At 41.6% G+C, this 71,879-nt stretch overlaps 4 protein-coding genes, 1 long non-coding RNA gene and 1 pseudogene across 10 annotated transcripts; 1 reads left to right on the top strand and 5 right to left on the bottom strand.

The window, feature by feature from the left end:
* Positions 1–32: 32 nt before the first annotated feature.
* LOC127773629 (thioredoxin-like fold domain-containing protein MRL7L homolog, chloroplastic) lies at positions 33–1,798 on the bottom strand. The gene is made up of 4 exons (XM_052299764.1): positions 1,021–1,798; positions 714–795; positions 503–614; positions 33–403 (listed from the first exon to the last, which is right to left on the bottom strand). Exons 1-4 carry the CDS (start codon positions 1,692–1,694, stop codon positions 282–284), a joined length of 990 nt encoding a protein of 329 aa, XP_052155724.1. The 5' UTR covers positions 1,695–1,798; the 3' UTR covers positions 33–281.
* Positions 1,799–2,452: 654 nt separating this feature from the next.
* Positions 2,453–6,945, bottom strand: LOC127773628 (protease Do-like 10, mitochondrial). Its single transcript, XM_052299763.1, has 8 exons — positions 6,383–6,945; positions 5,676–5,921; positions 4,621–4,816; positions 4,281–4,540; positions 3,996–4,123; positions 3,407–3,610; positions 3,227–3,277; positions 2,453–3,096 (listed from the first exon to the last, which is right to left on the bottom strand). The coding sequence occupies exons 1-8, from the start codon at positions 6,873–6,875 to the stop codon at positions 2,830–2,832; spliced, it is 1,845 nt and encodes a 614-aa protein (XP_052155723.1). The 5' UTR covers positions 6,876–6,945; the 3' UTR covers positions 2,453–2,829.
* Positions 6,946–20,608: 13,663 nt separating this feature from the next.
* Positions 20,609–25,467, top strand: LOC127772881 (LOB domain-containing protein 6-like). Of its 2 annotated transcripts, none has more exons than XM_052298869.1 (4): positions 20,609–20,990; positions 21,735–22,197; positions 22,300–22,750; positions 25,189–25,467. In XM_052298869.1, exons 2-3 carry the CDS (start codon positions 21,760–21,762, stop codon positions 22,708–22,710), a joined length of 849 nt encoding a protein of 282 aa, XP_052154829.1. In that variant the 5' UTR covers positions 20,609–20,990; positions 21,735–21,759; the 3' UTR covers positions 22,711–22,750; positions 25,189–25,467. The 2 variants fall into 2 exon arrangements, with proteins under 2 accessions (XP_052154829.1, XP_052154828.1); XM_052298868.1 differs by having other exon boundaries at positions 21,727–22,197.
* Positions 25,468–44,603: 19,136 nt separating this feature from the next.
* Positions 44,604–46,290, bottom strand: LOC127774384 (uncharacterized). 5 transcript variants are annotated; one of them, XR_008017725.1, is made up of 4 exons: positions 45,872–46,290; positions 45,618–45,753; positions 45,408–45,523; positions 44,604–45,066 (listed from the first exon to the last, which is right to left on the bottom strand). It is a non-coding gene; the product is annotated as an uncharacterized LOC127774384 (long non-coding RNA). The 5 variants fall into 5 exon arrangements; XR_008017726.1 differs by having other exon boundaries at positions 45,424–45,523; XR_008017727.1 differs by having other exon boundaries at positions 45,408–45,513.
* A 5,034-nt stretch (positions 46,291–51,324) lies between these two features.
* Positions 51,325–58,020, bottom strand: LOC127774226 (G-type lectin S-receptor-like serine/threonine-protein kinase At2g19130; annotated as a pseudogene).
* A 3,072-nt stretch (positions 58,021–61,092) lies between these two features.
* LOC127774833 (obtusifoliol 14-alpha demethylase-like) lies at positions 61,093–62,960 on the bottom strand. The gene is made up of 2 exons (XM_052301122.1): positions 62,476–62,960; positions 61,093–62,207 (listed from the first exon to the last, which is right to left on the bottom strand). Exons 1-2 carry the CDS (start codon positions 62,938–62,940, stop codon positions 61,206–61,208), a joined length of 1,467 nt encoding a protein of 488 aa, XP_052157082.1. The 5' UTR covers positions 62,941–62,960; the 3' UTR covers positions 61,093–61,205.
* Positions 62,961–71,879: the final 8,919 nt, after the last annotated feature.

Below are 71,879 nucleotides of genomic sequence, written 5' to 3'. Positions count from 1 at the left end.
GACCAAAGTCACAAAACATCTAGGTCGACATGTTGTTGCACATTGGAACATAGATCTCATAAACCATAATCCTACAGCACATGAACATAATCTTGTTGCAGTTTGGATATATCTATTCTATGCCATTAACAGATAAAGATGGCAATTCACTAGTAGATGCTAATAGATGCCTGTGTTACGACATTTAAAAAGCTAAGAAATGTGAACTGATTTAAACTCTAAGTTTCTAACAATGCACACTGATGTAAAATACAACTACAAGCTACGCCTACACACTGTTCTTATGACATCAGGGGGACCTTTTCTTGACCCTGACCATCTGCCTCGCTCAAGCAAGGCGGCCTTGCTGCTTTATAGTAGAAGAATGCCATCATTCTTGTCCATTCCTCAGCCGATCGGACGACTAACAAGGGAGAACAAAATTGAGAAAACCTCATGAGGCAATTGGTCAACTGAGGGTTTAAAACAACATAGCATTATGCTCCTATGCTCATACAAATACCTTTGTCACGGTGAACTATCTTCCCTGCATTAGTGAAGAGGACCTCTGGGAAACCAGAAACATTCAGGGCCTTCACAAGGTCAGGTTCTGCACAGGCATCTACAGCCACGCACTGAAGATGATACGAAAACAGTCAACAGTGCTCTCAGAAGCGACAAGGCAACTGTTATGAGGTTTATAAATGGTAAAAGAAAGTTCATCGAAATAGTACCCTGGGTGAAGGCAGATTGTATTCCCAAAACATCTCAATTGCCTTAACTAGTTGATCCCTTGCATTTTCATTGTCCTGCGGTCTACAAAGGAAACATTCGTGATTTTCTTAACTAATATTTGACGACAAATTTATTACATAAATTATTAGATGCTACACAAACTTTACAAGATATTCTTCAACCAAAAGGATGTTCAAAATAGAACTATTATGGAGTTCCTAGATATCATGGGAATATGGTATACAGCATATATCCACAAGTTTAGCTTAACAGCAGGAGTACTCAAGTAGGAGCAATGAATTATACCTTTTGTATCGGTTATGAACAAGCACAATCAAAGGACCGAAGTCCGTGAAGACGGTGTCATCCCAGTCCATGGTCTTGACATCCCTGATTGGCTTGATGTAGTTGTCGTCCTCCCAAACTATCTCCTTGTCACTCTGATTCCCCTTAGCATCGTCCTCCTCATCATCATCATTCTTCTTCTCGGCCTTGATGGTGATCTTGTCGAAGAACTGGCCGAGGCTGAACCCATGGCCGTCCTCATCGTCCTCCGGCCAGTTCGGGTCCTCCTCCTCCACCACGAGCTGGTACTTGGTCAGCAGCTCCAGCATCTTGGCCTTCCTCTCCGCCGGGTCCGTGATCTCCGCCGTCTCGGGCACCCGGTCCATCATCTCCCGTATCTTCCTCCGCAGCGTCCTCCTCTGCTCGTCCGTCATCTGCATCGGCTCGTCGTCGTCCTCGTCGTCGCTGGACTCGGACTCGGACCCGTCGTCGCGCGCGCGGCCGCCGAGCACCAGCTGCACCGCCTTGGACTCGCCGCCCTCCCGCCCCCGCGCGCATCGGGCGAGCACGAGCCTCCTCGCGGCGGCGCGCGGGCGCACGAAGAGGCTCGCGGCGCGCGTCGCTTCCGCGAGGCAAAGCGCCGAACAGGTCGCGGGCACGGAGGCGGAGGAGGAGCAGCAGCTTTGCAGCGCCATCCCGCCGCGAGAAGCCCGCAGCCTCTCTCTCTCTCTCTCTCTCTCTCTCTCTCTCTCTCTCTCTCTCTCTCTCTCTCCCCTCTCCTCTCCTCTCTCCCTCCCTCCCCTTCCCCGGTGGGCTCCCTCCCTCCCTCCCTCCCTCCCCTTCCCCGGTGGGCTTCAAGCCTTCACGAGGTGGCCGCCGCCGCCGCGGCCGCTGCTGCAGCAAGAATCGCAGCGGAATGCGCCGGTGATTCTCTGGGAGCTCGCGGCGCGGCAGGCGGAGAGCCTAATCTACTCGTGCGTAGATATTTACTCTTTTTTTAGAGGAAAAATAAAGAGTTAAATCTACTCTACTAGCTGAAAGGCCCATCGTGGCCCATTAGGTAGGTGCTCATGGGCCGAGCCAAGTATTTGGCCCGCAAGGCCCATTGTGGCCCAAATACACATATGGGCTCCACGCATACACTTCTGTTAAAGAACATTTCAGCTTTAACTTTTCTCTTCATCAAACCTTTTTAAATTTGATCAAGCTTATAAAATAATGTAGCAATATTTTCTACACAAAACAAACATATTATCAAAATATTACATTTGGTAACCAATTTGGTGTTATAGATATTGCCAATTTTTCTATAAATTTGGTGAAACATAAATAAGTTCGACTAAGAAAAAATAGAACGACTTTATAATACTTATAATATGAAATGGAGGGATTAACAGCCAGGGTGATAATTTACCAAGAAAGTACATAAGAAACTTATTGTGGATTTTCATCGAGCTGTAAACTTTGTAACTCCTGTTTCATATGCTCTGTTTCGTGATGATATATATAATCTGAGTTCAATATGAGGTGACTGTGCCACGGCACTTTTGGTGAAAGAATGAGAAATATTGGGAAGAAATGGGGAAGATAATTTGTGTTACAACATATCATGAGGCTGAAGAACTTGGGTTCTTCACTTCTTATTTGCTGAGGGAAACCGGAGCACCCACCCCTCACGTCAAAACTGAGACGGCCGAACAGGAGCCGCTGCAACCAGCGCAGTGCTCCGGGCAGTCCTCGCCTCACTGCGTCTGTCTCTGGAAATTGAACCGTGCTAATATCTATCTATTCTTCCGCAGGTAATTGCCTAGCTAAGTATGCAAAACAATGTTAGCTAGTGCATGATGCCTCGATCTCACCATTAGTCGCCTCCTCACCGTCGTCAGTCGCCTGTTCGTCGACGAGGTCAGCAGATATGGCCGACGGTATCCTGTGCCGTTTTAAGATCCGGGACGTGGCGAGCTTTGCGTTCTGATATTTCAGGACGATCACCCGCTCATCGTCCAGATCAAATCTCAGGTTTTCTTCAGTGCAGCTTTCCACAAGGCTGCACAGATGCTTCAGATTTTCTACTTCCACACCGTTCACCTTTTTTACCTGATCATATATTATGCAGCTTCATCAGTGCATGTCCTACTGGACACTACATATGTGTAGAAATGTAGAATGCTGAAGAATTTCTGTTCTTGGGTAGTGAAAACTAAGGATTTCTGTACAGCAACGGTACCTGTAGTTCAGCGAGCCTTTCATAACCAACATTAATATCATCCATGAGAACCTAAGACAAAATAATCGGTGAGAACACATATACTGAAAAGTTCAGCAGAATGTTTCCTGCAATACTCATAAGATCCTGAAGCAGCTAATTTGAAATGTACTAGAATAGAGAAGGATGGCGAAGTAGTACCTGAGATAGGATAACTAGTTGTTCACCAGCTTTTTTTGGAAGCTCTCTCAGTGCCCGTTCACACAGTCGGCGTGGCGAATTGTTGTACCAGTCTTCTCCAAATTCATGGAGATAAGGCTGGGTCAGTGGGATGAAAACAAAACCAGCAAAGATGTAGTAGCTGGGTAGTTTATCAAATTGATGTACAGGGACTAAAGGTTGCAACTGCACAAGAAATTATATATAAGATCATTTCCAGTGTACGTATCCAAAAAGCACTTGAACAGGTCAAGTAAGTGCAAAGTGAAATGATGAATGCAAAGCATAGGCGTGGAAGCATGTGTACAAAATACTTGGGTCCAATTTGTTAGCCTACAGAGATCATTGAGATATCTGATACATCTGCAGTTCTGCACATAAATCTCTATATAATGACTATTATAAGTTTGGAGAAGGTTGAGTCCATTACCCATGCCTAAAACTAGCAAAACTAGGTGCAAGGATAAAAGAGAGTAGCATTTGAATCATATTAGTAACCAGCAGCAGAAAGAAAAAACACCCTGGTTAATCAAAATGTATAACTTCTATAAGCAACATTGCAAGTACTCACAGGTCTAACAGTGACATTCAATTCATGCTCTTTGCCATCTCTTAGAACTTTGAGAACCGCCATTTCCCCAGGCTTCTTCATGGACACCAGATGATCGAAGGTGATTCTCTCCCTATTTCGAAATGGGACTGCAGGCATTAAAAAAGCTGGTGTGAAAAAAAAAATGTACTCAAGGCATACCAAATGTTTTGTCCAAGGATAGTTATGTGCTATGATCTACCAGGTAAAATAATACAGGAACATGAAACCAAAATATGTAAAAGTACACAGTCGTGTGAAGCCCACCTGTGCCATCATTTGCTATAGGCACACCGTCAAACTCAAGAAGAATGTCATCTTTCTTAAGAACTCTGTGAGCATCAGATAGAGGATTTATTCTACTCACTAACACTCCAGTCAAATCAGGCTTCATCCCAAAGCACTCTCTTAATTGAATATTCTCTGTGGCCTGGCAAGATATTCCAAGGGTACAAAAACCAGAATATTTACCGCTCTCTTCCACTCCAGAGATGAAACGTTTAATTACAGGCACCGGTATAATATACCTGAAAGAGGAGGATTACATTTCTAGCTAAAGCAAGGGGTTCAATTGGTGCATGACTAGAAAGTTATTTCAGGGACCTACCCAATGTTTTCTGCCCCTGATAAATTTTGAAAAGCAACTCCAGCAACTTTGTCGCCCATAATTGCAGGCCCTCCGCTGTTTCCTGGGTTGATAGCCGCATCTATTTGTATGGCCATGAGCTGAGTAGCACCATGTGCATATTGTGTTGGCTCAACTCTAGAGACCACACCCTTGGTGACAGAAATGTTGTCCCCCCCTGAGCAATGGAAAGCCAGAAACATAAATTTGTTCACATTTTTATGATTTTCTTTCTAACAAGAATAGTTACAGTAAGAACTGAGAAGGCCCTATAAAGCTATTCATGCTAGCAATAGCATCGGAGGCAGAAAAGCTGCACGAGAAAATTTTAATCTATCTGAATTAACTGTGTAAACATGCATGCATAGATAGATCATCATGGTATCACTCAACAGAGAAGTGTGTAGTACCTTGCTGTTCATGTGGTATAAGGTGAAGATAGGAGGAATATCTACCACATAAAAAATGCTGGGGATACAAAAAAAAAATAATCTCATAATGATGAGTCTAACAGCATAATAAATTATCTACTTCCTCCATTTCACAATTTAAGACTTTCTAGCATTGCCCGCATTCGTATAGATATTAATGAATCTAGACAAATATATTGCCCACATTAACATCTATATGAATGTAGACAATGCTAGAAAGTCTTACATTGTGAAATGGAGGGAGTATATGAATGTTAATGTTAAAAGTGGATTACAAACAAGGGGTAAAATGATGAATCTAATGGCATGATAAATTATCTATACAAATGTTAAAAGTGGGTTACAAACATAGGGTAAATTTCACTTTCTTTCAAAATTGTGTAAAATTTCATTAGCATATTTGTCTAACTGACCTTTCAGTGATCAATTAGATCATTGTCATTCATTTACAACAGAACAGTACGCCGATACAAACTAGATGGTTAGGGTATGGCATTTGCATAGACTTCAATGTGTTCAGTGGATGAAATCATAAAACTATCAAGTTTAACATCTAAGCACATAATACTGCAAATGATATAGGACTGTTAGTTTCAAAATTGATACCTTGCGGGTAGCCAACCACAGCAACTGCTTCCTGCAAGAAGGGAATGTCTCCAAGCTCCAAACTGTTCATTCCATCCCAAAACTCCTCACTATCAACTTTCAGAAGAGCCAAGTCGCACTCATGGCCAACAGCCTGGACTTCTGCCTTGTACTTAGTAGGCGATCCATGCTTCCTTACGAGAACAAAGGTATGATCCGCTATAACATGAGCATTTGTGACGATTCTCCTCCCCGGAATTACAAATCCTACAACACAGACATGCATTAGCAGATGAACCAAAAGTCCAAAAAAACAAGCATAACTTCAGAAGGTTTTCTCAGTTAGCAACCCACAAATGGCTGATTTGTTCGGCTTATCCTACAGCAAGGTCATTTCAAAAGTTCATGAAACATAGTAGGGCACTCCATGTGACTACCATAAACCAAGAAGCACATTTCATCATACTAAGTAGTAAGTACACACTAGCAGAAATACATAAATTGGGCGCACTGTCTTTGTCAGTTGAAACCAGCAAACTACCCCGTTATTGATCATCGATAAAAGGTCAAACTAAGCCCAATCAGCATCAAGGTAACACTCCACCGATCCATGCAATAGAAATGGCAATCGCTTGCCCGCCATACCTACGCATCTACCGCAGCAACAGAGATCGAAACACGCTACTCAGGACTCTCGCTGCTGACTGCTTGAGATTTGCTAAGCTTACCTGAGCCCATGCTCTCGCGCTGCGCCTTGTTCTGCCACGGCAGGAAGTAGTTGGGGCTACTGGACACCGTGAAAACCTTCACCACCGAGTCCAGCGCCAGCTCCACCGCCGCGTACGCGTCCGTGTCATACCTCCCCGCCGCCACCTCCACCGCCGCGTCGGCCTCGCCTCCATCCTCCCCCTCACGCTCCTCCTCCTCGCCTCGCTCCGCCTCGGGTATGGCGGTGGCGCCGGGGGCGCCGCATTCCCCCACGCGGAAGAGCGTGGAGGAGCAGGACGCGGTGGAGAAGCGGCGGGGCACAGGCCGCGCCGCGATGCGCGGCAGGAGGCCTCGGGCTAGGGTTTGGAAGGGCGGGAGAGGAGGCCGAGGGGGCGGGGGCGGAGGCGGCGGGCGGTGGAGGAGGAGGAGGAGGCGGCGTAGCGAGGCGGGGGACAAGGACGAGGACGACGAGGAGGAGGAGAGGCGGCGGAGAGAGCGGACGGAGGCGAGCATGGTGGTGGCGGGGCGGCCTCGCCGGAAGAAGCGGCGCGGCGCGGCGCGGGGCAGGAGGCGGTCAGGGTTTGGGGATTCCGATCCGTGGGGGTTTTAGTTGGGTTCAGCCCAAACTTTTTTTTTTTTGCGCTCGAAGTCCAGCCCATTTACCCCATCATTTTTTTTTTTTGTTGAGTCTTCCATCTAGGAGTCTAGGACTATGGATGGCAATTTGCCCCGCGGGGCTTCGGGGTCAGGGCCCCGTCTTGGCCAGGTGCGGGGACAAGAGAGAAAATCCACCCGTGGGCGACCCGTGGAGGCCCGAGGTAGGTATATTAGTTAAAATACAGCCATTACTGTACATGCCCGAGAAGCCCAATCCACCTCTCCCTAAAACCTAACTATCCGGAGCCAACTAACCATCGGACGTCTGATAATATTCCAAAGATCGGACAGTCCTCCTACTGTGCTTGATTGTGCATCATGTCTAGGCTCTAGGCTACTACGCTATGTATGCTTTAGGTTGTTAACTTTATTTGCATACATTTAAACTATTTTATGTTATAAACTGTTTATCCAATCCACGATTCAATTATATCATTTTATTCATCATAATTAAATCTTTATAACAAGGTCTCACATGATTATTTTTATACTTTAATCACATCGTGTTAACTATTGAAACATCATATAATATTTACTGGAACATATAAATGATACTATGTGCAACATTTTTAATTACCTAGTGAATACTTGTTGAAACAATCAAAAAACACATGTGCAATATTTACAAATAAACTAGTGAAACATCATAAACTACTTGGTGAAACATGCAAATAGCACCATGTGATATATAAACAAAACATACATTGCAACACAAATAATTATAAAATGTGCAACATAATATAATCTCAGCTGAAACATCCGAATCTCACATGCGAAACATTAAATTTCAATGGTTGAAACATATGTGTGTGTGTGTGTGTTTCCATTATAATATAATCATGTAATATCTTGTTGTTAAGATTTAATTGTAATGAATATAATGGTATAATCAGATCGTAGATTGGATAAGTAATTTGGGAGAAAAGTCATTTTTCAAGTTTGCTAAAAGAGTGTACATGCAAATAGCCTTGTGTCCCCTCTCCTTCATGCATGCTAATGCTTAGTTATGAAGTATATGTATTGGGTGTGTAAAGAGAGGATCTAACAAAAAGGAAAGGAGACTGTATGTAGTAAAGTTATAGGTGTTCGATTTTTTCTCTGACATCGGACGTCCAGACGGAGGCATTATCCTAACTATCCTCACTCCTCACCTGTCCCTATCCTCACACCTCACCGTCGCTACTCACTCTCCACGGCTCTAGACGCCTCCACTGACCGGCGACCACGGTTCCAGTGGTCCACCGACCACCGGCCCTCTCCCTTCACCTCTAGTCTTTGTTCTCTACCCTTCTCCCTTGACGCACCGGGCAGCGCGGCGAACCGGCGGCGAGGTGCGTAGGTGGGCTGCTATGGACTAGGGCATGAGGCGGCGCAGCAGTGAGCAGGGCGGTGTGCAAGCGGCGAGCGGGGCGGTGAGCCGGGCGGCGTGCAAGCGGTGAGTGGGGCGGCAAGCGGGACGAGCAGCTGAGAGGGGCAACAGGCAGGCAACGAGTTGGTGATGCACTGAACTACTGCTTTTCAAGTATTTGTGATTGTGCATTTGGTTCATGGATGGAGTGGTCTTGCTGAAGTCTTGAATTGCTGATTGTGTATTAGTATTCTTGTTCACTCGATGGATTGTTTTGCATTTTTTTTCTAGTTGGATGGAATGGTCACTCTTATTGCGGGGCCCCAGAGGGGCCGGGGCCGGGTGGTGTTTTGGTCCTGTATCTCACATCGGGGGTAGGGGTGTTCCAGACCAACCCGCCCCGTTTGCCAACCCTATCTAGGACTAGGAGTATTTGTTGGGTGACACACCAGACAATGATTTGATTCAGTTCCTGTTCCACCGGTAATGGCTTGTTGAATATGGGAAAATATGTACAAAAATATGTGTGGTATAAACTCCATATATATTATATCCTGGAATCTATAGTGGGATACACACAAATCTCAGATTTTTTTTTTGTGTATCCTATTTCTAGAGTAGTTTTGCAACTACATAGTTTTCCGCTGAACACAGTCAACAATGGAATTAACCATGCAAAGCTCGTCTCTTAAAATATACCTAATTGTGTTTTACTATTACTCTTTTAGTTATAGCATGTTTTGGGTCGGAGGGAGTAATTGATTGAATTACAGCTGATAAGCTATTAAAAGGTTTTAAACAAATGATATTACAACTTTTATACTTCCTTTCTTAAATGTTTAAAAGTCAGGGTTATAAGATAGATTACAATGAAAAAAAAAACCAAGAACAAATTAAAACTAAGTTACAAAAAATTAAAATTGGGTATGGACTAGAGGTAGAGCCGTAGAGCTAGAGAATGAGCTAACCAAGAACTAAACTAATGTTAACTTGTTTATATCTTCAAATTTTTATGATTCTTTCAACATTTTGACTATATAGTACAACGTGGTACGGTAACCCCGTGTCCCTAGCACATAGAAATAATTGTGTCGTGACAGCTAAATAGGTCTATTCTAAAAAGCGCCAAAATATTTTTAATTTTTTAAACTGCTCGTAAATGAAAGAAATTCAATGGATAGGATGAAAATAGTGAGGGAAATTCCTGAGCTGCCAGGGATGGGAGGGATTAAAATGGTGACGAGAATTCCCAACGCGATTGAACCGTTTTAAATTCCAATCGTACATAAAATTTAATTTTTCAAATTTTAATCAGCATCATTAAATACAATCGTCACTAGAAGTTAAATTGGGAAATATGGTTGACCGATAATCGTTTCCGTAGAGATGCCGCCGTTTGCCGTTTCGTTTTCATCCCTCATGGGACCAAGGGATCGAATCCATCAAAGACACCATTTTGCAACAGCAGCTTCACTGCAGACGATGAGTTCTTTTTTGCAGCTCAGCCGATCGATCGACATACGCTCCACAGCACAGTCCCAGAAGTACAAAATTCTCATATGCTCCGTTCCATCATTCCATGAGGCTGTTGATGTTCTTGTACTACCAGGGAAGAAGAATATGTAATAGAAAAAAAACATCCCGGTCAATCATAGGGAAGGCAAAAGGTGAATAAGTACTTGCACACATGTTTGCTCGAGGTTTCTCTCCGTGCGTTGGGCCTGGCAGGCAGCAGACAAAGGCATGCAGGCCATGCATGGGCCGTAGGCCGGCCGGCCTGTGATGGCGATGTAACGGAAGGACACCTGTTCGTCGGGGGTGTGTGCAGTGGCGTTTGCCACTTTCTGGAAAGGCCATCATTGCCATCATGGAACGGGTGAAAATTTGCCTTTTTCTTTTTTTTTAAGAAGGATAATTTTTACCCGGAGTCTGACCTTATTTGGTTCCCAAAACAAAAATTTTTCACCCATCACATTGAATACTTGATATATGCATGGAGTATTAAATGTGGATAAAGGAAAACCAATTACATAGTTTGCGTATAAATTGCGAAACAAATCTGCTTAGGACTCACTGCACATAAGCGAGTCTAATTTTGGGATTAGCTTAGCCACGTTGAGCGCCCTAGAAAAGGGATCCTAACTGACACATCGCAAGTACTACACTCACAAGGTAACATCTTGTCTATTATATTATTAAAACAGCCTTGAAAGGAGGCATCATGTTCGCTTAGGGGCTAGAAATTCCCACATTAATCGGAGAAAAAGAAAAGAAGAGTCCAAGTAGAAATAAAATATAAAAATAGCTGAAATTCGGAATTAAAAATATGCAATATGGAAAGAGGAGTCCATATAGGAACCCAATATATGATAAATTAAAATTCGAAATAATAATAAAATAAATTTCAAAATTAGAAAAAGAAAAAAGAAGAGTTCGAGTAGGAATACAATTTATAAATAATTAAAATTCGGAATTAAAAATAAGGAATATTGAAAGAAGAGTCCATATAAAAATCCAATACGAGATTAATTAAAATTCGTAATAAAAAAATAAAAAATCGAAATTAGAAAAAAGAAAAGAAAATAAGAGTTAATACAATTTAAAATTAACTTAAATTAGGAATTAAATATAAGCAATATTAAAATAAAAGTACATATAAGAACCCAATAGTAGATTAAATAATATTCGGAATAAAAAATAGGAATATAATTTTGAAACAACTGAATTGAAAATAAAAAATAAAAAATCAAAAGAACATAATAATAAATAAAATAAATTCTTAAATTAAGAAAAAAGAAGATTTCAACTAGGAATACAATTTATAAATAACTAAAATTGGTGATAAAAAAATAAGACTATTAAAAGAAAAGACCATCTAAAACACATGATGAGATTAATTAAGTAACATGCCTATAGAGGAGCAGAGTGGTGGCGGTTGATGAGACATCTAAAAACTACTAATAAAACACCAAATAGAATCCTATTGACGATTAAAAGGAAAGATGACGGGCAGGTCGTGAAGTAATCAGTCAAGGCGGTTGGCGGGGACTTCTAGAAAGTAAAAAAATAAACTTCAATGATAATTATATTTGATTTTTAAAATCTCAATTACAATAAAAATAAGAGGCAACGGACGGGTCGTATAGGAGTGCAATGGTAGAGCCGCTGATGGTTGGTCGGTCTTATAGAAAGTAAAAAATGAATTCCAATGATAGTTATGTTCGATTTTTACAATCCCAATGACAATAAAGATTATGCGGTGGACGGGTCGTAGAGGAGTATATGGTAGTGTTTGATGGGATTTCTAAAAATTATAAAAAACATAAAACCCAACGAGACAACAAAACTCTAAAAACTATAAGGTTCAATTTTCAAAGGTACGGGCTTCTAAAAAGTAAAAAAAATAATCCCCAATGATAATCATGTTTGATTTTAAAATCTCAATGACAATAAAGAAGGGCGACAGCGGGCGAGCCGTAGAGGAGTACAGTGACAAAGGAGTTGACATTTTGGTGGAACTTCTAGAAAGTAAAAAAATGAACCTAAACGATACTTATGTTCAATTTTTAAAATAGCAATGATAATAAAGAGAAGATGCAGTGGACGGTTGTAGAGGAGTATAATAGCAGCGTTTGACAGGACTTCTAGAAATTATTAAAAATAAGCCCAACAGGACAATGAACTCTAATAGTTTTTAGATCCAATTTTTAAAAGTTACAAGGAGAATAAATAGAAATAGTGGTAGATCGAGCAAGCTAATAAAAAATAATATGACATAAGTAAGGGGTAGCAACTGATGTGTCTTTTAAAAACTACAAAATAAGAAACACGACGATGATAAGGTTTGGTTTTTCAAAATCTTAAAACAACAAGATAACTATTTAATAAATTTTAAGTAAAATCATACTTAAAAAATATATAATTTTATATAGATGCTAGCCGCGCAATTGCGCGGGCCACCCAGCTAGTTATATGAATATTACAAATCTCTACTACTTTAAGAGAGGAGAGATGTCGTCTATATGCTCCTCCTCCTATCACAAAGTTTAGCTCCCATACGACTTGTATAAACAAACCAGTGGGCTTGTATAAAAATCATTGGGCCTACTAGGATAAAAAGAAGTGTATTCTTCGCTCCTGAATTCCTTTGCAATGCACAAACATCTTGCTGGATTACATAAATTGAACAATTGTGTGACTATGCGAGTAGGTATTTTGGAAGGAGGACACAACTTTCTATTCAGGAATACTAGGAGAGATGGCATCCCAGCCATTCCGAGCAGTAGTATGGGTGCGACAAGCTCCTCACCATGCGTGAGACGAGTGCTACTCCCTAAACTGCGATATTTGCATGCTACCGCCCCTTCGCCTACGCCGTTGTTCATTTGCGAGCGTCTCTCGGTCGACGACATCGTCCACGCAAGAGCCCCTTGCCACGGTCCCAATGGAGGAGAAATGGAGAACCTGGACACCAACCTCACCGCCACATTGACGAACCTAACACAATCCTAGCGAAACAAACGCCATTGCTAGCAAACCAGGTGGTTGTGGGCATCGGGAGCTGCACGTGGCAAGCCCATTCTAGACCACCTTCACATCTCCACTCGTTCAACCTCTACCACTTATGCTCTAGTGAACTCGCCACCAACGACATCACCATCGCTGCCACAGGCACGTGCTACACAAGATGCTACCACAAAACAACAAGAAGTAGACGTCGCATTATAGCAAGAGCTGGTTGGAGCTAGCAGAACGAGAAGGTGAAGAAGTAGGCGCCGATGCGAGAGGTGAAGATAACCAAGTCAATCTCGGAGGCGATGAAGGAGTCGGCGGCGAAGGACACCAATGATGGCATCACTTAAATAAAAACCAATAGTAATTAATCCCGCAGGGTTAAATTTTTTGCTCTGCCACAACTAACGGGGTATTAGCTAGTTTTGCCTGTACCAGATCTGGATAGGGTACTACGTTTGGTACATACCTAACCTGGTATCGTTCCATTCAAACAACATGATGTGGTATAGTATCCCTTATTTCTATATGTTATTGGACAAACAAAAATATGTTGTATATTGTATAGTAATGGTACGTAGGCAATAAAAACTGGTGACGGATATACCAATCTTACGAGCATCATTTTCATAAAGGGACAATTTGAACCATGCCACACAAATTTTGCAAAATTTGTGATATGCCACCCTAACCCACATATCATTGACTCATGTGGGTCCTACATGTCATTGAAATACGGATGGCATATCTCAAATTTTGCAAATATAGGGTGGCATGGTTCCAACAAACCCTTTCATAAAAGGGTTACTATCTCTTACGTTTTCAGGCGTAATCATATTTAAAAATTCCAAGTTTTTTAATTTATCTCGATAGTTCAATTGGTAAATTTAGAAATTTCCGATCGACTAAGAACAGTTTCCATGGAAATAATATCGTTTCTGGTCATTTAATTTCATGCCACATTTAACTGTTCAAACAAGTTTAGAGGAAGCGGGGAACAAATTAAGCTCTAGACGATCCGAGGTGAGAATTAAGGCCTCACGCAGGAAGACATAGTGCAGTACAGGATGAGACGAGAGAGGCGTAAAGCATACTCCCTCCATTCCATATATATAAAAAAATCAAATCCTGTCTATGAATGTGATCGGACAAGTATTTGTCCAGATTATAGTCAGGATTTAATTCTTTTGATCTCGAGACGGAGGGTGCAGCTACTCGCTAGTGCGTGGGATGGGACGACACATCTACCGCATCAGCGATTTGCTGCTGCAGCAGCAGCTAGCAGTACACGCAGAGATGACATCCCGGATCCATCCATGGAAGCAGAGAGCCATTCATTCATTCCCATCAGCCCATCCTGCGGTTCTCTCCTCCCATCAAGAGAGAGACCACATATACCATACCGTACCTGAGACTCTCTCTCACAATAATCACACAAGTGAACGAAGAAGAAAAACTATACAGTACTTGTATCATGTCATAGGCCTCGCCTCTCGCTCGCCGTTTCGTTCGGCCGGATGCATGGCCGCATATGCCTCCCACCGCTTTGTCCCCCCAGCTCCCCCGTACCTACGCACGCACACGGCAGCTAGCGCGCCCCGAACGCGCCGCCCGCGCGGCTATTGATTGCTCGCGCGCGCGCGCTCGCATTTTCTGGTACGCGCGCGGCCAATCAACCGATCGGCCGCGCGCGCGCACACCTCCGCTAGCTGCGCGCATCGATTCCCCTGCATCCTGCATGCGCCGCGCGGACGCCGGTCGGTCGGTCGGTGCAGCCGGCAGGGCGCGCGCGGGTGGACGGACGGCTGGGATCCATCGCGAGCTAGGACGGGAGACTACGACTCTATCACATCGGATATCTGGACACTAATTATAAATATTAAAGGTAGATTATTAATAAAACCCATTCTATAACCCTGGACTAATTCGCGAGACGAATTTATTGAGCCTAATTAATCCATGATTAGCCTATGTGATGCTACAGTAAACATGCGCTAATTATGGATTTAGGCTTAAAAAATTTGTCGTGCGAATTAGCTCTCATTTATGTAATTAGTTTTATAAGTAGTCTATGTTTAATACTCCAAATTCATCCGATATAACTGGGACTAAAGTTTAATCCCTAATCCAAACACCACCTATACGGCTATATACCACCACGTACGGAGGCGGAGAGGACGACGGACCACGTATCCGGCCGGCCGTCCGGCCGGGCGGGCCATGCACGGGCCACCACCATCGTCCATGCTGCCTGCCTGCCTGCCTGCCTGCGCTGCGCTCTACACGGCTACTGCACAATATGGCGGCCCCCTAGTCCGCCGGCCATCCTGCACGTACCACGTACGCATGCACTACCCACCATCGATCACGTAGTAAAAGGTAGTTATTCAAAGTAACAAAAGCTACCTGTAACGAGCTAACGACCGACGACGAAGCAGCGCGGCGGCCAAGTCGATCTTTAGTTAGGGTATCTCTAGTGTTTTGATTCGACCAGTCCGATTGATCAACAAATAAATTTTTACTTCTTCCGTTGAACTCCAATTTTTGGAGTTGTTCGATTTGCTTTCTAACAAAGTACGAGTCCGACGGCTACTATATGTTGTCATGCGGTAAAATCAATTTTGTGTTCACGCGGTAGATGCTCTTATTAGTCTTATACTACTAGAGATCGATGAACACGTCAATTAATCAACTTGGCATGATGGACGACGAACATCGGAACACACTGAGTAGGAGCTAGCTAAGCTAAGCTAAGCTAGCTAGGTCGGCTTTGGACCACTACGCGCGTACTCCGCACGGTTCCATAATTCTTAACGTTTTGGACAAGGTTAAGATCAAATTGTTATAACTTTGACTAGCAATAACTTTAAAAATATTTAGTTTAAAGGCACTATAAAAACATATACATATTGATTTTATAAAGTACTACTCCATAAAAGTAAACATGTATTTAATTATTGTATATATTTTGAAAACCGTGTCGTTTAAAACGTCAAGAATTATGGAATCGGAGGGAGTACAAAATTAACCGACGTTGAAACTAGAACCCGGCCGGCCGCCCGGTTGGCCGTTGGCCCGCCGTAGCGAGGGCCATGCACGCATGCAAGGATAGATCACCGATGTTGACGCGTGCATGCATGCATCCATCCATCCATCCATGCACGGAAACGGATGGGGGCACTTGACAAACAATCATGCGTACGTGCAGGGCCGAGCGCCGCGCGCGTACGTACGTACGTACGAGCGGCCGGTGGTGGTGGTGGCCGGCGCGCGCATGGGTGCTAGCTAGCTCTCGCCCCCGCACCAGGACAGAATACGGAATCGATCGGTGGACGACGACGACGACGAGGGAGAGCTAGCTACTAGCCGATCGATCGATCGACCGACCGACAAAATCAATGCCAAGCAGCGCGCAGCTCGCATGTCGGCGTCATCGTCTGGGCCCCCGGCTGCCGAGGGAGAGAGAGTTAAGCCAGCCAGCCATGTACCCTACATTGAATTGGCCGCAGGCCGGCCGGCGAGCTGCTGCAGGCGGCGACCGGTGGTGGCGCCGGCGATCGAGGCAGAGTAAATTGCATGAGACGCGCGTCAAAGTTAGCGCAGGGAGACCACTGACGACCACACACGCACCGGCCGCCCGCCCGGCGCCCACTGCTGCTGCAGCTAGCTAGCCTGAAGATTGATTGATGAAAAATTCTCGGGCGGATGATGAAAGTTTAACGTACGCGCTGTCATTCTCGCCATGTGCGAAATCGGCGGAGGATTTATTGCCGAGGTGATCGGGTTTGGCAGACAATGTGCGTGTGCCTGCCTACGCTGTCAGAGCGCGCGGGGAGGATAAAGTACTGGCCGGCGCAAGCTGCAGCTGTGTACAACATGGAGGAAATGAAATTCACTTTGCTACTGCGCTGCAAATACTGCATCCTGCGTGCCTCTGCAGGGGAGCCATTCAATTAACTTGAAAGATAGTACAATGAATTTGGCCAGGAGAACCAGCTTGCTTGTCTTAAACACAGGATAATAATATGCGTGAGAGCATGTGTGTCATCAGCTGATGATGCTAAAAATGGCATGGCGTGGAAGTTTGCGCTGTGACATGTGTGAGAGTCGATCTAGATCAGCATGCATTGCACACTTGCACACCATGAAATTAATTTCATTTTTTTTGTTGCTACTCTATTCTGTCTGCAGGTAGATGTACGTATAAGAGTTTCTAACAGATATGCCCGGGACTTCTCTCAACCGTAAAAAGGAATAAATTTCTAACATGTGCAAACACTGGTTTTATAACGCTGCAACTTATAAAATATATGCATAAATAGATTATATTATATTCCATTATGTATTAATCTCTGTTCTCAACATTAAGACTAAGGGTCTGTTTGGAGGAGCTTTAGATTCTAAGAAACAGCTGTTTGGTAGCCAGTTTCTGAGAATCTGGAAAAGCTCTGAAACTCAGCTTCTCCAGCTTCTGGCTTCTTAGTTCATTTTTCAGAATCTGTAACTACGTATTCTCAGAAGCTGTGGACTGTTTGAGGCAGCTTCTAGCAGAAGCAGCTTTTGGAAAAAGCTGCAGCTGGGACAAGCTCCCCCAAACAGGGCCTAAGTTTGTTTTAGCTTCTTGATTTAGCTATAAAATATCTTGTTTTACGTAAGCACGCTTTCTAAACTATCAAAGGTATGCTCTTTTTTTAAAATATATATAGAAAAATCTTATAAAAAGTCAAATATACCTACTAGTTAAGTTTATATGACTTAATAATCAATTAATCACACGTAATGGATCTTCTCACTTTGTGTTCCAGGGAAATGCTAAGCCATCCCCGCTGAATCGAACTCAGCCTGTATCAATATCCAATAACTTAAATTTATGTCTTATTCTCTTCTTTTGTGAAACAAATAATGTTCTAAACTAACTTAAAAAATATACTTTGTTTTAAATCCTCGCTGATATGAAAAAAAAGAGAGATCTATATAAGCATACAAATGTATCTAGATTAATTCAACAAATAATAAAGAAAACAAACTAGAAGTTGCAGCTCATTTGTATTAATCAAATTCAATTTCCCCTATATTATGCAAGTTAGTTAGAGCTCAAATATTGGTGAGAGTATATACTATTCAACGACGCACATTTCATTTTGTTTCTAAATAATTAGAAAGTACTGAGGGTTAAAGTTTTACCTTGTCATGATGAGAGTGGCCACGCAACATGAGTTGTGACCATCATGGTATTGAATGTTATATGGCTGAGCAGTGGTGAGAAAAGGACAGAGAGGGGGGCATCATCAATCATGTATATTCTTGCTACATGCATTAATGACACAATGTATTTTGCGCTGGTGACTTTCTATTTGCATGAATGTTGGGGTGAGATATGAAGAGAAAGCTAGCTAGGGTTCTTATTTTGGTGTTAAATAAGAGAGGAAGGAGTTGTGTGTAGTGCAGTGTCTGCTGTTGGGCTAGAACTGTTCGATACTCCATCTTGGTAGCATCTTTGCACATCTATTTCCACAGATTTAAATAAAATCAATGTGGTCCAGGATGATATATTAATATTGAAGTTGATATTATTGAAAAAAAGCCAATTAACTAATTCAGTATTTACTTTCGAATAATGTTAAGGCATACTCATCATTTGAGGGGTGAGGTTTTTTATGTATTTCTTATAATAATCAATCAAAGGGGATGCACAAAATACCTTTTCTCATGATATATTTGTAATGAAATAAAAATAAACCATATGAAAACTTATCTCTAAATATAAGTATTTTTGGAAAGTGTCAGCAAAAGTGGACGACCAATTAATGCTACTAAATTTTGCATACCACCATGAAAAGTGGTGCTACATATAGTAGCATATAGTGTTATTGTTCATGGTAATGTGTCGTAACTGCGTAAAGCAAAATTTATTTTTTGAATTACAGAAATGAGTAAATAACTTAAAAAATATTATAGAAAAGCTATAATTAATAATTCAGCCTATGAAATTCTTACATATAAATCATAGAGTTGAGATATCAGATATCTCGTAGGAGTATTTACCAAGAGAACTTCTATATTTTCTTGAGTGAGAGGGAAACATCTACTTAATTAAATGCTAACAATATAACTGTTAAGATTCACTCGTCAAAGGTAGAATTATCATTGGAGATACAGTTTTAACATGCAAAATCCTTAATTTACAAAAAAAAAAAGCATCCCCACACAAATAGAAAAATCATTGTACGATCATAATTGCAATGAGGGCAACGGACTGCAATGAGAGTCCCTACTTTCACACTTGGAACCTGCAATTAATCTACAAAAGGCATGCTTAACAGTGTTTACCATGTCATCAATAGATAGCACACTTATGAAGCCTCTCATACAACTATTAAGTCTATAGGAACTAACCCTTATAATATTATCCCCACATGCCACCAGACCGCCACCACCACATTGGGATCGTTGTAGGATTTAAGCCAGTTTCGCATCACCAAGTTCGTTAGGCGCACTTGCACTTTGGATCTCATAACCGAGATTGTTGTTAGTCTTGCGCCAACCTCGATAGCCAATGATCTAGGTAAACGCCAACCTTGCTAGCCAACAACCACAACCTAATTAACCTCATTGGCCCCTACCTAGATCTGGTGCCCTTAACACTGTTTGTTGTTGGATTTGTAGCTACTGACCTTGGTTGCTATGAGATCACTTTGACCTCTTGGTATTCACACCCCCGCCTCATTGTCTCCTAGACCCGACACCCTTGACATTACTAGCCACCATATCTCTTGCCATCGACCACAGCAGGCTATGAACCTATAGTTGTTAATCTTGCTAGTCGCTGATCTAGCAGCTCCAAACTTAATCGGAGCTTGATTCGTCTGTTCGAAGCTACATTGTCGGCGCGAGCAATCGTCCAGGTTTATAAAAAAAATAACCTTGTTTCCATCATAATGCTTCTTAATTCTCGTACAATTTACAATCCCTCAGTAGAGAGAGGACACCCCTACCTCTCTTTTATGTCTCCTCAAGCATAGATTTTTGTTGAGTTATCATTACTATGGGTTGTACTTATGCGTGTTGTACATGACTTAAGCAAGCGGTAGGTGATTGTGAAAAATTTCTTGTAGAGCTGAAAAAAGGGAAAGAAATATGAGTTTAAGTTACCTCTTCTATTTTGCAACCCTAAGCACGGGCCTTGCACCTTCTCCTTGTCCCACGTGACTACATCCCTCTTCCATTCTCTTATTGTTTTTCCTAACTATGTACATTTTATCCAATCTACACATGTAGAAGATCTTGAAAGTTTGACTTGTATGTCCAAAACTGGGAAAGTATTTTTACACATAAAGGACACATCTACTACATGTTTTTGTGACAGCTAGAGAGTACATCTTTGAATTTCTTTGTGCTAACTTTACAAATTAAAACGAAAAAGAACATATCATCAATTCTAAACCAAAATGCAATAAAAGATCACAGCAATTGGGCTTATGAAAGATCCTAACGAGCCGTTGGGCTTACAAACCGGTACTAAAGACACCGAGAGATTTGGGTTTTTGGCCGACCGAGTAAAGATCGGTTTTCCAGGAGTGCACGTTCCTCGAACCACTGAAACCAGAATCCCCTTCATTCTTCCCTCAATTATAACCCGCCCGCCATCCAATAATGAAGACGGATAATGATTTGTTTTTGACACTCCATCCCCATATTCTCCCCCCATCCCTCTCAACATATACCACACACCTCACCATCTTTTGGTCGTCACTTTCATACTCCATTCTCTCTCTAAAACAACCATCCAACCAGAACCAACTAGGTAGCTAGAGAGGGAGGGAGGAGAGGAAAAAAGAAACAAACAAAAGAAAGGGAAGAAGAGAAAAAAAAAACTAGAGATTCATTCAACTAACAAGCCCGCAGCAGCTAAGCTAAATATAGGAGCTAGGAAAAGAGGGGAGAGAGGAGGTCGCCGACGCAGCAAGAAGAGAGAGAGAGAGAGAGAGAGAGAGAGAGAGAGAGAGAGAGAGAGAGGAAGGCGAGAGGCCGGAGAAGGCGGAGGCGCGCGCGGCGTTGCGGCCGGCAGCGGCACGAAGTGCGCAGAAAAGCTTCGTCGTCCCACGGAAAGGGTGCGTGCGTGCGTGCGTGCGTGCGTGTACTTTGGCCTCCTCGCCGTACTAGCTAGCTAGCTACCTCTCTCTCCCTCTCGCAGTTGGATCCAATGGCTTTTCTTAACTTGTTTTGTTTCTTCCGTTTTCTTCTTCTTGTTCTTTATCGTCCTCTTTCCCTCTTAATGTTTGATTTCAAGCTTGCTTCGATCTTGGTGTTCTTGATTTATAATGTTATTAATCAGCTAATTAAGTCTAAGCGTTTGTGGAAGAGTACTGATCCAAGAAACAGGAATGTTTACAGTCGGTTGGGTCATCTTCAATTAGTGGAGTAAGAAATTAATTGAAGATGAACACATGTACGCAACCTCGCTATGTCTCTTGAGAACCCAAACCATCACTCTTGCAAACAAGAAAGGGAATAAATAAATATCTGGGACATTTGGAATTTGATGACGAACATAAATTTATTTTTTTTCTTGTTGCTTTGAAGAAAATTGCGGTTATATATTTTTTTAGGGTGATTTGCTTCCTTTTTTTTGTACGTAGAGGAGTAATAAACAGATTAATAATAATAATCTTGATGATCCATGCCTGTGTAAAAACGGATTAGCAGGAACATAAAAAAATTATGATTCATTTCCTTGTAAGTTTCTTCGATTTCCTAGCTACACCAAATTTGCCATAAATGCAAAAACCCTCACCGACTCTCCGGCTTCTCTCTCCGGTAATTCTTGAAATTCTGGATCTCGTGTAGTGCTCCAGGATCAGAAGCCGGATCGATCGATCGATGGCGGCCTCGTCGTCGGCGTCGTCGTTGCCGCTGTCGTCCGGCTCGGTGATCACCGTCTCCTCGTCGCCGGCGGTGGGCGCGAGCTCCGGCGGCGGCGGCGGCGGCGGCGGGACGGGGTCGCCGTGCGCGGCGTGCAAGTTCCTGCGGCGCAAGTGCCAGCCGGACTGCGTGTTCGCGCCCTACTTCCCGCCGGACAACCCGCAGAAGTTCGTGCACGTGCACCGGGTGTTCGGCGCGAGCAACGTGACCAAGCTGCTGAACGAGCTCCACCCTTACCAGCGGGAGGACGCGGTGAACTCGCTGGCGTACGAGGCCGACATGCGCCTCCGCGACCCCGTCTACGGCTGCGTCGGCGTCATCTCCGTCCTCCAGCACCAGCTCCGCCAGCTCCAGCAAGACCTCTCCCGCGCCCGCTTCGAGCTCTCCAAGTACCAGGTCACAAATCACAATCAATCAATCAATTATATATAGCTAGCTAGCTAGTGTTTATTATGTGTAGCTTGATCTGATCGTGTGGTGTTTGTGATCTGTGTGCAGGCGGCGGTGGCGGTGTCGTCGTCGAACGGGCAGGCGGCGGCGGCGGCGGCGATGGCGGATCACTTCATCGGGAGCGCGGTGCAGCCGAACTGCACGCAGAACTTCATCAGCGGCGGCGGCGTGGCGGCGGCGGCGATCGGCGTCGGCGGGGGGGCGGGCGGTGGGTTCGTGAACGACCACCACCAGTTCTCCGCCGTGCAGATGCTGGCCAGGAGCTACGACGGCGAGAGCGCGGTGGCGAGGCTCGGCGGCGCCGTGAACGTGAGCGGCGGCGGCGGCTACGAGTTCGGGTACTCGTCCGCCATGGGCGGCGCCGGCGGGCCGATGTCCGGGCTCGGGCCGCTCGGCGGCGGGAAGTTCCTCAAGCCCGGCACCGCCGGCGGCGGCGACCGGCCCACCGCCGCGCAGTAGCCGCGGCGGCCTGTTCAGCTTCGATCTTTGCATTGGGCAGGTTAGTTCTATTAATTCAGCTTAATTTTTGCTTAATCCAAATTATGCGTGCATTAGGTTTTCTTAATTCTGGGATTATATATGCATGCATAGATTCTTCAATCCTCTCTCAATCTCATTCATCTATATATGTTTGTCATTGAATATATGTGAATGGTTAATGAAATGCTAATAAAATCAAGTTAGCTATGTGAAAGTTGAGAGCTAGACTGCTACTAAACTATGTGATGCATTGCATGCATGCCATTCAATATCGGTACAATTAATTCCCTACAGTGAAGAAATTACATTGGCATTGTTTGAATGTCCTAGGTAGGATATACATAAGTATAAATTAATTAAGACATATATATAGTATGTGAAGTTGTGAACCCATCTACACTACACATCTCTTGCAATTAGTTTTCAGGTTTATTTTGGTACAGTATAAAAACCAGTATAAAAAATCGACCATCCCCGTCCTACAGATGATTCCTCTCTTAATTTGGATCGAAGTACGTGTAGAGAAGCAAGCCCTGGCAGGCCTGACTACGGATCTTTTTAATTGGTGGATAATGTGTCTCATTACAGAGATACTTTCTCCGTCCCAAAATATAAGTATTTTTGAGGTTGGCACGGGTAGTAAGAAAGTAGATGAGAATGATTGAAGAAGGTGTGTGATTGGTTGAAAAGAGAAAGTAGGTGAAAAAGAATGGTTGTGATTGGTTGAGAGGAGAAGGTAGGTAGAAAAATAGCTTCATTTTAGGACAAAATACTGTGCTAGAAATAGTTACATTTTGGGATGGAGGTAGTAGACAGTACAGCATGATTAGGAACAAGCCACTACAAATCATATGTTTGAACAGTATCTGAAAACGTACTTCACTTATGACAGGCATGTGCTTTTCGTTCTGTCTTTTCAGAATTCAGATTAAATTTTGCACGTGTAAAGAATTGAACCTGCCTAATTGGATCATCTGATCCACTGCGCAGATTGTTATATTAAAATTAATCCTAAAATCAAAATCTAAAATTCAAACTCATCTTTGGAGTATAATCAAAATATTTACCTATAAGCAGTGTAATAATTTTTGGAACAAAGGGGATTTTAATTTGGAACATTGCGTGTAATAAGGGCATATTCTTATAGTACTACTCTGCAAGCTGGACAAAATTACTACTTAAATTCTGATATGTGTAGACTACTCGGTATTTCATGCCATGCCGTGCAAGTTCCAGCTGAAGCCTGTGTAGCACAAAGAAAAAAATATAAAATAAAACTGAAGATACAGAAGTGTATATTGGAACATTTTTTTTTAAAAAAGAATTGGCTCCTACGTACAGAGCTGCACTACTTAGAGGCCTTGTTTAGTTCCAAAACAAAAACTTTTCACCTATCACATCGAATGTTTGGACACACGCATATAGAATTAAATGTGGACAAAATAAAAAATCTAATTGCACAGTTTGCGTGTAAATTGCGAGACGAATCTTTTAAGCCTAATTGCGTCATGATTTGACAATGTAGTGCTACAGTAAATATTTGTTAATGACGTATTAATTAGGTTTAATAAATTCATCTCGCAGTTTCTTGACGGAATCTATAATTTATTTTGTTATTAGACTACATTTAATACTTCAAATATGTATCGCGTATATCCGATATAACGACCAAACCAAATTTTTTTTCCCAACTAAACAAGGCTTGAATTGATAAAAAATGATACTCCAACGTCGTACGGCATATATATGCGCCAGCGTACATTATAATATGCACGCGTGCGTACGCATGAGCCAACGTACGGCTGGTCATGGTCGGCCTGCTGGTCACAAGACTTCTCTCTCTATCTTATTTTTTTTGGTTATCTTCATGTACTGTGGAACATCAATTAATTAAACACTTGAATTAATTAAACTAGTAGTAATATGGATCTAGTGACGTACAAAATAGTACTTTTCCAGTCATAAATATTTGACGTTTACATATGGCAAAATTTTATACAACTTAAGAGTTCCAACCATTAATTTATATATTATAACAAGGTTATAAAATTTTATAAGCTTATGGTACTATGATAGTACATTTTTAGACAAACATACAATTAATACTATTTTCTTAAAAGTAAGCATTTGAGGAATTGTTGATAGTCAGAATTTTTGAAAGTTTGATCAAATAATGCGCTAAAAAAATATTTATGACCCGAGGAGTAAATTTTAATAGTCGTGCGCATCAGTCAACTTCTACATTTTGCGAACAGTATGATAATTAATTGATTTATTCTTCATGGATGCTACTCCAGTACACGTAAATATATAGGGGCATATATATTTTTTCAGTATAGGTAGCATTAATTCTTCAATAGAACAACTGATGAAGCAGTTTAATTAATTAGTGATCATTTTTCTCCATTTTTCTGACACCCTATTAATGTAACTTTCTGGCACTTATATATATCCCAGGTAAATGAATTGAGGAGAATAACCAAGAGCTGAAGACTAAACTGGTGAATTACTATTAATATCCTAAAGACCCTTAGCTAGGAGGGCTTGTTTACCACCACTTTACATGCAGAAGAAAATGTGTTGTTACATTAGCAAATACTGCTTGTTTCATTTGTTCATGTTTATCTCTTTTTTTCTCCGTTCACAGAGACGAACCACCATATATATATGTACTATCTTTAATTAATTAGTGTGGCTTGCTGCATTTGATTGTGATTTAGACTGTTTTCAAGCTAGTCCCTGACTTAATTTTTCAACATATATATATACACCCTGCATGCATTCATACATGGGACCTGTTTGGATCCTTTGGGCTATTAAATATATCTTTGGAATCTTGCTATTTAGGAGTATTAAACGTAGATTACTGACAAAACCCATTCCATAATCCCTAGGCTATTTTGCGAGACGAATCTAACGAGGTATATTAATCCATGATTAGTGGATGATTACTGTAGCATTACTGTAGCAAATCATGGATTAATATACCTCGTTAGATTCGTCTCGCAAAATAGCCTAGGGTTATGGAATGGGTTTTGTCAATAATCTACGTTTAATACTCCTAAATAACAAGATTCTGGATGGCTATTAAATAGCCCTTCGGATCCAAACAGACCAATGGTTTACATTTACGGAGTTGAGCCCGAGCAAATCTAAATACATTGGGTACATTAATTTACTACTAAAATTTTACTCACACGAAAGGTACATGCTCATTACTCACACGATGAATTATTTATATATACTAATATGCAGCTAGCTATAGCTTTGCATCCATGGAGATATATAAATCCTGAGTACTGTACATGGCTATTGACTTTCTGCAAAAAAAAAAAGAAAGAAAAGAAGTTGATCTAGAGGCAGAGCTAAACAAGCACACACATAATTCTTCCATCTGCATACTCCATGGTCCATATATGCACTTTGCTTGTACCAGAGCTAGTAGGTGTGTGCGCATGCATGCATATATACAGCACTGATATGAACACACGACAGGCACTGCAGCAGCTCAAGCATGCTCCTACAAGAGCCTAGCTAGGGCAATTGGGCAAGTTGTAGTGTGTGGCATGCATGCACCACTGCACCAGAGCAATGTAAAGTTCAATTCGACCGATTCTCTTTATACAGGTCAGTGTGTAGAACTGTAGATTGGTATGTACTCCCTCCGTCCCATTTTAAGCGCAACTATAAGTTTCTATGTCTAATTTTAATCTTTCATCTTATTTAATTTTTTTATAAAAACATAAGTCACGCATAAAGTACTATTTATATTTTATCATCTAATAATAAAAATACTAATCATAAAAAAGTTCAAATAAGATGACGATTACAGTTGGACATAGAATATAATGTATGTACTTTAATGGGATGGAGGGAGTACTCGCAGAAATGTTTTTTTTTTATAACTTCGGAGAATCACGATGAATTGATTGATTAGGGCCTTTTTGGATGGGACTAATTTTTAGTCCCTGTCACATCAGATGTTTGGATACCAATTAGAAGTATTAAACGTAGACTAATGATAAAACACATTCCGTAACCCTGAACTAATTAATCCATGATTAGCCTATGTGATGCTACAGTAAACATGTGCTAATTATGGATTAATTAGGCTTAAAAAATTATCTCGCAAATTGACTCTCAGTTATGTACGTAATTAGTTTTATAAATAGTCTATATTTAATACTTCAAATTAGTGTCAAAACATCCGATGTGACGGGAACTAAAGTTTAGTCCCTGGATTCAAACACCACCACTAGTCTATGTTTAATACTGACTAAACTTTATCTACGTACTCTCAATACAATCTTGATACAATGATTACTCTCGAAATAATTTTTTTTAGGATAAATGGAGAGAGCTAAAAATAAATTTAATACGGGACGAAGGAGGTAGCAGTGATCATAATACTTATACGACTACAGTGCATGCACGCGCAACATACAGCTAGCTAGCTTACCAACGTTTGCATTGCACACATCTCTCTGATCTCTCTAGATCTCTCTCTCTCTCTCTCTCTCTCTCTCTCTGTGAGAGTCTATACTCTGAAGAAGTAGGAGTAGCTTTTCATCATTTTCTTTTGAGGAGGCAGAAGGCATTTTGCAGAGGGTGACAGAAGACAAAACAAGAGAAAGAGGGAGTGAGGAATTGAAGGGCAGGAAGAAGAGCCTTGAATGAAGGCAGGTGAGGTTGAGCAGGTCTCTCCCAGAAAATGCCGATATATCGTTGTGCTTGTGCAGGACATGATATTCAATGCTAGCTAGATATACATACCTCCTCCCTGCATTCATGGTCTCATACCAAACAAAAGCACCTAGCTTTATCCTATCCCTTTCTTGTCTCTCTAGCTGACTACTCCTATGAGTACGAGCTAACAGTACCACTAAGCATGTGTGTGCCCATGGTAGTATCTCACTGTTTAACTCCTTCTGTTTGTCCATAGTCCATAACCAACAATGATATTATGAATATTATTATGGACAAAGAGAGTACTGTTGTGTGTATCTAATCACTGTCGTTTATCCATAATTTGATCGAGTGCATGAGTTTTAAGTGCAGTTTTGGATTTCCGTGTTCGATGTTTGTCATAACATATTTGAAAAAAATGTAAGAATTTTTTTAAAATAAGTCACGCACAAAGTACTATTCAGTTTTATTATCTAATAAAAAACTAATATAAAAGAATTTCAAATAAGATGATAAATCAAACGTTAGAAATAGAGACCTATAATTACACTTAAAATAGAACGGAGGGAGTAATACTTTCACTGTGCATATATCATGCATTCAGTAAATGTGAATTGCATAAGTAGACCCACTAGTGAGTTAATTCCACGACTATCAATATCAGCTGATCAGGCTGAAATAAACCTGAGAGCGCGTCAGTGTCAGACACTCGCTACGATGATGTTTGGTCGGCTGTCACAGAGTTGCCTCAATGCCTCGACAACGCTATATCCCCTGTATATATTCCTGAAAGTGTTTTCGATACTCGAGAGAATATCCTAGCTCGTTTCTTACCAGTTATCTAAATAGTTATAAAATATTTTAAAAAGAAAATCGATAAAATATACTACTAATATGGAATATATATCACTTCATAAATATATGCTATATGCAATTTCAAATTTAACTTTTACAAATTATAAAAAAATATAACTGCACCTTAACTTTTTTAGTTTAATTTGTTCTTTTTTGTCTTGTAAAAATTGAATTTAGTTCTACATACTTGTGGAGTGTTATATTTTATATTAATATATGTTAATAATTTTATTTAAACTTTTCGATGATTATACAACACACAATAAATGATAAAATATTTTCAAGAGAGGTGGAAATCCATCTTGAGTATGTATGAATGTACTAAGTATACCCATAATAGCAATATACTACTACTCCCAAAAAGGACAAACCATAAATCTGGTTCGTACTCCATCCGTCATAGGAGGGGATGTGACCCTTCGTAAGAAGATGAATCTGGATAAAGGATAGTTGTCCATATTTTTTCGGGAAGGAGGAAGTAACTAGGATTACGCCGTGTTTAGTCCCAAAATAATTCTTCAAACTTTCAACTTTTTCATCACATCAAAATTTTCCTACATACATAAACTTTCAACTTTTCCGTCACATCGTCTCAATTTTAACCAAATTTTTAATTTTGGTGTGAACTTAACACAGTCTAAGTCTTTTTTTTTTTTTGGACGAAGGGGTAAATATTTTTTTTTGAGAGTTTTAACCTGAAGGCGTGAGGAGGACAAGATGCACCATCATATTTCATCCATCTCCACTCCTCGATCGCACGTACGAATTCGCAGCTCGGCGCTGATGAGGCGCCCATCTCGAGGGCCTGCACATACCCACGTTGCGTCAAATCAGGAGAGCGCAGGTACGGCTGTGATTTGACAGGGTTATGATAGATGAGTGAAATTCACGCCGCCTTAATTTTATACGACGTGTGCATCGGAGCTCGTGCGCGGGCAAGCCATCTGGATATGTCGTGACTGGAGAGCCAGCTCTATACAAAATAGGAAGAGTAAATTTCAAATCATCTTAAAATTACTACCCTCTCTTAAAATATAAGATATTTTAGATGAATGTGACATATCCTAAGGCTATGGGAACTGTTTGGATAGGATTAAAATTTTTCAGTCTCTGTCAAATTGGATGTTTGATACTGATTAAAAGTATTAAATGTAGACTAATGACAAAACCCATTTCATAACCTTGGACTAATTTGCGAGACGAATCTATTGAGCCTAATTAATCCATAATTAGCCTATGTTATGCTATAGTAAATATGTGCTAATTATGGATTAATTAGGCTTAAAAAATTGTCTCACGAATTAGCTCTTAATTATGTAATTAGTTTTGTAAGTAGTATATGTTTAGTACTACAAATTAGTGTGCAAATATCCGATGTGATAGGGACTAAAGTTTAGTCCCTGGATCCAAACACCCCCTATGAATCTAGACAGGAAGCTTGCCAGATTCATAGTCCTAGGATATGTCACATCCACCTAAAATCACTTATATTTTGAGATGGAGGGAGTATATATTTAAGATGTATCACAAAACTATATAAATTTAACACAAGATTTATCGGAAAATTATAGATTTGGGACCAACTATCATAAAACTATAGATTTAATACTATAGTCATCATGAAACTATATATTTTACAGTTTAAATCCCCACCATTACTTTATGTTAGAGTTATAAATGTTGTAGTTTTGTATTTAACATGATATGATACAAAACATGTAGTTTTGTGATAATTTTATTTGTAAACGTAGTTTGGTGATCTTCTACCTTAAATCTGTAATTTGATAATAAATCTATAGTTTTGTGATACACCTTTGTAAATATATAGTTTTGTGATAGTTTGATCAAAGTACATTTAGCTTTGTGAACTTTACTCAAATACAAAGTATGGAGTTAATTATAGAAGATAAAAGGTGCTCCTGGGAGCAATCCTTCTACTTCTTCCCTCCTATAATAAATTAATTTTTAGTCCTTTCTATTTATCCAAAATAAGTTTAACTTTAAGTAATCATTACTTTGGAATTTGTAAAAGTATAGTATAAATATATCGGGAGTAGATAAATAGATGAATAATTGTGTTGAGATTTGATAAAATGGGGGATAATATAGTCTTTTAGGTTTTGTATTGATATATGTAGGACGAGAAAATGAACTTATTTTGGGATGGATGTAGTAGTATATTTTACAGTAAATTTCCAAACTATTATAAAGCTACAGATTTAAATATTTGTATCACATAACTATACATTTGATGCCAAATTTATCACAAAACTACAAATTTAAGGTATTGTATCACATAACTATAGATTTAGTGATAAAGTTATCAAAGAACTATATATTTTAGAGTTTATATCTATATCATACTGAGATTATAAAAGTTATAGTTTTGTCATAAAACTGATGTTTAAATCTATAGTTTTCTGATATATGTTACATGAAATATGTAATTTTAGGAAAAATATGATGTTAAATATATTGTTTTGTGATACACGTTATTAAATATGTAGTTTTGTGATATATTGATCAAAATATCTATATCATATATCTTTTAAATCCTTTCTCCATTTCCAAATAGCACCATTTTAACTTTAAGTCTTAACAATATTTAACTGGAATGCTTACGACGAACCAAAGACGACTAAAGCTTAGAGTGGAACACACCTGTGAATATAATGTTTTTAATATTAGTTCATAAGATTTTCTCTTTAAAAAAGACAAATTGTTAAAGTTTATACATGAATGGTAAAAGAAAGAGAGTACTCACATAAAGTACTATTCCCTCCGTACCAAAATATAAGTATTTTTAGCTATGAATCTAGACAACTGTGTGTTCAGATTTATAGCTAAAAGTTGTTATATTTTGAGACAGAGACAGTAGTCACATGGAACAGTTCAAAGACACGAAAATGTACTTCCTGGACCAAACACGCACAATTTTAAGCCTTCATGCATGAATCTGTCCAGATCGTAGAGGACAGTACTAAAAAAAAATGTGTTTGAGAGGCGCATTGTGCATTGATTAGACAGTGGCAAGAGGCAAGAGTATGCCGAATCGCGCTGATCAATGGATGCATGCATGCACGAGGTCTGAGTCACCCAGGCTTTGCACCATGAATGATGATATTCCCATATTCCCATTTGCACATATATATTTGACCGTTTCCTCGTTGGAGCTTGCTCTCCTGCACAACAGTGTGCGCATTGTGTTGCAACACCGGCTGTTTCTCTCGTCCTTTCGCAGGGAGTACTTGTGTTGGACAGGAAGAAGGGGGAGACAGGCACCACCAGACCCCGGCCCGGCCCCTACCAACAATATCCCATTCATGCAGCCTTTTCATTGCGTCAACTCTCTGTCAAATCTCCTCATCTTGTCACACACGCAGAAATGAGAAAGAAGGGTGAGCACAAGGCTACAAGGAGAAGAAGATGTACTCATACATCAGCAGGGTAGGGATGTAAGTGGGGCGGGCAAGCGGGTCTTTTAGTCCGCTTATCTCAGTTCTAGTTTATTTTTTTTTCTAAATTTTATACTACCATGTAAGAAATGAACTAGTAAGCGGGTTTTTATATGCGGGTAGCGGGACTACGGGACTACCCACTTGCATCCCCACTGCAGGGAGGTATCAGGCATGTATACGTGCACTAACCCTTGGATATATCGTCATCGTGTAACAGTGTAACACTTGCTTGCTACTGTACTCCCTCCGTATTAAAAAAAGACTAGAATATAATGTGACCTATTCTAAGACAACAAAATAGGACAAATACCTTGCTCAGATTTATTATGTTAGGATAGGTCACATCTTATCCTATATTGATTCTTTTTGGGACGGAAGTACTTGACTAGCTACTCCATGCGCAACTAGCCTTTCTTCAGAGACATAGGTGGTGTTCTTTTGTCCTGAAAATGAAGATGAAGATTAAGTTTTTTACGTAAAACGAGGTGATATTAACATATGATTGATTGAGTTTTAATTATAACAAACTTGAAAAATAGATTAATATGATATTTTAGAGCAATTTTCATATAGAAAATTTTTGCACGAAACGCACCGTTTATTAGTTTGAAAAGCGTGCCATAAAAAACTTAATCTTAATCCAACTCTTGTTGGAGAAAAGAACATGACCTATACATCCTCTCCGTTTTAAAAAGAATAAATTTCTAAGGATAAATAGTTTGTCAGATTCATTTGTAGAAATTATTTTTTTCTAAGGCAGAGAGCTGTTTAGATATGTACACTATAACTCGCTAATCTAAGCGCAGCGTAGCGGCAAACGGGCCAGATCGAGCGTGTGGATCGTGAATTCGTGATCGATCGTCGATCGATGAATGATGCCAGTGAGACACACTCAAGTCACGCATGTACTTGTGCCTGACTTGATCCACGTGTTACTGTCTGTAGCCTTTTGGTGGATTTGGCCATGGAGAAAAGGCTACAAGGAAAAGGAAACGAAAAGTGAGCCATGGAGCCTTTTTGGTAGTAGGATGTGCACTGGGAATTGGGCATCGATCGATCAGGAGCTTCCTGAACTCTATGGCAGTTAATCACCTGAAATTATTCATTATTCCCAGTTAATCAGCGATAACAAGAGCAGCAAGTATATAAATGGACAGTAGTAACCGGCCGCCAGGGCTTGTAGATAATTAATGCAGATAGTATACCACGCAGCAGTTTGGTCACAGCAGCGAGCCTAGCTAGCCATCCACTGTTAGCCACTGTTTCTGGCGACTGAAGTAGTCTAATCGATCATCTGACGGTGCAGATAATACATCTGCATCAGCATGCGACTGCACTGTCGCCACACAGCAGGAGCAGCAGCACATGGATTTTAGTACTCCTTGCTTGTTAACTGCAGGATCGATCGATCCATTATTGTCAGCTACTGGCCTTACACTGTGTTTAGTTCACACAAAAATTGAAAGTTTGGTTTAAATTAAAACGATGTGACGTAAAAGTTAGAAGTTTACGTGTGTAGGAAAGTTTTGATGTGATGCAAAAGTTGAAAGTTTGAAAAAAAAGAGTAAAGTCCATCATCCGGTCCCTAAACTTGTACCGCTGTGTCATCCCGGTCACTAAACTCGCAAATCGACCGTTCAGGTCTCTAAACGCACACAGTCGAACAACCTGAACGTTCGATTTGCGAGTTTAGGGACCGACATGACACAACGGTACAAATTTAGAGACCGGTGATGAATTTTACTTAAGAAAAAATTTGTAACTAAACATGGCCTCAATGAATTACTGTTGCGTTCCCAAGTTTCAGGCTGGCAGTCAGCAGTAAATGAATTCTACGTGCGGCAAATCACCTCCCATGCATGCTCACCGTAATTAATCAGGATTTCTTGGATTAATTCTCAAGTGCAACGCGGACAGTCGGACAGATTCATAGAGTACTCCATGGCATTGAAAGGCAGACACTGGTGAAGAAACCATTTTTAATCGGTCGGCCGAAATCCACAATAGTTCCGGATCCATTTAAAACCGGGATTAAAGATGATCTTTAGTCTCGGTTGGTGGCTATAACGGGCATATATGATCTTTAGTCCCGGTTGGTAACGATCATCTTTAGTCCCGGTTCTAAATATGTCAGACGTTGTCAGGCCCCCCGGGATCAACACCAATCGGGACTAAAGATCCTAATTTTAGTCCCAGTTGGTGTTACCAACCGGGACTAAAGATCCCTGCGATCTTTAGTCCTCCTATATATGTCTTCTTCCTCTTCCAGCCCGAGTAAGCTTCAAAATTTCTCAAAGAAAGAGGAGAGGTCATGCCAAAATTTCTTGTGAAATTTTTTTAGTATTTATATACAAATCGGAGGTGTCTAAAAGGTTAGTAACTTCATCCTCCAATATTTTTTTATTGTTATATTACTTTTGGAGCTATGTTTCACACATTTTTTTGTCTCCAAAACTTTGTTGTAAGTTGATGAGAGAGAAAATTTATTTGTGTGGGCAAGAAGAATATATAGAAATTTTGTTTGTTTACTTAAAAGAATTTTATTCTCATAGTTTAAAATATGATGAAAATTAATCTTAAAAATAGAAAACAAACTAAATTGAAAATTAAGAGAAGTACAACATTAATATTAGTTTAGAACTTCAAAAATTGTTAATAAGAATTGTTTGTTGGATTATTTTATAATTATTAATTGTATGAGTAATGATATGTCATTATTGTATGCTTGTCGAAAGAGTTTTTAATTATTTTATCATTATTGTTTGACTGTCATTATTGTACGAAAATTTATTTATGTACGATTTTTAAATCATTTCATGTAGATGGATCGGCAATGGATGTACGCTGACTGGCGGTCCAAAGAGTTTATTGACGTCGTGCATTATTTTTTGAGAGTGGCCGAAGCTAACAAGCATAAGGGTTTTATTTGTTGTCCATGCAATAAGTGTAAGAATTAGAAGGAGTATTCTGCATCCAGGACTTTTTATTTCCACTTGTTTGAGTCGGGGTTCATGCCAAGCTATAATTGTTGGACATCCCACGGAGAGCAAGGGGTTGAAATGGAAGAAGATGAAGTGGAAGACGATAATATTCTGCTCAGTACGATAGATTTGAAGGAAATCAAACGGGCGAGGAGGACAGGGATGCTGATGATAACGACGTTGCGGATGATCTTGGTCAGATGTTGCAGGACGCCAAGGAGGACTGCGAAAGTGAAATGGGGGCCCATAAATTGGACAAGATGTTAGAGGACCACAAAACGTCGTTGTACCCAGGTTGCGAGCAGGGGCACAAAAAGTTGGATACCACTCTGGAGTTCTTACAATGGAAGGCAAAAAATGGTGTTAGTGACAAGGCATTTGGCGATTTATTGAAACTCGTCAAGAACATTCTTCCGGAGGGAAATAAATTGCCCGAGACAACGTACGAGGCTAAGAAGATAGTCTGCCCTCTAGGACTGGAAGTTCAGAAGATTCATGCATGTCCGAATGATTGTATTCTCTATCGCGGTGAGGAGTACGAGAACCTAGAAGCATGCCCTATTTGTAAAGCAGTACGATACAAGATTAGACGAGATGATCCAGGTGAGGTTGACGGACAGCTAATGAAGAAGAGAATTCCTGCTAAGGTGATGTGGTATTTCTCTATAATACCACGGCTAAGGCGTTTGTTCAGGAACAAGGGGGATGCTAGAATGATGCGTTGGCACGCTGAAGAACGTCAACAGGACGGGATGCTGAGACACCCCGTCGATGGTTCGCAGTGGCGAAACATCGACAGAAAATTTAAAGACTTTGGAAAGGACGCATGAAACATACGGTTTGGTTTAAGTACGGATAGCATGAATCCTTTTGGAGAGATGAGCAGCGGCCATAGCACTTGGCCCATTACGATGTGTATCTACAATCTCCCCCCTTGGCTATGCATGAAGAGGAAGTACATAATGATGCCGATTATTATTCAAGGCCCCAAGCAACCTGGTAATGACATCGATGTGTTCCTAAGACCACTGGTCGAAGATCTTAAACTGTTGTAGAAGAAGGAAGGTGTCCCCGTGTAGAACGAGGACAAACATGAGGAGTTTAACCTACGAGCGCTGCTGTTCGTAACCATCAGCAATCGGCCTGCACTTAGCAACCTATCCGGGAAGTCCAACAAGGGGTACAAGGCTTGCACTCACTGTATGGATGAAACAGAAAGTACGTATCTTAAGCACTGTAGGAAGGTTGTGTACATGGGTCATCGTTGATTTCTTGCTGCAAACCACACAGTACGGAAGAAAGGCAAGCACTTTAAACATAAGGCAGACCACCGTAAGAAGCCTAAACATCGCAGCGGGAAAACAGTGTTTGCTATGGTGAAAGATCTTAAAGTAGTGTTTGGAAAGGGGCCTGACAGCCAGCCTATAGAGAGCGCAGATGGTCACGTGGCGATGTGGAAAAAAAACTCCATATTTTGGGAGTTACCCTATTGGGAATTCTTGGACGTCCGCCACGCAATCAACGTGATGCACCTCACTAAGAACCTATGCGTAAACCTTCTTGGCTTCCTAGGTGTATATGGAAAGTCGAAAGATACACTCGAAGCACGTAATGATCTGAAGCATATGGAATAACGCGGCGACCTTCACCCGGAACCAAAGGAGAAAGGCAGCCATTACTTGAGTCCAGCCAGCTACACTCTTAGCAAGGCAGAGAAGGAAAGTATGTTTGAATGCTTGGAGAGCATCAAGGTACCGTCTGGATGCTCCACTAATATAAAGCGAATAATAAGCACGAAGGAGAAGAAGTTCACAAACCTAAAGTCTCATGACTGTCACGTGTTGATGACACAACTGCTACCAGTTATAATAAGGGGTATCCTCCTAGATAATGTCCGGGAAACAATAACAAAGCTATGTGCTTTCATGAACACAATTTCGCAGAAGGTCATTGATCCGGATAGATTAGAAGCCCTTCAGAATGATGTGGTGCAATGTCTTGTCAGCTTTGAGTTGATATTTCCACCTTCATTTTTCAATATAATGACGCATCTGCTTTGTCACCTTGTCAAAGAGATCGGTATTCTCGGGCCTGTGTACCTACACAACATGTTTTCTTTCGAGCGGTACATGGGCGTTCTGAAGAAGTATGTTCGTAACCGTGCTCGTCCAGAGGCATCGCCAAGGGGTATGGAATAGAGGAGGTTATTAAATTCTGCGTAGAATTTATTGAAGACCTTCGCCCAATCGGGGTACCTAAATCACGCCATGAAGGGAGACTACGGGGAAAGGGGACTCTCGGAAGGAAAGCAATAATGACGGTAGACAACAATTTATTCCGTAAAGCCCATTTCACGGTTCTGCAACAATCTTCATTGGTGGCTCCTTACATCGAGGAGCACTTGGCTCTAGTTCGCGCCAGAAACATCGGTAAGTCCGATGCATGGATTACACGGCATCACATTGATACTTTCCCCGTGTGGCTGCGACAACATCTCATGGGTAACAAGACGATTAACCAACAACCGGCCTTCCTAGCGAGGGGACCATCTGGCTCGATCGCGGCATTCTAGGGATATGAGATCAATGGGTACACATTCTACACGAGAGCCCAAGACATGAAGAGCACGAACCAAAACAGCTGTTCGTATCGATGCCATGGGACACGATGGAACAACTGACACGTATTACGGTGCCATCGATGACATATGGGAACTTGACTATGGTCCTCTCAAGGTCCCTCTGTTCCGGTGCCAATGGGTTAGGTTGACTGGTGGAGGCGTAACGATTAATGACAGTGGGATGACAACGGTTGACCTTAAAAAGGTTAGATACTCAGACGAACCTTTTGTCCTTGCCAATGATGTAACGCAAGTCTTTTATGTGAAGGATATGTCTAGCAAAGGAAAGAAGGGCAAATGGCTTGACGAGCCGAAGCACCACGTGGTTCTCCCAGGCAAAAGAAAAATCATCAGAGTAGAGGACAAGACTGACGAGGATTACGATCAGTTGGATGGGCAACCCCCTTTCACGGTGACGATTGACCCTAGCATCCTCCTATCAAATGAAGACACCCCTTACTTACGTAGCGATCACAAGGAAGGAACAATAGTGAGGAGAAAGTACGTGCGGACAACCGTCACCGCCGATGTATTGCCGTAATTATTGTGTTGATGTATTGAATATTAGTGAGGATGTATTGAATATCCATATAAATCATTTGTTGTATGGCATATGTTAATTATGTATGATTATTAGAATTTTTAACAATTTTAAATCATGCACATGCTAATTATACATGATTATTAGAATTTTTATTAATTTTAAATCATGCATGTGGTATTTACATATGTTAATTAGAATTTTTAACAATTTAATATCATGCATATGCTAATTATGTATGATTATTAGAATTTTTATCAAGTTAAAATCATTCATGTGCTTATTACGTATTATGCACTTAATTTACTACAGACAACAATAATTTTTCGAAGTAATTGTCATTACTTTTTCGACTTTAAATAATTTTAATGCATTATTTACTATTTTAGAAACACATATGTAATGAAATTCAATATTCAGTGCTATTATCGGTAGTCCTTGTTCTTAACCCTAACCGGGTTTAAAAAGAATTTGGAAATAGCGGGAAAATATCTTTAGTCCCGGTTGGTAAGAACAACCAGGAGTAAAGATATCTTTAGTCCCGGTTCGTAAGAAAAACCGGGACTAAAGATCTTATCCTTAGTCCCGGTTGGTGAACAACCGGGACTAAAGATTTAGGGGTATATATATTCCCGATGCGCACCCTCGTCTTCTCCACCAACACTTAGAAGTTTTTTTTCCCCCGATCTTGGCTTCTCCTTCGCCGCCACTGTCTAGGGCATCCCCGCGCCGACGCCGCCATCGTATCTCGCCATCGTCTCGCGGTCGTTGTCGTCGCCGCCTCCACCGCCGCCGCATCTCTGGGGTGAGAGCCGCCGCCGCCTCCCCCTCTCTCTCGACCTCGATCTCTCTCTCTGTCTCTCTCATGCCGCCTCCGCCTTGTTGCCGCCCCCACCTCGGCACGCCGCCGAGCCACGCCCCCGGGCCGCGCCATGCCGCCGCGAGGACACGCCGCCGCGACGCCACGCCGCCGCCGCCGACGTCGTGCCGACACTGCCGACGACGCCGACGCCGCTGCCACGCCGTCGCACCCGCCTCGGCACGCCGCCGCGACACCACGCTACCGCCGCGACACGCCGCCGCCGCGCCGCCACGCCACCGCCGCGCCACGCCGCAGCCGCGCCGCCACGCCGCCGCGTCGTTGCCACCACTGCTGCCCCGTCAGTGAACGAAACGCGAACGAACGGACGTGAACGAAACACGTGAACTTAACGAGAACACGAACGTGAACGAAACGCGAACGTGAACAAAACGTGAACGGACGTGAACGAAACATGAAAGAAACGTGATAGAACTTGAATGAAACGTTAATGAACGTTAACGAAACGTGAACGAACGTGAATGAAACGCGAACGAACGTGAACGAAACGTGAATGAAACGTGAACGAACGTGAATGAAACGTGAACGGTTGCCTTATACGACACTACGTGAAATACAATATATGTTACTTTGCGTTTGGACTAATACATTTTTTTGTATGTTGCAGAAAAGGCGTCGTCGTCGTCGTCCCTCAAGCCGGAGTGGTAGCTAGCCCTCGAAGGAATTCGCGCAGGCAAGTGATGTAAAGATATGATTGTTAGATTTTTAATATAATTAAGATTATTAGATTATTAGACTTACTAAATGTGAGTCTTAGAGATTATTATTATTAGAGTTTTAGACTTAGCATATATGTGAGTGTTAGAGATTGTTAGAGATTTAATATAAGATTATTATTAGACTTAGCATATATGATTATTTGAGTTCTAATATATGACACTTAGACTTAGCATATATGATTGTTAGAGTTTTAATATAACATTATTAGATTTTTAATATAGACTAATAATATAAGACTATTAGATTTAATATACGACACTTAGACTTAGCATATATGATTATTTGAGTTCTAATACACGACACTTAGACTAAGCATATGTGATTGTTAGAGTTTTAATATAATATTATTAGATTTTTAATATAGGACTAATTATATAAGACGCTGAGATTTTTAATATAAGATTATTAGAGTTTTAATACAAGATTATTAGAGTTTTAATATAAGATTATTAGCAAAGATGACCTATAGACTTAGAAAATATTTCTTGTATGAACATATGGCTGATCGCGATGAGGAACATATACTGTACGATACAATCGCAGAGGGAAGCAGCCAGTACTAGAACGAAGAAGAGGGGAACGAGGATCCAAACTAGTACTTGAACGAGGAAGGCAACGTGGAGAGGGATGCGGAGGGGAACCAGGAGGGGAACGTGGAGAGGGATGCAGAGGGGAACCAGGAGGAGGAGGCTAGTGGAAGTCAACCCTCTGCTAGACAGAAGAGGGCACGCGGACAACGAGGTGCCGCGAAGAAGCTAGAGGGTCGACACATCATAACGGAAGTGGACGAAGATGGCCGACCTAGTGCCTCGGTAGAAGTAGCCAAGAACTACGTACGACACAACGGTTGGGTTGTGCGGGATAACGTGCTTGTCAGTACGGTGTACTGGCGCAGAACAAGGGCACGCAGAGATCATGAGAGCTTTGTCTTAGATTCGGAGAAAGAGATGCTGTGAACAAGAATGCTCGAAACATTCACCCTTCCCGCGGGTATAGAGAACATAGTGAAAAGGTGAACTCTAAAGAATATGGCAGAACAGTTTCAGAGCTTCAAGGGAGATCTGTACCAGAAATACATCCTGAAGGGGCAGACACCGAATTTCAACACATTCCAGAAACTAAGGGATCACTGGGACGAGTTCGTTGCTTACAAGACAGGTCAACAAGGGCAGGCGATGATGGAAAGAAACAAAGAAAATGCCGCCAAGAAGAAGAACCATCACCACTTGGGGTTAGGCGGCTATAGCGTCGCGATGCCGAAGTGGGAGGAGATGGAGGCAAGCTTTCTTGAGAGGGATATCGAACCGGCCACCGCTAAATGGCCGGATCGATCGAAGTTTTGGTACTATGCTCACGGTGGAACGCTCAACCTAGTTGATGGCTCCTTGGTCTTCAGCGATCAGATACGCGAGGCTGCGAGTTGACTAACGGACGCAGTGGAAGCCTCTTCTCAGGGCACGTTCTGACCCGACAGAGAGAAGGACGAGCTATTACTCGCTCTGCAGACTCCAGAGCATCCAGGACGAACACGAGGGAAAGGGGTGATTCCTTGGAAGATTGGATTCAAGGAGGACATCCACACGTATAGGAGTCGAATGAGGAGCAAGAGAGATACCGAGGCGAAGATTGCAGATCTTGAGTACAGGGTATCGAGCTACGAGCTCAGCATGCAAGAGGAGGTGGCAAGGAAGGTGGATGAATGCATGGTCGCACATCGGTCCCAGGATCCCCAGCCGTACAATCCTCCTGCAATGGTCAGCCCTTCAGGCAATCGTAGCAGCTGCGCCTCAACAGGGCAAGTAGGATCACAGAGCATGGACGCCATGCAAACCCAGGACGAAACCACCTGCCCCGTTGATGACATCACTCAGTGGACACCATGTGAGCTGCATATTCCCTTCAAGAACTTATCAATAAAGGTAAGCTCGTAGTTTATAGATTTTAGACTTGTCCATTCTGCAAGTTGCTGCTTATATATGTTGATTACTAATAAATAGCCTCTCACCACGTGAAGGTGGCGTCGGGCATGGCCATCCCAACGGACCCTTCAGGGACTTACCACTGCAGGCCGATTCCAGCAGGATACTCCAAGGTCGAAGTTGAGTTGGTGGAAGCCGCGTACGAGGACCTCGAGTTGGACTACCCTGGAGGAGACGGTGAGACGCATCTACGAGAAACAAGCCATGCCATTATACTATGGCGCAAGCGGTACATCATCCTCCCTGGGCGACAAGCAGCGTCTCGTGCACCATCTCCTCCGGCTTCGCCATCTCCTCCTCAGGCTCCTGCACCGTCTCCTCCTCATGCTCCTGCACTGTCTCCTCCTCAGGCTCCTGCACCGACTCCTCCTCAGGCTCCTACACCGATTCCTCCGCAAGCTCCTCGTCCGGAACCTTCCAAGTCAAGGCCCCCTCTAAGCTCCACCGCCTGCCCCCACAAGGGCAATGAAGAAGGCGAAAGTTGACGCCGCCAAAAACAAGGACCCGGGGTACAATTGCACGCAAGAGGAGCTTGACGCTTATGTGGCATCAAAAATCAGGAGACAATTGAAGCCTCGAAGTCTAGAAAAGAAGATTCCTATAGACCCGAGTGCTAGGAACTTCTTCAGGGGTATGTCTGCACCTGCCAAGGAGGCCGTAAAGCTATCGGACTACGAGCGAACGCTTAAGAAAGCATCTTCTAGAAAGTCCAAACCAGTCCCTCAGCTTGGAGAGCAACCAAACCAGGAGATTGAGCCGTTGGTGACCGGTGAAGAATTTGGAATAAAATATTTTATTAATGACACCGGGCTAACTACGGATCAATTGCTACGAGGCGCACCAATCGAAAAGGCAGAAGTGAAATACATGTACGAACTCGGTAAACCGCTTGTCAGGCCTGAGCAGCTGCAGTCCCTACCGATTGAAACAAACGGCTATACGAGTTTTTGAGTACCAACTGAAGACTGGCTTCTCCGACCTTCCACCCGATCCTGGGCGATCCCGGATCGACAACACAGATGTACAAATTCCATCAACTGTACATGGAGATGAGCGCCACTGGTAGAGAGATTATCGGAGCGAGGATCAGGGACACGGACTTCTTGCAAGGAGAAGATATTCTTTGGATCAATTTCAAGGATATCTACGAACTATACCAGCTGGATGCCCTCGACGTCTCTATTATGAGTTGTTGGACTTTGTAAGTATCGTTCAGTTAGATTTCTTGTTACGTTTCCTTTAATTAATTAGGTCCTTGTATATAAGTACACCATATATAATATATACTTCCTTTTATCGTTGTAAAATGGAGATTCAAAGGGCCCAACGGCGGGGGGTTTTCGATACTGGATTCATCGACCCTCGGAAAGTAAACGTCAAAATGATCACCAACTATCCGCAAGCCACAGAGGACAATCTCGTCCATCTCCTGAAGGTGCAGCATTACAAGACGTTCATACTATTGCCGTACAACACAGAGTAAGTTTGTACTGTCTTCCTACCAAATTTCATTCCCGTACGAACATGCTAAGTGTTTCATATGTAATGTATTCGACGCACATTGCAGATTCCACTGGGTCCTTTTACTCTTTGACTTGGAGGCCTGCGTAGTCAACGTATATGTCTCAATGGATAAAAAAGAGTCTACGTTTGACCAGGTTTTTGAACTTATAGACAGGTACTGTCATAAGTTCCAATGTTAATTACGAATCTTGTTATAATTAATTGCTACTACGAATCATAGCTTTAAACTCCATGTAGGGCTTGGTATCGGTTCCGTCATTTGGTCCGCGGCAAATGGAGAGAAAGACTTAGGCGAAAGTTTAAATTTCCTGTGAGTACAAATGCTCTATATTTATATTGAATCTCCAATTCAAATACAAGTGTATATTAATTTGATCTCTCGCCGTTTGTCATGTATATATAGTGCGCAAAGCAAGCACATGGAACTAACTTGTGCAGCTACTACGTGTGCGAGTATTGCCACTGCCTTGCAGACCAAATCATCAACACAAGAGAGATCGATGTACGTACAAATAAATTGAAAATTTCATTGCGTACGTATCGATTTGTTGTTTACTAATTAATTTCATACATTCATAGGTTATTCACATGAGGGATAACCTCACACAGAAGGAATTTATCGCGGCGGTTCAAGAACAACTCATGGGATTCATCAACGAACAAATCCTTGATCCCGATGGTGAATTCTACTACGACGGAAATACAATTCATAGGTTGTTAGCTTCTGAGATAACGACGACTACTACGTCGAAGTCGTAGCTAGCTAGGACATCATAATGAACTGTAATTAATACATGTCTATTTTTCTATATGCATGTACACATTTACTTTAATGTAAATATATATTTTGGTCATATTTATATGCACATAAAATGTTAAGTGCTTTAATATATATATACATATGCATTTGCGTAACATATATGTATCCTTTACATATATATTATGCATGTATATGTATTGAAACATATATAAATAATATATATATATATAGGGATGCGCTAAACCGCACCCAGGGTGTGCTATAACTAAACTACTCCCCTCACAACATCCCTTCCCCCACCCCCCACCCCGCCCCCCCACATCCATCCCGCACAAACTCCCCCATTACTCCCTCTCCAAAAAAAAATTTCGTTAAGTAAATCAATTACTATCAGTGGTTTTAGTTCGATAAGTAAACAAGTTACTATCAAAAATTTCCCCACACTATCAATCCCGCAGAAAATAGCCCATACTTTTTTTTCTTTCCTTCCGCACTTCTTTCAGATTGGCCCATTAGTAATAAGATTACTGAGTCTATCTATCAGTGTATGAGTAAATAAGTTACTAACACTCCCGCACTCCCAAATTTATTTCTTCTCTCAGTAAATGGATTACTCTCAATTGATTGTTTTCAACCTTCTCGATTTGGTTCCTTCTCTCAGTAAATGAATTGCTCTCATGTAGTTGTCAGCTCTTCTCTTAGTAAATAAATTATTTAGGATATTAGTATTCCCAATTGGTTCGTATACCTTCTTATTAAGTAAATTACTTAGAATTAACGTATTGGTATCACTACGAGATTCCTCTTAGTAAATAAATTACTATTACACCGATGGTTCTCAACACAACATACTGATCTTGCCATAAAATTTCTCGTAGTAACCAACTTACTATTACACTGATGGTTCTCAACATTGTCTCTTAGTAACTAAATTACACCGATGGTTCTCAACATAACATATTAATCTTGTCATAAAATTTCTCTTAGTAACCAAGTCACCATTACATATTAGAGCAAAATCTTACTAAACTACAGTACCTCTGTTTCAGTGTTCATGCTTCTTACAATCCATTTGAAGAAAAGCCAATTGAAAGGAATATATATATACAGGAGTTAACATCAAGTCTATTTTTCACAAACAATGTCGTCGCACTTTCTCTCTCTTGCTTCATGCTATAGAAATTCCTCGTGCTGAAGATTGCAGCATCTTCTCAAGTCCTCCAACCAGTACAATTTTCATATTTAGTTGGAGAATCACGAAAGGGTTAAGTATAATCAACCATAAACCTCAGCTCGGGTGCTCCTCAATCCATCCGGTGACAGAGTAGCAGCTGCCATTACCATAGCAATCAAATTCAGAGGACCAAATCAAAATTAGGAGAGCCTACAACTGCAGCCAAGTATTTGTATTTGAGCTGAATAACAGATCAAAAACATCACGAGAATGCAAATGAAAAATGGCAGAACTGCATGGATTCTAAACAGCTGCTTTCTTCTCGCCATCGCGCATCAAAGAACAAAACGTGCCACACTTTTAGAAAAGAACATGGATTCCAATACCAAAAAAAGGGCACCCGAAAAAAATTAGAGTGTTGTTAACTGAAAGATGTAGAAAAGGTAATTGGGATGCTTCAGGCTAAAAAGATGCAAATATTGCTGATTAATAACTCACAATTTATGAACTGAACCTAGCTGCAGCCGATGTCGTCGGATTGGTGTGGATGGAAGGTGCTCGATCTGTGTCGTCGACCCCGCCGCTGCCAGCTGTGTTGAGCCACCTGTGAGGATCTGTTAGAAAAGGATCAAATCCTGCTTGCCGTATGGCAAACCATGATTAGCAAATTATTTGGCAATGGAAGCATGATTAGGTGTATCTCATTACCTTCCTACCATATCTAATTTGGAAAACGGCCACTACAGCCGTACATGCATGGGACACAAACCGATGACATCTAAGAGCATCAAAGAAATTAGTCTCTCTTGGGGTCTAATCATTCAACTTGTGTCTGCATCCTGTTCTGGAAGCAATAGAAAACAGAAGACTGCAAGTTATTTTGGGAATCGTATGCTCTGCTATGCTGCATGCCACAGAGATCGAACAAAAAAATACAGAGGATGATGCTATGTTTGCCTCACCTCGGTGGGGAACTGTGGAAGGTATATGCCGGATCTGGCTCATCTCGATAGCGGCACCGATTCTACCGTGGCTAGCAGAAGCCGACATGGGAGGAAACTTGCGCGAGAGGGGAAGTTGAAGATCGGCGACGGCACTCCACCTGACTCCATCGACAAATCCACTAGATCCACTGACTCCTCACCGCTGCCGCCGGCGAGAACAGATCCAGGACGCCGCTGCCTCCTTCCTGTAGCCCGCCATCACCACCGTGCACTGGCCAGCCGTTCCCAGATCCACAAAAGTCGGATACAAGGCTAGTGGAAAAAAAATAGAAATAACCGTAAGAGATGGTAAAACCAGTATATATACATGCCAGGTGTTTTCTAGCAGTAAACAAATTACTCCAGAGATAAAAATGGTGGGGTGGGGGGTAGCGACCCGGGATGGGGGTGGGGGGTGGGCCGGTGGGGTGAGGAGGGTAGGGGGTGGGTTGCGTTCTAATACACCGCACCCCAGGTTTAGTATAGTATCTCCCTCTCTCTCTCTCTTTATATATATATGTATGTATGTATGTATGTATATGTATATATGTATGTATGTATTGAAACATATATATGCATGGTTATAAACCATGCAGCAACAGGGCCATGCAAATAAAAAAAAAGGTCAGCTTGATCTTTAGTCCCGGTTGGTAACACCAACCGGGACTAAAGGTCGATCTTTAGTCCCGGTTATTTCACCCGGGACTAAAGATCGCTATCTTTAGTCCCGGATTGGTAGTCCCGGTTTGAAAACCGGGACTAAAGGAGGTTACGAACTGGGACTATAAACGGTTTCTCCACCAGTGAGATCAGTATATGCAGGGGAGGTGGTGTCAATTGTGCGGGGCTGAACGTCGGCGACACGGGCACATGCATGACATCGCGCATACTCCTTCCAAATAAGTTCATGTTTAGCTAGCCCTTCTGTTTATCCTAAAATAAATTTATATTTTAGTAATCATTATATTAGAGTTTATGAAAGTAGATGATAAGTATATTGGAAGTAGATAAACGGATGAATACTTGCACTTGAATTTTGTAAAGCGGAGATATTCTAGTTGTTTTGGTTTTATATTAGTACTAACAAAATAGCCGTACTTCGTAACAGGATTAAAAATAGAGCCTTACTACATATTCAATCATATGGTGATAGTTAACCATTTTTTGCTAGGTGGAAAAACATGTGATTTACTTAACCAACTATTGCATACAATAGAAAAAGATTAAGAACTGTGAGTTGAGACAATAATAGCATGTGATTTACTTGGACCGCTAGGCAAATCTTAGGATTCCAGTAGTGAGCGAATCCAAAATTCCTTTCCCTCTGATACATTTTCTCGTATATCCAAATTCTCCTAAATTCGTAGTCGAAAACAAATATTCTCTTTTTGGGATATTTATTCTTGGACCCCTATAAATTTATGAGTTCACATATAAAGATTTTCCATTTAAATCCTCCACTTCTGTCATCCATTCTAGTCTCAACAAAATTATTCAAATCATCGCAAGATTCCAAATCTCATCTCATTACAATAATCCCAACCAAATGTATTTCCCTTGAACTCCTAGAAACCTAAACCAAATTTGAATTGAAGTCACTATTCCAAATATTCATTTTCATCTCAAAATCATTTTCCCTGTAAAGTTATCAGAGGAAACTACTCCTATTCATGTTGGGCCACACCTCATCCCTGTCCCTTCCCAGCCACTCACTCCATTCCTACCCATCAACCCAACATCGGCCAGCCCAAGTCCCCTCCTCTCTTAAAGCTACGGTGCCTGATTCCTTTCAGTCTAGCTCGTCCTGCTATATTCTCCACTTCCAGCATATCTGGCTCTCTCCTTCTCCCCTTTGCTTCAGACCAGCCAGGACGGCGCAACGTGCTTGCCCAGCCGTATGTGGAGTTGGAGGGTGTCACTCGATCAGACGAGCGTTTTGACGGATAAATTTTTTTAACGCACGTGGAGCCTGACGAAAAAAACTACGGGGACGAATTTTTTTTAACGCACTCAGAGCCGGACGAAAAAAATTACCAGAAACCTTACATATTTTTAATTATGTATATGTAGGTATAGATATAGACGGGGACGAAAATTTTTAACACCCGCAGATCCTAATGAAAAACTACCGGAAGTCTTACGTATTTTTTAATTAGGTATAGATATGTAGGAGGGTGAAAACTATGCTTATTTTGAGACGGAGGGTGTCGAGAAGTGGAAACTAAGGTTCCCTCACTTTTGACTACTCGGAGTACTATATGGCCCACCACAATTATAATAAAGACCTACGTAGGGGTGTGGGCAGCTGGCCCAAGGTCCACAAGAAGAATGACCGCGGTTGCTGATTTGAAGAATGCCCTGAGGTACAGAGGGCACCATAAGATCAGCGTCAGCTCAGGGACAAGGTGCCACTGATTAGTGGGCCAGGGCCCCGAGGTTGGTCTCAAGGCTGGAGGCGTATGTGCTGGTCTTACAACCACAATTAAGGACATTTGATTTCAGTAAAAAAAAAAGGAGATTTGACCCGGTCGCATTCGCTACCTCCCCGTGTAAGCTCGCAGGAGTAGAGTATTACATTCTTGAGCAGCCCGAACCTATCTACATCGCTTGTCCATAGATTACGCACGTGATTCACACCCGAGCTCATACCATGCTGAATCTCCAAGTCGCGCCACTTGCCACCTGCATATGACTCACCGCCGCTGAGACGCGCCGACGTGGACAGAAGCGAGCGTGAGATGGCCGGCGCATGCACCTCCCCGTGCGGCGGCGCCACGCGCATGCGCCTTTGTCATCCTCGTCGCGCTGTGCAGAACGTATGGAGGACTCGCTCGCCGCCGACACGGTGGCTAGCGGAAGGTGGAGCTAGACTGGTTCTTGCAGATGGACCGGATGGCATGAAGCTGACGACGACCGCCGCCTCGCCAGAGCCGCGAGCTCCGCCGACTGCGGGAGCGAGTGCCTCGGGGACTACTCCTGCTCTGCCTACACCTTCAACGGCAGATGCGCCGCCGGGAGACTCTACCTCCGGCTGGCCACGTCGGAGCTTGCCGGTGCAGGGGAACCACCCAAATGGAGGATTGTCGCGACCGCGATCGCTGCAGCTGCCATCGTTTTTGTCGTCGTCCTCGTGAACGCTAACGAGGAGACGAGGCGAGGCCGACAATGGCGGAGACGGTGTGTTAGGTAACGATAGACAAATAAATGATAAAAAATAATAGAACAATTATAGAAGACATGAGATTTTAACGTGAAAAACCCTATCAAAACAGGAGAGAGGAAACCACGGGTACCAGCCATCAAAATATCTTCACTATATTAGGGTGAGGTTACAACGCGAACGGCGGCTTACAACAAGTATATATGAATTTGAAACCCTAAAAGGATAATGATCCGTACCGCGGGGCTCCAACCCTGCACCTCCAAGCGTCCCCGGGTGTACAATCCAATAAACTTTTATATATATGCAAATAAATTTGGATTATAACTCAATATGGTGCAGGCCCTTGAAGGTGTGACGGAGGCCGGTGCATGAGAAGCCAGACTACAGCTCGTGATGGACGCTCACACACTAGCTAGCGACCAAATTAACCTGGTCAAGTAGACAAGTTTGGTGTGCTAATACAGTACTAATATCTCGGGTTTGCTAATCATATGGCGTCATATTTTCACTTAATTTCATTCAGTGCTTTTCTCTCTATCCGTTTGCTCTCCTTATATGCAATAAGGATACTTCTATCTTTCCCGTATGGCCGTATCCTCTTCCATGTAGCTAATAAATTATTGAGTAGACTATACTTTGGATCATGTTTTATTGCTAAAATTTCACTCCAGACCATCATGTATTCAATCTTTTCACTTTGGACTAGGTAACTTTATTTTATTTATTTTTACGATGAATCACCCTAACTCTTTTAACTAGCCATGTCTAACATCTTCACCGGTAAAGGTATCTGGCATGTGCATAAGTGTGAAAGTTTGCCGGCATGTCGTTGCCAATGTGCTCAACGTGGTTGACATGCTACAGGTGTGGTTTGTGATAGTCTATTATGCAACAAAGATAAAGTTACCTATTTTAAAGTGAAAAGATTGGAAAATGATGATCCAAAGTGAAATTTTGGTATTAAAACATGCGCCAAAGTGTAATTTACTCAAAATTATTTTAATACTAATTCTCTTATATATTTAGAGAAATTACAGTGTACATATTGAAACTTATAATGTATTATAGTGTAAATTTAAATTTATAGTGTAATTTCAATGTAAGTGTAGACTTTTTTTTTTAAAAAAAGTGACGTCATGAATCTAGCCAATCCCTTAATATTTATTGTAAAACAAATATTTATCAGAATTTTTAGTGGATGTGTTCTCCTAATTGGAGTCCTGATCAATTAGACATAACGAGATGAAGAAAAGAAAAGTCAAATAACCAATATGTCCAATTTTATACATTTATGATCTCCTTGTTTTTTTTTTATGCTTTTGAATTTTGAAACCTTGAATGCTACCCAACACAGAGAAGATACAAAAAAGGTATATGTACAAATTTTAGTAAACTAGTCTGGGTGGTGTAGTCGGTTGTCACGCTAGTCTCACACACTAGAGGTCTCAGACATTATAATTTTGAATTTGTATTATGCTGAATATTCAGTTCATTTTACTTTATTTATTTTTCCTTCATTTTACTTTATTTATTTTTTTCCTCTTTGATTCTGGGTTTATACTGAATATTCAGTTCATTTTACTTTTTCAGTTTTTATTTTGTGTTGTACTGAATATTCAGTTCAATAGCGGACTGCTTTTACATCTTTAATTTTTGTTGCGTTTTACCTTTTTCTTTTCATCTTTCATTTTGAGTTATGCTGAATATTGAGCTCACTAGTGGAGCTTTTTTTTCAACTTGGATTTTGTGTTATACTGAATGTTCAATTCAATAGCAGAGAAATTTGTGTAGCTACATTGCTTTTTTTTTTCACTATATAAAAGAAATGAAATGTAGCTACGTTGCTTTTTTTAATCATCTTGAATTCAATAATCAATGCTGGAGAAAGAATATGAATGAAATGGTGAACACAGAGAATGTTATGCTGAACTTCAATTCAATAGTGAACATTCTAGTCATACAAAATAATAAAAAAAATACTACCTCCACTTTTTATGTAGGACGATGTTGACTTTTTAATAAGGTTTAACTATTTATCTTATTCAAGAATTTAGTATAAATATGTAAAAGTATAAATTTTGATGATAAAACAGGTCACAACAAAATAAATAACATTCTATCGCAAAAAGAAAACAAAATAAATAACATTTATATATTTTTTTAATAAGACGAATGGTTGAATGCCTCGTCAGAAGTCAACATGGAAATACATTAAAAAACGGAGGGAGTAATAATTTGGAGTATTTAGATGTATAGTCATTGCTACTGACTACTCATTTATAGAGATCTCAACATGGTTTGCACGCTCTGCAAGAACATGGAGATATCTTGGAACAGGAGGGATACTAACATCCACAAACCCTTCTAAAATCTGGCAATTTCACCCATAGATGGCCTGGAGCTTTCTTCGTCCTGAACACACCAACATGCAACCTTACAAGCCCTTGCAAGCTCCTCCAAGTCTATTACATCGACTGATTCAGGGTCTAACAATGTTTGCACATCATCTTCTAGAAGCTTCTTCGCTGCTAGCACCGGGAAAAACATGTTTGCACCCTGCTCTCCTTGTTCTGCATTTCTCCTCTGTGATATGATCTCAAAAAGCAGCATACCGTAGCTAAATACATCTGCTTTTGATGTTATAGCCATACCACTTATCCACTTAGGTGCAAGATAGCCTATAGTTCCTCTCATCGACGTCAGCACTCTACTGAAATCTTGACCTAGGAGTTTCACCAGGCCAAAATCTGCTACCTTGGGAACAAATGACGCATCGAGCAGTATGTTGTCTGGCTTGATGTCGCAATGAATAATACAATCTCTACACCTCTCATGTAGATAGGGTAACCCCCTGGAAATTCCAATGGCAATTTGATATCGTCTGCTCCAGCTTAAAGCCCCTGCATTGTTCACAAATAAATGGCGATCCAGGGAACCATTTTGCATATGTTCACAAACAAGCAAACGCTGCGCACCATGAGAGCAAAAGCCAAGCAACCGAACCAAGTTTATGTGGTGGATGGTTCTGATGGTGCTCATTTCGGCTCGAAATTGCTTCTCACCTTGACGAAAGCCTTCTAACTTCTTGACTGCAACAACAGTTTTATCCGGCAGAGCCCCCTTAAACACGGAGCCAAATGATCCTGATCCCAGTTTCTCCAAGAAGCTTTTTGTTATAAGCTGCAAACCACTGTACTTGAGGGTGGTTAAATGACCATCAACTGCAATGGGTACTATGGCCTTCATAGTTCTCTTCCTGAGGAAGCATATACAAGTAATGACTCCACAGACCAAAAGAATAAACCCACCAATGATGATGGAAACAACTCGCCATTTCTTGGTCTTTGAGTCAGGTAATTCAGATGCGGCCAACCTGATAAAAATGGTATAACCAGAACCATCAAGGTTGTCTTGTAGATTTACCAAATCAGTGTACCAAACCAAACATGTGCCATTGTAAGAATAAGCCGAGCATGAGCAGTTGTTTAAACAAGATACCTTGCAGTCACCAATATTCTCTGCAGGCACAGTACGTGACCAATCTGGTAGCCTCACATTGTTCATCACATAAAACTTGTCCTTCCTTGCTTTTGGTGCTGAGCTATTGCTGTGACAATGCAGACCCACATTCCTAGTACAACCTTCAGCATAATTGCCGGAAATCCTATTGCTTGGGCTTTGCTCATGGAAGCCCTGGAGGCAGCTACAAGAGGGGATGGCATTCTCTGTGCACCTGCTAAATGAACCACACATCGAGTACACAACACACTTGGCCTTGGGATGTAAGAAGAAGAGCATCCATTGATTCCTGTCCGCCACCCACACCGTCGATTTTGCCTGGCCAGACACATCAATGGTGAGCCGGAAAAGGATGTTGTCGTTCTTGACGGTGACCATGAAGTAGGCCTCCTCGTTATTGTCCACATACTGGAATGCATAGATGGAGTTTCTTATCGGTGTCATCTCTGGAATGCCGCTGAAAGCACCAGTGCTGGGGTCGTACTTCCCATCGGTGAGGTAGGGTCTGGAGTTGTTCCATAGAAATATATACTGACTGCTGTCATTGGAATCCATCTCGACTGAGAAGGTGCCTGGGGATGGGTCATATTGGTTTCTCCATGACACAAGGCGTGCACGCTCACCTGTAACCTTGTTCCAACCAATCTTCATGTTGGGAAGTAGTGTATCAGTGAGGTGGTTGAAGCTTTGCCACAGCACATGGGAGCTGTTGGACGCAGGTGACAGGGCAAGGTTGCCCGTGTTAAGTAGCACGGCCACCGTATTGGCCTCGCTAGAATCAAAATTGGACGAAGTGACATTGGGGACATTGCTTGACCAAACTACTGATCTAGACTGGTTAAGCAGGACCAATGTGCCATCTTGTGAGATGGCAAGCTGGGACTCATCTGGATTAGAGATTGGTGCCTCTCTGTTTGCTATCCACACTGCAGTCTGGATGGAGACCTTGTTGTACCAAATTGCTATGTACCACTTTTTAAGATGTCCACCAGCTGCATGCACATGAAAACCATGATTCAGTCCACGATTTGTATGAATGCATACATGGCAAAAGAAGTGATCTTTTTCTTTTGTTATCACGCTATATTCCTAAACACGTATAAAGTGCCATCTACTTTTAATGTTGATGGTGTTCAAATCAAATACTTAGATAGCTGAGAAATTTTGCTATGTATTAACCAGATGCTCATGAATTTTTTATTTGGAAACATAACCATATTAGAAACTTTGAGTTTGAAACGACCACAAATGAATACAAATTGTGTGTTTAATTAATAGAGTCCCACCATTTGTCACTAACTAATCATTGATGAAGAAGTATTCAATAGGCAGAGCTCCTGCTTTTCACCTAAAAAAAATGAAAATGAACACGTATTGCTTAAAAAAATCATAATGCTTTTGGAGTCAGACAATCAAACACACTAACCTAGCATTTAATAATTGAACATAACCTGACGAAAAAGACTCGAACTAATGTCTTAGGGAAGAACGATGCAATGGGCAGTGCAGTGCCAGTACCTACCTGAGCCGCCCCCGACTGGGGGCGGGGGAAGCCAGCGAAGGACAGGCGGATCCGGGGTCCACATTCGCCGGCAGCGAGTCAGAGCCTAGAGGTGGAGGCGGTGGCGGAAATCGATGGGGAAGGCGCCACGGCGGCCGCCGGCAGGCGGCGGCGAGTCGCGCTAGGTCAGCCGCCCCACGACTATGCGACGCACTGGAGCCGAAGCCCCTCTTTTTTGAGAGGGGCCAAAGCCCATTTAGTTACTCGGCTACTGGGCTACTACTAAGTCGGCCAATAGAGTGGAGAAAAATGAAAGAATGAGTCCACTTGCCATCCCTCAACTTTACGTCGAGTTTGTTTGACATGATTTATCTCCAATACCAGAAATCTTCACCCCTAACTATACAAAACCGTATAATTTGGGTCCCATAGTAGTATGCATGTCTGGTTTTGCTGATGTGACATCCTAGTCAGCAAAAAAAAAATATAGGGCCCACATGTAAGTGATATGAAGAAAATGTGGGGCCCGTGTTTCTGCACCCTCTTTTTTCTTATCTTTTCTTCCTAAGCTTGGGTGAGAGGGGGTACGCGACCGGTGAGAGATTGGGGGGGGGGGGGGGAGGGAAGCGACCGGCGGGAGATGGGGGAGGGGGGAGAGGCGGCTAGCGAGCCTGGGAGGGAGGGGGAGGCGGCATCAAGCGTTTCCCCCACCGTTCTTGTGCCGTGCGCTCGATCCAGTGCTCGCCGTCTATGACCTGCGCGGTGCCGACCGCGAGGTGGAGTTCAGTTACAGCAACCCCTTCCTACCTTGTTCCATCTCATCCTAACCAAGCGCCGCCACCACAGCAACAACCGCAGTGGACATTGCCGGGGGCACAACACGAACGGCGGCGAGCCCTAGTGGTACAACATCACCCGCGTCTTTGAGATCCTCAATAGCTGAGACCAGCTTGTGGGTGATGTTGGTGGTAGCTCTTCCCAGCAGGTGGCTCCTCCCCTTGCCGCCGTGTCTCGCGGAGTTAGTGATGCCGTCTCCGACGCTGTGGCGCACCAGCTTCGGCCGAACCTCGGCACTTGTGAGGAAACTCCGGATCACGGACCTGCTGTTCCTGCTCAGGGATGACAAAGGCGCAATGGCCGAGGACGTAGAGCTGGTGGACTTGCAGGCTTCTAGGGACGCAGAGCCCCGCTCTTCCGCCGACCGCCTCCTCCTTCCTTCCACGCTCACCAACTGCCCCTCCCTCTCAATCTCCCATCAGCCGCCTCCCCCTCCCTCCTAAGCTTGGGAAGAAAAGAGAAGGAAGAAGAGGACACTGATACGCGAGCTCCCCATTTTTTACTTAAATGTGAGTCCTACATTTTTTTTTTTTGACTAGGACACCACATTAGCGAAACTAGTCATCCATACTACTATGGGATCTAAATCGCACGATTTTGAATAGTTTAGAGGTGAAGATTTTTGGTATTGGGGATAAAGGATGTTAAACAAACTCGACGTAAAGTTAGGGGACAACAAGCGGACTTATTAAAAAAAAATGAAAGAACCAGCATGGGTTAGGCCTTGGCCCGTTGAATGCAAGTTCATGGGGATGGCTACAAGTCGGACATTCGATGGATGACAAAAGAAAAATGGATGTGCTGACGTGCTGTTTCCCTCACGTAGTGCACGTGCTCTAACAAAGTACTATGTATTCTGTATTTTTTTTCTACATCTAATTAACAAAGTTGTAAGCAAATTTTATAATATATTTTCTTCTAAACTATTTATTAGATACATGATTTGATTGTATAATTGTATCCGCTGCAATTAAATTTTCACAATAAGATATCATATAATTATATTTCAAATGAAAAAAATATATTATAATTATATTCCTAATTGAAACACTTTTATAGCATGCATCTTAAACATCATGCAACATGCTATATTATCTATTAATTCTACAATTTATTAAATTTTAAAGCTTTAAAATACTAGCATGTTACATCATCTCTCATAATTCACATAATATTTTAATATATCACTCTATTTTTTATAATATCCTATATTGATACATATATAGTGCATCCTCACTTAGTTGATGTTATTTCTCTCTTCTCTCATTAAGCCATATCACATCAATTGTTTTTATCTCTTAAATGATTAATTTATAATCCAAATTGTCTTCCTCATGTTCCCCCATTAAGCAATACCATATCAATTGTTTTTAACTCTTCGATGATTAATATATGGTCCAAATTTTCTTCCTTATTTTCTTCTCACTGAATCATATCACCTCAATTATTTTTATCTCTTAGATAATCTATGGTTCAAATTATCTTTCACCTTTTTTTATCTTATAAAATCACATCACCTTATTTTTACATTTAAATCATTATTCTCTATACTATTTAAATTAACATAAACCATATCAACTCATGTAAATTTATACTACCATATATCTATCTTACTCATTATATCTACTTATTACTTACTTCTGGAGTACTAAACTTCTGCCGTAACGTGCAGCGTTTCAGTGTTAATTAGCTTACCTGACCGGAAGAATCCTAGCGCGAACTTTTCACCCCGAGATACCAACTTCTGGTTGCCTGATAGCGGCCGGCTCGCCGTGATCGTATCCTCAACGGCATCAGCCGTGCGCTGCAGGAGAGATCCATGGAGGAAGAGAAACAGCAAGCAAGCGTGGTCGCCGCCATGGACTTAATTTTGCTCAAGATTTTCACGAAGGAACAAATGATATTCCTAGCTATTTTATTCCGATCTACGTACTCCCATTTCGGAGCAAATTACTGCTATGACTCGGAACACATTTCATTGCCGGCTAGAGCTAGAGAACACTCCTCTGACTTGACTGCACTACTGTACATCCTGGTCTTTTTTTTCAACCTTGCAATAATCAAAGTTCTAGATTTTCTAATTGTTTTACTCCTTCCGTCCAAAAAAACGAGTTCCAAACCTGTCGGTTGGTTCTTACGGGTATTTTAGATTACCAAACCAATTCTTACGGGTATTTTAGATTCTATTACATTTTATATTATATTTTGAGACAGAGACCTAGCATGTAGAAGGAATGGTCGGGAAAGTGACTTCACTGAGAGCACCTCCAAGAGCCTAGCTAAATGGCTTTCCAAGCCAAAATTTAGCTAACTTGGACAAAAAAATCTACTCCAACAGACTAGCTAAATGGCTCTCCAAGCCATCCGGCTGGCTAAATTCCCCACTTCACTAGCCAAAGTTGGCCAGCCAGGACGGCTGGCCATCTGGTGTGGGTCCCACCCCCTCTCTCTTCTCTCTCCCCCCTTTCCCCATCCCGTCTCGGCTTCCTCCCTGCCCGCCACCCCATCCACCCAGTGCCGCCGCCGTCGTCCTCCCGCCGTCGCGACTCCGCCGAGGCCACGACGAGATGGCGCTGCCCTTCGTCTTCCCCTCGACCCTCCGGGATCTGGAACGGGGCGGCGACGGCGACGACGAGCCGGCCCTCCGCTCGCAGAACGCCGTCGCCATCGGCGCACTCCGCGCCGCCGACCTCGAGCGATGGCAACGAGGTGGGGTCGGGGGAAGGGGAGGTAGCTGCGACTCCGCCGAGGCCGCCGCCAGCGCATACGACGCCGCCGCGACTCCGCAAGCGGGTTGGCCTCGCCCCGCGCCGCCGCTTGCGACCCGCTGTCCGACGCAAGCGTGCCCATCAGCCCGCCGAGGGCACCGCCCTGAACGGCCCCGACGATGGCAGCCTCGAGCGCCCCGACGGTGGCAGCGACCTCACACCTTCTCCCTCTCCTTCACGGCGTCCCCAACCTCGCCGTCCCTCTTCGCCGCCGCTATCACCTACGCCTGCGGGCGCGGACCTCGACGGCGGCGACGGCGTGGAAGGCGAGAGCGTAGGCGTGGGTAAGGAGGGCGTTGACGCCGTCGATGGTCTCGCCGACCTGCCGGAGCTGCTCCATCATCCTCCTCCTCCGTCTCCAGGAGCCCGCCGCACCAGAGCTGCCCCATGCCCTGCTCGAGGTGGCCGTGTCCGTCGCCCGTGCCGTGGACAAGCTTGGCCTTGCCGCGGCATCCTCATCGTGGTCGTCGACCTCCCGGGGCAGGGCATGTCGCCGCCGCCCGCCCCCGACGCAGCGCCTCCAGGAGCCTGCCGCACTGGAGCCGCCCCACGCCGTGCTCGAGGTGGCTGCGTCCGTCGCTTGCGCCGGGCGGCTCCGGTGCTTGCGCCGTGGACGCACTCATGGCCGTGGCCGCCTTCGTGTATAGGTGGGGAAAATGGGGTGGAAGAGAAGGAAGAAGGGTAGCAGAGGCTGACATATAGTTTTCATTTGTCATAGATTTATAATGGGGATGGTAGATGGGGAGGCTGTTGGAACGAGTAACTAGGTTGACTAGTCAAATCAGATGGCGAGTTAGCTATATGGGTGTTTGGAGAATTTAATGTAGAGAGGCTGTTGGAGATGCTCTGACCCTTCATCGCTGAGTTCTGTTTGAGGCGTTGAGTAAGAGGACATACTGGCATGTCCGGCCGGCTGCAAATTCTTTGGTCAGTGGCAGAAAAGCAACGCTACCATCAACAGTTCGTCAGACGACCTGATCATGAAGGACTGATTTTGCATCAAATTTCAATGGATTGACCAGGTGATCATGTGTGTGGATTCGTTGGTTCGTGCCTTTAATAATTGATGGACATGGAAAATCGATAGTAGCCACCTCGAACTAACACCCATTTAGGCTGAGGCCCGTAGAAATTTAGCCTCATCGTTTGACTTATTTATGGAATAAACCAAGCGGCATATTCACAAATAAAAAGTAATTTATAAATAAAACTTTTATATATGTGTTCTTAGCAATCTAAAAGCAAATGCTGAAAAATAAACTTCGATGAAAAACCCTAAAATCGGCTTCAAATTTAAAGTTGAAAATTTAAATTTTGGCTGATAAGTATAAGCATAAGTGAAAAGATAAAGGCCGTTTGCACGGGCACACCACCACATCGTAGGTCTGCTTCATCGTAGATGTGGAGCAGAAGTATGGGGCTCATCGCTTCCGCTGTTACAGAGGCATAATTTCAGCATAATCCCATCGGATCACTTATTGGGCTGAATATAGATTAGCCATCGGTAGTGGGCCTAACTCCTGCCAATACATACTCCATCTATTCCATAATATAAGCCACAACTATTTTTTAGATGTTTCATAATATAAGATTTGCATGCATGCATGTAATTAATTAGCATCTCTTCTTTATTAAATTATTATTATTTTAAATCCTCCACCCTTAAGATCTCTAATTTATTAGGTGCATGCATATATTTATTAGGGTGATACAAATGTGATAATGAGTGTTTAGAAATTGATAATGAGTGTTTCTTGGTCTTTAGGTTAAGGTGGTTGTGCCTATATTTAGAGATGTAGGGAGTATCTAGTGTGTACAACTTATTAAATGAGAGGAATGAAAAGATTGAAAGATGGTTGAGGATAATATAAGAAAAAAAATTAAATATGAACTGGACAATAGTATTGTGTGACAGGCTATAGCTGTGACCAGTCACATGTGTATCTATGACGAGTCACAAGTATGACGTATGATCTGTGATTATCACAGATGACACTACACCTGTGATGGGTCATCTCTCATAATCTCATCTTTAATAGGCGTTTTTAGATTAGATAAGGTCAGAGTCATCTCTACAAAATTAGGTCCCTAGAAAAAAAATGCAAATTATGGCCCTAAAAGTTGAGGGATTGACATGAACATGTTCTAAGGCCAAGAAGAATAATCACAATTCATTTTTAACAGATTATTATATGAACGCATTTGGACTGAGATGTAGTGACTCCTTATGATAGAAGTTTTAAAAAATAAATCAGAATTGGGATAAGTAGAACCTGTTCATCTTGATGTGCCCGGCTGCTGATCCAGTGATGCTGCAGCGGTGCTGCCGGTACTTGGGACTGGGAGGACTAGGGCGGCGACATGACGTCTTGACAAGAGACGAACATGCGACGTCGGGAGTCTAGGTGACGAACAGGCGACGAACTCGGCGCTTACTCTTGTCTCGCCTCTTGGCCTAGCCAATTTAGTGCACCGTGCACGGATGTGCGATCGATAGGGATTCACAGGCTACCCAGCTGAAGGCCTGAAGGTAGTGTTGCAGCAGCAACTAGGCCTAATGGGCTGCTCTCCGACGGCCTATGGGCCCCTCAAAGTCTCCGGCCCTGTGCAATCGAGTCGCTCGCTCACCCTTGCCGGTGGGCCTAGATAAGGTCATCTATGAGGCTACGTTTGGAAAATTGGATAAAGGGAATGGGAAATGGATATTATTTCCAAATTTTATATTTCCGTTATTTGGATAGTTCGGGAATGGGATATGCAATCCTGCTGGATTGAGGGGGTGGATAGAGTGCTAGGAGAAATTACCAAATTGCCCTCACCATTTTGACCCTTTTAATCTGTTGATTCATCTACCACAACTTATTGTGAGGGGTGTTTTGGTCATTAATCTAGAAACTTCCATTTCCCATTCATCAAATCAAACATGGAATATAATTTCCCTTCATATAATCTACCACCTCATTCTACCAGTATATCATTTCCATTTCCTGATGAGCATAACTCATTAGCCAAACGGAGCCTAATAGGTTGTGTTCACCCATTAGAGCATTATTTCTCTTCAAACCAACAAGACAACCATGTGCATTGTGGATGCTCTTTCTTGACACTAGATATGTAGAAACCATATCACTTACTTTGGGTGTGCCATTATTATAATATTGTGGATTATCAATATCATGTATTCCTACTAGAGCAGTTGCAATTGCATAAGAAATACATCAAATTTCAATTATAAACATTTAGGTAGTGTTTGGCTAATGGGATAGGGAAATGATTTCCCACCCACCAAAAGACATCTTTAAATCCTAACCATTCATTATCCCTCTTCCATTTAATCCTAACCCTTCATTTATTTCGCAATCCTAATCCCATTCCACATTTTCCATTATCCAAACACACCCTTACATACATTGACACCTAGCCATGTGGTGGCATACGGAATTATTCTTGTTACATGGGTATTACAAACAAGACACATGACAAAAATACAAGACATACGGATAACCATGTATATTAATTTCTCTACTAAGCTGTGGGGAGCCTCCTCCTCTTGTAACTTACCATTACTTTTCCCCAAGGTTCCAGCAGGATTTTGCTCCAGTTTGTCTTAGGGAAAGGAGACTCCAATTTCAACTCAAAGTTCCTTAGTAAATGACTCCATATCACCTTAATTTGCATATAAGCATAAGCCTCACCAATGCAAATATGCCTCCCACCACCAAACGATGTATAAGAGAACATGCCACCAACTTTATCCTCCTCTCTTTTAGGAGCAAACCTATCTGGGTCATACATATGGGGATCCTTATAAATGTAGGGTAGTCTGTTGTTGAATATCATTGGGCTCAGTAAATTATGCCCTTCTGGAATGTCATATGCATCGCCTTCTCTCGTCCTTACAACAAATGATTTTTGTGCCTTGCGATATATTATTGGCGCCACAGGGTGCATCCTTAGGGCCTCCTTGATGCAGCAGTGCAAGATGTCCATATCTAATAACACATTATAATCTATATGGTCTCCATGTTTTTGAATCATATGCTTTTGCTCATCGAGTGCCTCTGTCAAGAACTTGTCATGAGTTAGTAGGCATGCTCCAGTCCAGGTAGTGGAGTTTGTGCTTGTGTGTTTTCCGGCAAAAACCATAGAAATGATCCACCCAGTGACCTCTTGTTCGGTAGTGGAGCTTCCATCTCTATGCTTGGAATCGATCAAGTACTGGAGTACATCCTGCTCGGCTGGTCGGTTGGAGTCCCTCCTCGACCTCACAATTTTGGAGAATATTTTTGCAAGTTTGGTGTGTGCTTTGTCGCGTCGAATGTGTGATGGAATTGGGATATATGGGAAGATGACACTGCCCAAGCCAACCCCGCTGTCAAGTTCATGGAACAATGAGAAGACCTCATCGAACATGTTGTCCCGAACCTCCTTCCCGAGTAGGCAATGGCCTGAGATCAACATGAGTAACTTCTCAAACTCATGTTTTATATCAACTATGCCATTTTCTCCCCATTTTGCAAAATAGTCCTGCATGTATAATGTATATATAATGAGATATGCATTACATATTACGCAACTAAGCATTCAAGCAAAAAAAAAGGCACGAGCATGCACAATGGCAGATCTGGGAAAAAAATAGAAGTGATTTATATGAAAATAGTATTTCAATTTCTTAAAAAAAATAACAGTCTAGACATTTTTTTTGAGTAGCTTAGAAAAATCTTAAGTTCCTTCAGGCATGTTTTTGCAGTAAGGTTATAGAAAAAAGTTATACCGGACACATTTGCTGACTTACCTCTACTTCCTGCACCATGGAGTTGACATGGTTTCGCAACTTCGACGTCTTTATCGCATCAATAAAGAAACGGAGATGCTCGGTTCGAGTAGCATTATCTATGTCAAAGCCAACCCCTTTGCCGAACATGGGCACGGTGAATTCATACAGATCGCCCTGGCTAATCTCCGAATCCATCCCTTGATAGAAATGAGCCGAGACCTCTGGTCCAACCAAGAAGGTTGCCTTCAGTCCAAACAGACTTACCGTGAACACACTCCCGAACCGTGTGTATAGATCATGCATAACAGCAATTACACCCTTTGTACATAGCCTAGGTAAGTGCTCTAGAAGGGCAATGACATTCACCACCGGTGGAAGTGGTCTTTTGCTCTTTGGATTGAGGGTAATTGGTCTTCTTACTCTTGCAAGTTTGGTGGTCACCATTGCAGTGATGATGGTACAAAGGGCTACCATGGACCACATGTAAATGGAAATGCTAACAAGATCCATGACAACAACCAGCCTAGTTGGAGGTAGGAATTAACAGCACTGCAACAGTATAAAGAATCACAGATGAGTTGGAAATTGTGGGAAAATAATACATGGCCGAACAGAAATACATGCTAGCTCTGCAGACAAATAAATGGATATATTTCTCAAGATTATACATATACTAGGGTACTCCGAGAAAATTCTCACGTTAACAGGATAAATAGTGAATAAATCTGACAATCCACCTTTGTATGACCGAATTATAATAACTTAAATTAAGAGGGGAATGTGACAGTTACAACTTGATAATTGTTAGTTTTGAATGTTAGAACTAGAATAAATCTGGCCATCTATTTTGGTGGACCGAAATATAACGGCCTAAATAAAAAGGACCGTCGATGTAAGTTACAGCCTACTAATTATTAATTTAGGATTTCAGAATTAAATGAGAAAGATTATAATCCAAGATGGGTACAACTTAGTATTTTTACTTCTGAATTTTTGGAATTGCTAAACCTTGAAAACTAAAATTGATACTCTACATACATAGAGCATGACATTATATTTATAAATTTGCACAATTTTAGAAATTATGTTATCAAGAAAAATAAATTTATATTTCTTTGTTATGAGTCCATGTCATTTATAACCTGCTAATTATTTATGTTGATTTTGAGAAATATTAAAATAGAAAAGAAACTAACTGGGACTAGATAAGTAGTTAAGTACGTACAACATGATACTTATTTCAAATTTCAGAACAACTAAAACATGAAAACCTATAATTGAGAATACAAATTTGATTTTGCTAATTAGAATATAATCTCCAAATGGTTAGAACAAGAAAAAACCTCATCGTAATACAACCTTTTATTTACGAATTCTAAATTTACAAATATGAAATTGATAGTATATAAGAAGTAGCAGAAAAGGAAATATGCATATGCATGTCATATCTTTATATTTGTTTTCCATAATCTTTCATACTTATGATGATGTTAATTTCGTAGTTGTTGATAATATATTATTGAAGAAATTAATATTCAAAGTATAATGTAGAAGATATTGTACAAAACTAATACACCGTATATTTTAGGATGGATACAATATTAATAGCCCATGTAAATGCACGGATACTTACTACCATTGATAAAAATATTTTCTAGTAACATGCGGTCATTGAACTAGCATAACCACATGAACAAAAATTGGTGTTAATAAATGATTTCAAATGGAAAAGTCACCAAAACCAAAGTTGTAGAACTCATCGAGATGCAAAATTTTTATTTTGGTCATTTCTCCATCTGACTCTATTTGAACAATTTGAAATTTGAAATTCAAAGTTTGAGAATTCAAATAGAATTTTTTATTAGTGAATGACTTCAACTAAAAAAGTAATCAATAACAAAGTTTTATAATCCATATAAATCTACAAAATTTATTTTGGTCATTTGTTCATCCGACAAAGTAATAGTAACATTGTTCATAAATTTTACATATCTCCCATATGGTTTCATAAATTATAAGTTAGATGTGTAAATTGTGTAAACAATGTTACTATCATTTTGTCAAATGAACAAATGACCAAAATAAAAATTGTAGATCTCGATCAGTTCTACAACTTTTGTGTTCATGACTTTTTCAGATGAAATCATTTACTGCTTCAAAATATCGTTTGAAGTTGACACTTTTGAAATTTAGATCTTCAATTGATAAAACAAAGTCACATGAAAGTATGAAAAAAAATAATAGTTGTAATAACACAATAAATTGATAGATCATTAATTTAGAAAATTTTAGAAAAAATAATAAATCTAATTTGAAGTTAGTACGAGGGAGAAAGACTACCTACAAGTTTTAGCCATCGATTGAAAAGAAAAAACCTGCTGGTTTTCTTGTGAATTTTATGATGAATCCCACGAGCAGGAGTCCATTACCTGCTAACGTTTGATATATAAAGCAAAGTGCTTGTCCTATGACCAAACACTTGTGTTTCAGTGGTGGATCCTTAGGGATATTGTGCTTTTGGTTGAAGGGTGTTCGAATCCCCTAAAGAGCTACACAATTTTGTCTCTTTTTTTACAAGGCGCAGGTGGCCTGCGGCTAGCCCATGCGGAAAATGGGCCGGGCCCAGCTGAAGGGGGAAAGCGTAAGAGGGAGGCTGGGCCGAGCCCAAGAGAAGGAGAGAGTGTGGGTTTGGCCATGTGGGCTGCAGGCCAGCCAGAAATGGCCCAAGAGAGAGTGTAGTTTTTCATTTTTTAAAAAATTCATTTGAACCTCAAATTCAAATCCTTTTCAAGCAAAACAAGTTTTGAAATGCCTTTTGATTATCTTCACACTGTGAAGATTTTAGAATCACACACTGTGACGATCTGGATAAAACCATCATGAGTTAGCGGGCCAAGAATAACCACTGGTGCACGTCCATGACGGAAAAAAGATTATCGTCACGGATTGCCGCTGTCAGTGACGGTTTATGAATCCATCACCAAGAATCCGTTACGGATTAACAAGTTTCTTGTAGTATGATCCGTTTAGTATAACTCTGTTGAGAACGGTGCCTAGCTCAACTGATAGGCAGCTGCTAGCAGTAATGCATTGGCCTAAGCTCAAATCCTCTTGAGCACAGGTTTTCTCATCATTTTCTTCTCTATCAATTATGTATGCTAACTTCTTTAATTATTACTCCCAAAGTGTTTGTGATATATATAACTAGGTGAAACCCCGCGCATTGCTGCGGGAATTTAGTATGATAACAATAACAAAATAACGTGTAAAATAGCTAGATAACATCAGATTAAGTAAATTAATGTGGTTTATGATAATTTAAATTTAAATAGTATGTAGAATGGTGATCCAAACGTAAAAAGTAAGGTGGTATGACTTTATGGAAGAAGAAAAGTAGGGAGATAGTTTGTACCGTAGATTAATCATCTAAAGGCTAAAAACAATTGATGTGATATGACAGTATGATAACAATAACAAAATAACGTGTAAAATAGCTAGATAACATCAGATTAAGTAAATTAATGTGGTTTATGATAATTTAAATTTAAATAGTATGTAGAATGGTGATCCAAACGTAAAAAGTAAGGTGGTATGACTTTATGGAAGAAGAAAAGTAGGGAGATAGTTTGTACCGTAGATTAATCATCTAAAGGCTAAAAACAATTGATGTGATATGACTTAAAAAGTAGGGAGATAGTTTGGACCGTAGATTAATCATCTAAAGGCTAAAAACAATTGATGTGATATGCCTTAATGAGAGAAAAAAAAGGAGAAAGATAATTTGGACCATAGATTAACCATTTAAGCACTAAGTAAGGATGAAATATATAAGTATATAGGATATCATAAAACATAACAAAAATATACATTGAAACGTTATGTGAATTATGTTGGATGATAATTTAACATGTTTGTATTTAAAAAGCTCTTAAATTATAAAAGCTATAGAGATATAGCATGTTTGCATGATGTTTAAATGTGATGGTTGTTAGTGGATGATGATGTGGCATCTTGTTAATTAGTGGATTAGTGGATGATGATGTGGCATCTTGTTAGTGGATGATGATGTGGCATCTTTGCATGTTAAGTTTAAGGAGTTAGTGAGGGATAACTTTATACTAAGATAGGATAACACACTTCACTGGGGTAAAAAAAAGAGTATTAACAACATTGCATACCTCTAGGCTCAAGGTTCAAAGTGTGCCTCCTTCAAGCTCCCTCTGAAGTGAAGGTACACATGCCACAACCAACTCGCTGTATGGGCGACAGTGCGAGGCTTATATAAAGTAGAGAGTTAGGATTAGCTGGTCATGGAAGCATTAAGGATAATAATTTATGCAAGCAGGAACTGGTGTCCGCAGCCGGCCACTAACTAAAAAACATCAAACCATTTTTGTTTCTTTCTGGCGACTCAACTGATCAGCAGGATGAACGACCACCAATGGATCCAGATGGATCAGTGGTTGCCACACGTTGAGAGATGGGATCCAGATGGATTTTCAGTGGTTGCCGCACGTTAACATAGGGTACCTGTGTTTGTACTGTATTTTAAAAAAAGAAAAATAAAGAACCTGTTCTTTTAAAACCAAATACCCCTGTTCTTTTTAAAACCAAACAGCCGACCTGTGAACCTCTTATGACTACGAGACAAATTTCATCACTCTTAAAAACCAAATACAGCTGAAGATTCTGTTGAAAAAACAAAATGAACCGGCGGCGTTCTGCAAACACTCATTATTAAAACTTTCCTCATAATTGGTTGATAGGGTTATTGACAAATCACCATTTGTTTCCTATATGCAGGTAATTTTTAGGGCAACATATTGACTTCAGCTCTGGGGTCAACTACAAAAGTGTGAGGAAGAGGGAGTTTTCCTGAATGTTGCATGTCGTACTCTTTAGTCAACGGTTATGTAACCTTTTGCTAACCATGGATGGAGATTCTCTAATAGGCTGGAATAATGTTTTCCTTGTCATGTTAGGTCTTTCTTTTAATTTTGGTTGGTTGGATCGTTTTATTTTGGATTAAGACTTTATATAAGTGTGCTACTATTTGTAATAATTGGCTATAGCTCTTTGGAGTAAAGGCCGGGATGTTTCATTCCATTATCTTAAAAAAATTGGTATCAATACTTTACTCCTAATTTTTACTCCTAGAATTTTCTATTTATGGGAACAGACAACACATCATCCTAAAAATAGTTGATTTGAGGATGGTCAATTTAGAGGATATGTTTACCATCTTCTTCCCGTTCTTTGTTTAGGGCGGTGGAAAAAAAATCATGTATACATAAAAAAACTTTTCATAAATCCAAGCAAACATTTCGTAAATTCAAACAACCTTTACGTAAACCCAAACAACCTCTTTTAGGCGGATTGGCCCGGCCGGGGATCGAATTGATTATAGAATGAATATCCCGAAGCAATAGAAATCCTTCTAAAACACCAGGGAAAAAACATTAAATCAAAGCAAGACAATTAATAAAATTCTCAATGTATGTTAAGCTACAATTAATACATTTATGGCTGTCGTTAAACATAGAGCTGATCCCACGGCTGTGATTAGAAGTAATGGTAATCCAATGGCCACTCTTTTGTAAATAATGTGGCTCACTGCATGTTGATTAATTAATTGGGTTCAATTCTATCTTCCTATATAGTTGATACCCACTAAGAAGCATTTGCTCATATAAAACAAGACATACAAGAAGCCACATCATCAACAATTTTAAGCCATTGGATCAAGAAGCTAGCTAATCATCCATTCACCTCCTTATAGCTCATAATCATGCGTGACATTATTATCCATTCTGTACATCCAAATCCTCAAAGATAATACTAATCTTTTTTTCAAAATACAACTCTAATTATTACATAAGATGTTAGCTTTGTTTTGTTATAAACAATTGGATAACATACAATAATTAGGTATCATGAATCCAAACTCATTTTTTGAAACATGCTTAAGATGAAGTAGAGAAGTGCTACACTACCAGATTGTGCATGAAAATAACTTTCATATATCATAACAATACACAATGGCGTTTCAAAAAATAAAACATGAATTGTATTGTAATAATAGAAGCTATATATGAAGCCGTATTATTATCTATTTTGTATATACAAAGAGTTGCATCTAATCATTTAAAACATTGATTTCATTATATGACAAAACTAGCAAATCCCGCAGTAAGGCCAGCTGGCAACCATTACAAATTAAACATAACTGTTATCAAATCTCAACTAGTATTCATGCAGCTGCAGGTAGCTAGCTAGCTTAGTTGGGTTGTCATGATCACTGAAGAAAAAAAAAAACTCTACGATGGAGCTGTGATAAACTAGCAGCATGGGGTAGTTAGTACTAGCAGTCATCGCAAAATTTAAACATTAAAACATACATATTTTGGCTTATTCAACATATATATTTACAAACAAAAATAATTTGCTATAAAACTTTTATATAAATGTTCTTAGTGATCTAAAGGCAAATGCTAAAAAATAAACTTCGATGAAAAACTCAAAATCAACTTCAAATTTAAGATTGAAAATTTAAATTTTGTCTCATAAGTATAAGTATAAGTATAAGCGAAAATATGAGGCTAACAGTTTTGGATAGAATTTCGGTATTAATTAGTATGCCGTCCAATCGATCCCAACTTAATATTAACTTCCTTGGCCGGCCGTTCTATATAGTCTGATAATCTACGATTGCTTGAGGCATCCGGGACCGGGAGCAAACGAAACATGAAGAATTTTTTTTGGAACTGAAGAATTATATACTTTGCCGTTCGCGAAGTGAGCATAGCTCAACTGGCTAGGTTTCTTGTGGTGGAACCAGTTCACCCGGGTTCAAATCCTAGATTTGACACGGGTGCTCGTATTTACAGCTAATTATTCTTTCAGTGGTAGGCGACGTACCCGTCGACAGCGAGGCGTCTGTGATGACTTCGTCAATCTCAAGATATGCCGGCCCAGTCTTCCGGAGGTGAGAGGTGCTCATAGGGACGTTGTGAGGAGGTGCTCATAGGCCGGCCCAGTCTTATGGTGTGCGTGTGTGCGTTGTAGGGTGTGCGTGTGTGCGTTCATAGGGGCGTCTGTGATGACTTCGTCAATCTCAAGATATGCCGGCCCAGTCTTCCGGAGGTGAGAGGTGCTCATAGGGGTAAGAGAGGTGCTCATAGGGACGTTGTGAGGAGGTGCTCATAGGCCGGCCCAGTCTTATGGTGTGCGTGTGTGCGTTGTAGGGTGTGCGTGTGTGCGTTCATAGGGGCGTCTGTGATGACTTCGTCAATCTCAAGATATGCCGGCCCAGTCTTCCGGAGGTGAGAGGTGCTCATAGGGGTAGCGAGGCGCCTGTGATAACTTCGTCAATCTCAAGATATGCCGGCCCAGTCTTCCGGAGGTGCTTATAGGCCGGCCCAGTCTTCCCGAGGTGCTCATAGGGGTAGGGTGTGCGTGTGTGCGTTCATAGGGGTGAGTGTGCGCACGTTGTGAGGAGGTGCTCATAGGCCGGCCCAGTCTTATGGTGTGCGTGTGTGCGTTGTAGGGTGTGCGTGTGTGTGTTTATAGGGGTGAGTGTGCGCACGTTGTGAGCGCCTGCGTTTGTACTGTGTTTCTCAAAAAAAAAATATATATACTTTGCCGTTCGTTGCGATCGGCGAAATGGCTGCATCACAGAAGGAAGTTTGAACGGCTCGTCAATTGGACCCACTGGTCGTATATATGCGGGTGCCCAGACGGGTGACTCATACGGCCCAAAAGTCCTTTGGGCTGTGGCCCATAGAAACCTATATTTGTAAAATGAAACGACTCATTACCACATAGTTTCACGTCCCACAAAATAATAACCCAGTACCAGAGGAGACATATCCTATTATTAGTAATCTTAGATAGAAGGTTTGTTCAGATTTATATTATTAAGATGTGTCCACTATGTTTTAATATTAGCTAAACACATCGTATAGTAGTTTGGGAAATATTCGCCTGAAAAACAAGCCAATAAAAGATGTGAACTTGTAGGATCGCGAACACAGCCATATTGAATCAAACTAATAGCACCTGGCACCAATAGAGTGAGAGGGAGGAGGGAGTCCATTGGGTAACGATTATAAATTGGGTGCCTAATTTTTGTTTCAAATTTGAACGTTGTTTCATCGTTTATAAAAAAATGTTTTGTCACTTTAAGAATAACTAGCATGATGGCCCGCACAGATTGTGCGGCTAGCATAATTATATCTTCTCTCATATTGTCGACGGGGATACCCGTAAACTAGATATAGAGGGTATTGGGGTACGTTGGTACGAGGATCTACGTAGTACGACATCAAGCAAACAGGAAACAGGGATTATACTGGTTCAGGCCCCTTGATAGGTAATAGCTCTAATCCAGTTGGTATGGGATTATATAGTGGAAACCACAAGTTACAAAGGGAATAACAGAACTCGATGATACCGACGAGATCGTAGTCGAGTTGGTTCGACTAGATCACCCGGCGACTTGGCTCCTGTAGGCTCCGGCTTCGTAGGCTGTGGTGGTTGTCTTGGCTATGACATTCGATGCCTTAGGTCCTCCTGGGGGGTCCCTTTTATATCACAAGCCAGGTGGTTTCCAAGTAGAACTCGGAGACATCGGACCCTGCACGATATAGTGACGACCTAGTCCTATACGGGTAGGAATCTTTCCATCGGTGGACTTCGTGATGAATTTCCTTAGCGTATACAGAGAATGTCCGTACACGCGCAGATATACCATATTGCCGCATAGCGTATATCCAAGGGTAGAGGGTATGCCTTATCTGTAACCCTGACAGTAGCCCCCGACTTCTGCTTAAATGAACTCATGTAACCGATCGCGACTTCTGATGTCGGAGTTGTTGTCGTTCTCGACTGGTCGTTCTCGGTGTAAGAACTATAGAGACAAGGAATAATCGACAACACCATGCGAAGTTCAACGGTTATGAGTGAATTTAAATTGAAGTTCCGAAACTGCCGCGCGTAACGGACCCAGAAATTTCCGGCGGCCATCTCTCTCCTTTCCTTAGAATTCGCACCGTCGGTAGTGCGCCTATTTAAGGGAGTTTTGTGAATCCATTTTGGAGTCCGCCTGTTGCGAAAACTTTCTAGCCTCCAAACGCTCTTCGTTTTTTTCGCTTCCGCACGAACCCTAACTTACTCGTCTCGGTCTCTTCTCCGGCGATCCCCGGCGGCAATGGACCTCGACAAGTCCACTTCCACCAGCGCATCCCTGAAGAAGTTGTAGGAGGAAGGCGCTCTCCCCGGTCACGGTACCATGGAGAGGAAACCAGGAGGTACTGAACCTGAACCCGTCTTGGGCCGCATGGTTGCGGTTGAGGACTATATTCTCTGTGGTTTTCTTCCTCCGCCTTCTGAGTTTTTCCTTCTCGTCTTGAATTTCTACGGTC

Source organism: Oryza glaberrima, chromosome 5 (assembly GCF_000147395.1).
Source record: "Oryza glaberrima chromosome 5, OglaRS2, whole genome shotgun sequence".
In the NCBI taxonomy this organism is placed as follows: domain Eukaryota; kingdom Viridiplantae; phylum Streptophyta; class Magnoliopsida; order Poales; family Poaceae; genus Oryza; species Oryza glaberrima.
The sequence above is the reverse complement of the archived record's forward strand: the minus strand, read 5'-3'. Positions and strand labels throughout refer to the sequence as shown.

What these genes read in the sequence shown, in the direction of transcription:
- LOC127773629 (XM_052299764.1), bottom strand. Translation starts at nt 1,694, where the DNA reads ATGGCGCTGCAAAGCTGCTGCTCCTCCTCCGCCTCCGTGCCCGCGACC. An exon ending in GTTCATAACCGATACAAAAG is followed by an intron (nt 796 to 1,020) that starts GTATAATTCATT and finishes TTTCCTTTGTAG; the next exon opens with ACCGCAGGACAATGAAAATG. An exon ending in GATAGTTCACCGTGACAAAG is followed by an intron (nt 404 to 502) that starts GTATTTGTATGA and finishes CTCCCTTGTTAG; the next exon opens with TCGTCCGATCGGCTGAGGAA.
- LOC127773628 (XM_052299763.1), bottom strand. Translation starts at nt 6,875, where the DNA reads ATGCTCGCCTCCGTCCGCTCTCTCCGCCGCCTCTCCTCCTCCTCGTCG. An exon ending in GCGCGAGAGCATGGGCTCAG is followed by an intron (nt 5,922 to 6,382) that starts GTAAGCTTAGCA and finishes TCTGTGTTGTAG; the next exon opens with GATTTGTAATTCCGGGGAGG. An exon ending in TCAGGGGCAGAAAACATTGG is followed by an intron (nt 4,541 to 4,620) that starts GTAGGTCCCTGA and finishes CTCCTCTTTCAG; the next exon opens with GTATATTATACCGGTGCCTG.
- LOC127772881 (XM_052298869.1), top strand. Translation starts at nt 21,760, where the DNA reads ATGGCGGCCTCGTCGTCGGCGTCGTCGTTGCCGCTGTCGTCCGGCTCG. An exon ending in TCGAGCTCTCCAAGTACCAG is followed by an intron (nt 22,198 to 22,299) that starts GTCACAAATCAC and finishes ATCTGTGTGCAG; the next exon opens with GCGGCGGTGGCGGTGTCGTC.
- LOC127774833 (XM_052301122.1), bottom strand. Translation starts at nt 62,940, where the DNA reads ATGTGGTCCATGGTAGCCCTTTGTACCATCATCACTGCAATGGTGACC. An exon ending in CCATGGTGCAGGAAGTAGAG is followed by an intron (nt 62,208 to 62,475) that starts GTAAGTCAGCAA and finishes TTATACATGCAG; the next exon opens with GACTATTTTGCAAAATGGGG.